This window comes from Hyalella azteca, unplaced genomic scaffold (assembly GCF_000764305.2).
Source record: "Hyalella azteca isolate HAZT.00-mixed unplaced genomic scaffold, Hazt_2.0.2 contig4675, whole genome shotgun sequence".
NCBI classification, from domain to species: domain Eukaryota; kingdom Metazoa; phylum Arthropoda; class Malacostraca; order Amphipoda; family Hyalellidae; genus Hyalella; species Hyalella azteca.
Genome location: NW_025934886.1, coordinates 1 through 72,089, shown reverse-complemented (window position 1 = coordinate 72,089; position 72,089 = coordinate 1). Strand labels below are relative to the sequence as shown.

Here is a 72,089-nt window from a genome sequence, read left to right as displayed (position 1 = left end):
AATACGACCGAAAAATTATTATATGTTGTTATTTCGAACATTTAAGAGACGCATTTTACACCAAATCTACAAATCTAGGTCATGTCACTGTCTAATATGATGCTAGTGTGGCATGGCGATACTTATTGTAAATCATGTATAGTTCGACCCAAACAAAATTTAAATGTTAACCATGCAGTGTCTGCAACTCAGGGAGCAAGGACTCAGGGAGCACGTAAATCAGCCGCTATTGTCCGATTTGGACATTTGATGCAGTCTAAATACAACTTCTTTACATGAAATTGGGTTTCATAATTCCATTTTTACTTTAAATGAAGTAAAAGGTAGAATCATATTCACTTCTTTATTGCATCTGCTCGTATTTTTCCTTTCAACTTACAATGATCATGAAGTTTATTTTGCCTACAGGATGGTCTGACGCGAATATTTTGCCTTAATATACGATGAAAATGAAGCTTACGATGACAATGAAGTGTATATTTACCGCAGGAAGGCGTGCAGAAGCTGTACGAACTTCATGTCGCCAACAATATGTACGTCTCGCACAAGCTCGACCTACAGCAGGAGTTTTCCGATGCCCTAACGCAGCACTTCCAGGCCGCTGCTAAGGTAATGCCTCTTGATGTATAATTACCTTAGTAACCAGGTGCTGTATTACCTTAGTAATCAAGTGTTGTATTACCTTAGTAACACCTGTGCTGTATTTTGACTGATATGATCTCTGTCAGGTGGTTGACTGATATGATCTGATCTGCCAGGTGGTTGACTTCGGTGGCCAGACAGAAGCAGTGCGTCAAGAGATCAACCAGGCGGTCGAGGAAGCAACCAAGAACAAGATCAAGAACCTCATACCTGAAGGTATGATGATGAAAGTGATGATGGTGTTGGTGGTGATGGTGTTTTCGGTGATGGTGATGATGATGTTGGAAGAAGGGAATGATGAATGCCGTTCTTCCAACATCACCTTCACCATGTTGGAAGAAGGGAATGATGAATGCCGTCCTTGCGCGGCGGTTCGCCTCCTGTGGCGCAAGGAGGACTCGCCCGGGGCCAGCAGCTGTTGGCCCCTGGTGCGGCAATGATCCACCAGGGGGCGGGGGGCAATGTGGGATCAAGCCGCAAGGGGAGATGCCCAACACCCCCCCGCTCACAACAGAGGAAGATGGGACTTGCCGCCCCGGACCTCTCTTTAAAAACTTTCAAGGCGAGTGCCTGCATTAGTGCCTGCCGGACGGTGGCGAGCCGTTTTGGACACGCTGGCAGCGGCCCTTAGGGTGATTGGACTCCGGTCCATTCACCCGCACCCCGGGCCGAGGAACTGGAGGGGGCGGAGGGGAGTGGGAGAGAGGCGAAGAGAAGAGAGGAGGGAAAGGCGTCACGAGGGTCGGAGGAGGAAGAGAGATAGAGAGAGAGGATGAGGTTGTGGTTGGGAGGCAAAGGAGTGAGAGAGTGATTGTGACGTATAATGTGCAGAGACTGTCTATGAGAGAGCATAATAGGAGGCGTTTGAGGAGAGTGATAGAGAAGATTGTGAGGAAAGGGTATGCGATTACTTTGCTGAGTGAAATAAGAGCTGATGATGAGGGTGTGTTGTGGCTGGGAGAGGATAAGGAAAGAGTGGCGGTGGTACATGGGAAGAAGTCGGCCGTGGTTTTGAGGGGTGAGGCGTTAGAGGTGTGGGTGGGAGAGGGACTGTAGAGATGGTTTGCGGAGAGAGTGACTGTTGTGGTGTTGGGAGGGTTGCGTCTGGTATCTGTTTATCAGCCTGTTTGGGGAACGAACGATGACGGTATGGAGAGGTACAGAAGAGCGGTTGAGAATCAATTTGCGTGTGGGGGAAGTCAGAAATTGGTTATAGGGGAAGATTTCAACTCGAATGTGGGAAGATGGAATGAAAGGGAAGGGGCGTGCGGAAGGTATGGTATAGGAAATATGAATGAAGCAGGATGGGATCTGATTTATTGGTGTGGGGAGCATGAGTTGGAGTATGTGAATAGCTACATGAAGTATAAAAGGAGAGGGACGTGGTTTAATGTGAGGTATGGTAGATGGTGCGATTTGGATGGGTTTGTGATGAGGAAGAGTGATAGGAGGTGGATGGTAAGAAAGATGAGGACAGATGGAGAATACGAGCTGTCGGACCACAAGCCAGTAGTGATGACTGTGAGAGTGAAGGGGAGAAGATATTTTTGTGATGAACCAGCCTCTGACCACCAATCGCCGGTAACCTCACTTAGCGATTCGCATTGACCATAGTTGTCTCACCCACCAATTACCGGAAGCTGAATAGGTTAACAGCTACCAATTGGCTACGAAGCAATGCTTAAGGCGTGGCGGGATTTTATAACAAATGCAAGTTGAAGGTTTATTAACTAAGAAGTTTAACAAATAGCCTACTACGGAGCTAAGACGCGGAGGAGAGAGAGAGCGAGCTAACTGAGGGACAAAGCTCTTGATCCTAGAAGAGAAATAAGCATAGTAAGTACACTGTTAATTAATACGCCTAATGACTACCCTAGCAACGGCTTTACATGACGCCAGATTAATTATTTACAATATAAGCCATCTATAAGTAAACACACACAAAGGCACAGAACATTAACATGAAACACGATAACGCATAATACAGTAACGGTATTCAACAGTAACGCAAAATAAAGCTCACCTAGGCGACTGTCAGGTAATCCCCTGTAAGCGAGGCACCAACACGCAAGCCGGAATTGACACAGCTACTATTACCAGCCTCGGCCTACATCAGCACCGGTATACATAATCTCTACGGTCTGAATGCAAGTAGGGAATTTGCAGCCTACATACAACATTACATACATGAAGTATAAAAGGAGAGGGACGTGGTTTAATGTGAGGTATGGTAGATGGTGCGAGTTGGATGGGTTTGTGATGAGGAAGAGTGATAGGAGGTGGATGGTAAGAAAGATGAGGACAGATGGAGAATACGAGCTGTCGGACCACAAGCCAGTAGTGATGACTGTGAGAGTGAAGGGGAGAAGATGGAGAGCGCCAGGAGGGAATACGAGAAGAGTGCCAAGGATAAAGTGGGAGGTGTTGAAAGAATGGGAGAAGAGGGAGGAATACAAGGTGGAAACGAATGAGAGGATGACTGAGGCAAATGAGAGAATAAATGAATGTAATAAATGGAAGGTGCTTGCAGAGGTGATGACTGAGGCGGCGAAAGAAGTATGTGGAGAATGTGAGAAGGGGGTTCAGAATCCCTGGACAATTGGGTATGAAGATGAGCTAAATGCGTTGAATGAGAGAGTGAGTGCGCGGTGCGTTTGAGAAATGAAAGGGTGCAACTGGTGGGGAATAGGAGAAGGCTGAGGCAGAGGAGAGAGGGCAGACTGATGGAGAGGCTGGAGAGAGAGGTGGCTGGAGCGAGAGAGGAGGTGAAGCAGGCGAGGAGAGCTTTGCGAAGACGGTTGAGGCGGCTTGAACGAGAGTGGTGGGAGAATAAGATTAGGGAGTGTGAGGAAGCGTGTGCGACAGGGAGAGTGGGTGACATGTACAAGTGTTTGAGGAAAATTGGCACGAGGGGATGTAAGGCAGGAGCATGTACGAATATTTGTGTGAATGAATTTAAGGAGCATTTTGAACGAGTGACGTGCGAGAGGTATGAAGAGGAGCCGAGAGCGATAGAACGGGCGGTAAATGGTGCGACTGACCTGCGAGAGTGTGAAAGAGCGAAAGAGGCAAATGATCGACTGAATGAAGTGCCTGAAAGAGAAGAGATTGTTGCGGCTATGAAAGATATGAAAGAGTCGGCGCCTGGGGAAGATGGAGTGAGGATTGGATATATTAAGTGGGCGGATGAAGGAGTGAGAGACAGAGTGATTGAGCTGGTGAGAGAAATGTTTGTGAAGAGAGCGGATGCTTGGGATGAATCTTTGAAAGTATGTGTTATGATTCCGTTGTACAAGAAGGGTGATATAAATGACTGTAATAACTATAGGGGGGTATGTCTGTTGAGTATGGGGAGCAGAATACTTGCGAGGGTGATAGCGAAGAGAGTGGCATGGTGGGCTGAATATTTGGGGTTGTTGGATGAGGAACAGGCAGGTTTTCGAAAGGGTAGGTCGACAGCGGATGTGGTGCAAATGATGGTTCGTATGCAAGAGGACGGGGTTGATTTGAAGAGAAGAATGGAACTGAATGAGAATGGGGGCATGAATGAAGAGGAGTGGCCTGTGGCGAGACTGCTGGATTTGAGAAAAGCGTATCCGAGAGTGAACAAACCGGGTTTGTGGAGGCTGCTTGACAGGTATGGAATAAAAGGGAAATGTCTGGATACGATTGTGGATTTGCATGAGTCGACTGTGTACAAGGTGAGAAGGAAGGAGGGAGTGAGTGAAAGCTGGGTGCCTGCGAGAGGTCTGCGAGAGGGGTGCTCCACGTCACCCATCTTGTTTAATGTGTACCATCAGGCGGTAATGAGGCAAGCGGAGGTGGCGAGAAGAAGCGGGGGTGAAGAGGTTGGGGTGACGTGGAGATGGGTGCCAGGGGGTTCGTTTGCTGGAGAGAGTGCATGGGAGAAGGGGAGTAGTGAGTGTGTGAGAGTGTCCATGGCTTTGTTTGCGGATGACACTACGATTGTGGGTGTGAAGAGTGAGATTGAGAATGGCGTGAGAGCAGCAAAAAAAGTGATGAATCAGTGGGAGGAACGAAACAATGAGGAGAAAGAGGAGGTGCTTGAGTTTGGGACAGAAGAGGGGGGTGAAATCAGAGTACTTGGGAGCTGGGTGAGCTCAGAAGTGGATGTGAATAACAGGATCAAGAGAGCTGGAAGTTTGTGGTGGAGAGTGAAAGGGTGGCTGAAGAGCTCGAGAATGTCTATCTAAGAAGTGTCAGGCGAGGGTGGTGGAGGCAAGCGTGGAGAGTAGTCTGCTGTATGATTGTCAGGCGAGAGTGTGGTATGTACAGGATATGAATCGGTTGCAAAAGTGGATGGATAAGTGTTATAGATACGTGTGGAGTGATCGGAATGGCCAGCCTCTGAGGCAAATGCAAGCGAGAGGAGTGAACATGTGAAATGTGAGGAAGTGCTTGAGTGTAAAGAGTGTGAGATGGAAGATTGAGAATCGTGTGTTGGAGCGAGTGATGCATGTTATGAGAATGGGAAATGAGAGGCTGACGAAAGCGATGGTGCTAGGATGGTATGAGAGGTTAGAAGGTTTCGGGAAGATGAAAGCGCGTAAGAGGAAGACTGTCTTGTACTGGAAGCGGGAGTGGACTGGACTGATGTGGAGTGGCTGAGCAGAGATAGGGATGGATGGAAGGGCAGGTGGAAGAACGCATGGAGCATTTGTATGAGTGGGAATGTCAGAAAGGGCATGAGTACGCTTGGGATGCAAATGTGGCGAGACTGGACAGGAATGTTGGAAGAAGAATGACTGGGTGTGCAGATATGAAGGGTGTGAGAAGGTCTGCCGAAATAAGGCGGGCCTGACCAACCACCAGAAGCGCATGCATAGAGTGGCTGAGGAGCGAGTGAGCTTTGTTTGCAGCATATGTGGTATGAGTGTTGAAACGGAGGGTGCGAGAGTGAATCATGAGAGGACGTGTACGGGTGGAGCGAGTGGAGTGGGAGATAGGAGACAGTGCGGGAGGTGCAATACGTGGATTACGAAGGGGAATTACGCGAGGCATGTGAGGGGATGTGTTGGGGGACGAGACGTTGGCGCATGTGAGAGGGAAGGTGGTTGTGGGGGGAGGGGGGGAGGAGCCGGTGAGAGCCAGGAGGGGAAGGGTCGCTCAGTGCCCGGGGTGCAACAGGGTACTGTCGGCCGCCAACATGGCGAGGCACCAGAGGGCGTGCCTGGTGTGGGACCCTAGGGAAGAGGGCAAGTCCCTGACGGGGATCGACGGCCCGGAAATGGAAAATGGAAATGATGAATGCCGTCAAAAAGTCCGAGGAAGTTGCTATCAAGTTTCGAAAATAAGATAAAGATACTCACTGGTATGAGCGCTGTAAATGCAAGTCATGTTGACATTCCACGACTGATCACTCTATGAATGTGTGCATGCTGCTCTGAAAACCGCACCCAAAAGACCTTGAATGTTTCTTTCCGAAGACCTCGAACATCGTTAAAACAAAACCTGAATGTCTTTCCAAAAGACCTTGAATTTTTTTCAAAAATACCTTGACTTTTTTCAAAAGACCTTGAATTATTTTAAAAAAGACCTTGAACATCGTCTTCCAAAGGCCTTGAATGTTATTTTCCAATAAAAATTGAGCGTCATTTTCCAAAAGACCTTGAAATTTATTTTCCGAATGCCCTGGAACGTCTTTGTCCAAAAAAACTTCTTATCGCAGGCATACTGGACGCTTTAACGCGTTTGGTGCTAGTGAACGCCGTCTACTTCAAGGGGCTCTGGACGAAGCAGTTTGACAAAGCCCGGACGCAGGACTTGCCTTTCTACACTGATGGGAGAAACAGTGTCAATGTCCCCATGATGAAGGCCAAAGAAGAGTACAGATACATGATTAGGAAGGATCTCAAAGCTACCGTGCTCGGCATGGACTATCAGGTCAGTATCCCTAATATCCTTTGTATGTGTTTCGAACGTAACAGCCCCAGGTCACGCTGAAGCATCGCCTTAATATCCTTTGTATGTGTTTCGAGCGTATAGCAGCCCCAGGTCACGCTGGAGTGCTGTCTTAGCATTCTTCCACCCTCAGCTTCGGCAAACAGAAGTCTGGAATTATACTTCAGTGATTAAATTTCCGTACATTTGATAGCAAATAGGTTTTTTATAATGAAAATGCACATGATAAGCTAAGTCCTGAAAAACTGATTATCTCTTCACGGCTAAACACTTTTTTGCGGTGAATGACATGTTGAACTTCATCGTAGTGTCTGGTTCCTCATGACTACCAAAAAAGACCTTAAACCAAAAAGACCTACCAAAAAAGACCTTGTACACACTTTGAAATTAAAACGTTAGGATCATGCATTGAGTTTTAAATTCTATATAACTTCTTTATTTCTACGTCACATGATATCTTGTGGGTTTTAAATGTGAAATTCATTTTAAATTTTTAGAAATAAATAAAAAGTGAAGACAAAGAATTGTTATGTTCTAGTCTTTCGCAAATCGTTTCCATGGTTGCCACAAAGTTGCAACTTGAGTCTTTTGTGCTATATACATTCTCACACGACAGGGCGGCAACCTAAGCCTGGTTATCGTGCTACCAGACAAGCGTACGGGTCTGGCAAAGGTAGAGCGCAAGCTGCAGGGGGTCGACCTACGCGAACTCTTCGACTCGGGGCGAAAAGTTGAGGTGGAAGTGACCATCCCGCGCTTCAAGATGGAGTACTCCGAGGATCTCGTGGCACCTCTCCAGGCGGTAAGTAGTCATTATTAGTGAGTGATATTGAACCTCAGGTAGTTTACTATTTACTGAAAATATTTCAAGCAAAGGAAGAAATTAAAAGTCAATGTGGATGTCATCATCCCTCGTTTCAAGCACTATGAAGACCTTGTTAAACCACTCAAGTCGGTGAATGTTATTTATCAGTGAGTAATAAGTTAATTATTAGTGATTGATATGAGTTAAGAGTTAATGATGGCCAGATAGCGATGTTATGACCCTCCAGGCAAATGACGTCAAAGCAACGTTGATTACGCAATGATTTCGTTGGCGAAACGTTTAATGAACGTTATTTTAACGTCAGACACAACGTCCAATGAACGTTATTTTAACGTCAGACACAACGCTTAGTGAACGTTATTTTAACGTCAGACACCATGTTTAATGAAGGTTATTTCAACGTCGGTTTAATGAACGTTATTTTGGCGTCAGACACAACGTTTAATGAACGTTATTTTAACGTCAGACACAACGTTTAATGAACGTTATTTTAACGTCAGACACAACGTTTAATGTACGTTATTTTAACGTCAGACACAACGTATTATGAACATTACTTTAAAGTCAGCCACAACGTTAAATGAACAATATTTTAATTTCAGATGTCTGTAAGGAAGTTAGTTAGTTAGTTCAGTGGCCGTAGTTGCTAGCGCTTCAGGTCGAGCTATCTCGCGCCGAAAGTCACATCGGACATTATTGGATAGGGGTAGATTACATCACTTGTGTTTGGTGTTGTGCGGATCATATGTAGTCAAATGCATTGATTGCCCTCAAGTACTCCACGAGTCGGTCAACATTATAGTTCCCTCGCTCTGGTTGGGTCAAAATACTTTTTAAGTTTACGTCGGGGTTGTCTTGGCATAGGTAGGGGAAAAATTGCCGCCGGGCATCACCATAAGACGGACATTCACAGAGGAAGTGGGTTACGGTCTGGGGTACTAAGCAGTCCATGCAGTAAGGAGCAGGTGCGCGTTCCATAAGATGGCCATGAGTGATTCTTGAGTGTCCAATGCGATGACGAGTGAGGCATACCTCCACCCGGCGTACGCGGTGGGACGATGATGGCCAAGGCCTTATATCCTCTTTAATTTTGCGGAGTTTGTTATTTTCAAGGTGTGTCCACTCTTCTTGCCACTCGTCCAGCAGTTTCTTGCGAAATAATGGGTAATGGTCTCGATGGGGAACACTTTCATTCCAGTGCGGTGTCTCTCTAGCCGCCGCATTGCGTGAGAGCTCGTCCGCGGCTTCGTTGCCTGCCACCCGAACATGACCGGGGACCCAACAGAAGGTAATTGTCTTCTGGTGTGCAGAGAGTCGGATCAGCCATCTGTGTATGGTGGTTACCAACGGATGCGGCGAGTTGTAATGTAGGATCGCTTGGATTGCACTCATGGAGTCGCTGAAAATACATATCTTTGTGTCTGTGCTCTCCTTGGCAATAGCGATGGCACACAGGATGCCGTACAGCTCTGCCGTAAATATTGACGAATAGCCATGCAGCTTCAGCGAGCTCCTCGCAGCATCGCTTACCGCGGCGCATCCCACTCTGCCATCGTCCTTAGAGCCATCGGTGTATATGTGCATGCACTGTCTATGGCATGTATTTACGTGGTCGAGAAACAAAGATTTTATGCCATCAGTTGAGTGGTCACTTTTCCTGCCTTGCATGAAGCCAGGGCAGACCACAGAGAGGGGGAGCAGCCAGCGAGGAGTGTTGCAGAATCTAATGGGTGTAGTCTGCACTGTAAGGTGGAGGCGGGCACAGGTCTCGCGAGCTCGAGAACCGAAAGACTCTCTCACCCGGCGGGCAGTCGTGGGCCATTGCTGAGTAATGCTCAGGCAGGAGGGGGAGTTTGGTAGCTGTTGGGCTCTTGCAAGATACTGCAGCATAAGGAGGTCTCTTCTTGCGTTGAGTGAGGGTTCTCCGCTCTCTGCGTAGAGACTGAGTACAGGAGATGATCGGAACGCCCCAGTGCAGAGTCTGATGGCGCTATTGTGGACGGGGTCCAGCAGGCGGAGAGCTGAAGGTTTTGCAGAGGAGAAGACGATTGAGCCGTAGTCCATCTTAGACCGGATCAGCGAGCGGTATACTCGAAACAGGGTGCGCCGGTCGGCTCCCCAGGTAAGATGGGTCTGCAAGGAAGTACTTCGCAAAACAGTGAAGTTATTTCGTGAAATGGTAGTTAGTTAAAAATCAATGCAGGCCGGTTGTGTGACTATGATATGTTACACTCTCTTCTGTCCTCGTATTATTAGTCGCCCTAGTTCTAATAACGTAGTACTAGTCTAAATCAAGTCGTCCTACAGTCCTAATAAAGTCGTCCTAGTCTTAATCGAGTCTTCCTACTCCTAATAAAGTCGTCCTAGTCTTAATCAAGTCTTCCTAGTCATAATCAAGCCGTTCTATATAATCAAGTCGTCCTTGTCCTAATCAAGTCGTCATAGTCTTAATCAAGTCATCCTAGTCCTCAGTCTTATTATGTCCTACGGTAGTTGGGTGTGAGCGACATGTTCTTGACATTATGTCCTACGGTAGTTGGGTGTGAGCGACATGTTCTTGACATTATGTCCTACGGTAGTTGGGTGTGCGCGACATGTTCTTGACATTATGTCCTACGGTAGTTGGGTGTGCGCGACATGTTCGGGTCTTCAGCGGATCTGAGCGGCATAGGAGGGCTGCCCGGCGACCTCTACGTCTCCAATGTGCTGCACAAAGCCTTCATCGACGTCAACGAGGAGGGCAGTGAAGCCGCCGCTGCCACGGGTGAGTGCACCGCATTTTTTAGTGTACAGTTAAGTTTATAATAACCTAGGCCTTACTATCGAAACTCGCATAAGTAGACGCTACAGTCTAATATTGGTATAGTTGGACAGAAGCTGTTCCGTTGAAGTCCGTTGAATTCCGTACATGTTCCATTGAAGTCCAACTCTTCAACAAAATTTGTATGTAAAGTTACTCCCCAAGTACACGTAGATGTAGATTTCTCGTCTGTGATTGTTGGGTTCAGCTTGAAAAGCAGTCAGTTGAACAGCAGCTGACGGACTTACAAACTCTTGAATATATTTGATAGTACGGCCCTAGTTTCCAGTTCGTTTTTAATATTTTGAACAACATCAAGATTCTATGTTTGATATGCATTTTATTTGTTAATGGTCCTCAGGGTCAGACTGGGAAATTAAATGTGTGCGATTTTAAATTTTTGTGTATAATTTGTGTGTGAGCTTGACACCCTGAACTTGCACTGCGATTTAAGCGTATGAAATATTAAATTCACTGTTTCCATTTTTGGACGGATTGGTGCCAATTGGATCTTTGTGATCAAATGCAGAAGCTTTCCACTTTGCTATGGAAAACACTAATTTCTTCCATGATTTAAAGATTATTCCTTCGATGTTTTCTTTGTACTCTGCAAAATTGGCTAATGCAAACTTTCCCAAATTTTTGTACAGACTGAGACGGCCTTCATTCTTGTAAATTGTAATACGTCGAATATTCAGAATAAAGTTACAGAAATTCGTTTTATATCCCTAGTAGTTACTCCACAGCAGCGGAATATCCCTGGTAGTTACTCTACAGCAGTGAAATATCCCTATTAGTTTTTCTAGAGCAGCGAAATATCCCTAGTAGTTACTCTACAGCAGCGAAATATCCCTAATAGTTTCTCCAGAGCAGCGAAATATCCATAGTAGTTACTCTACAGCAGCCAAATATCCCTAGTAGTTTCTCTAGAGCAGCGAAATATCCCTAGTATAGTTACTCTAGACCAAGAGCAGCGAAATATCCCTAGAAGTTACTCTACAGCAGCCAAATTTCCTACTTTAATTTTTGTTAATGATGTAGATTTTCATGATGTATATCAAGGCATAATGAACGAAGTAGCCAAATTTCTTTCTTGAGGAAAGAGATGATGAAAACATATCGATAATATAATCGATCCTGATCCAACGATGATGATCATTGATCTTCAATATCGATCTGTTTGTTGACATCTAGATTTTTTCGCAGTGTCATAACTAACTATACAAAATCAATTTAGAAGTTGAAGATCAGCTAATTAGAATGCGAGTGAAAGCTGGTATAAGTAAATCCGAAAAAATCTTAAAAGACCTGCTTCGTGTGTGGGGGAATTGTTTGCAACTTCATTCCGAGGGCTTTCACTTCTTTAGGTTTTCGGTGTGAGTTTCTGAGGTTTTAAATTAAAACACTACACGTGTTATCAAAAACACTACACCTGTTATGCTATTACGTACAAAAATATTATTTGCAATTTAGATTAATGCTAATTTAGATATTTTTTATGCGTCATCAACGAATATTTGTAGTTATCGAAACTACGATAAATGTGTTACTTACGAATCCGATGCGCGTTCGTTTCGAAATTTTTAGAACTGTTGGCTTGTATTCAAAACAAATTAAACTCTTTAAAAAATATTTTTAGAAACCCACCAGACAGCAAATAAAATTTTTCGAGCCTTCCATCTAATATTTATTTTTGATAACGAAACAATTTAAGTTTTGGACCCTGAACCAACCCCTCATAAATTCAAGTTATTCACATGCAGCCAAATGTATGTGGTGCATATGCATATTTAACTTAAATTAATCAACAATACACTCTATGTTGCTATTCATAACAGTAGAACATCAGATTCTTATCGTAAAAAATATTCACAATGATAGAGAATTATAAATTTAAATGCTCCGCTATTATGGTTAATGGACTGTGCGGCCGGATCTCGAGCTTGAAGCTCGGAATAGTGACGACCATGTTGACTTTTAACTGTCCTCATTTGAATGAGAAAGGTTTACTGAGTATAGAGATTTACCTCATAACTTCACTCACCGATAACAGCCGCTGTATTGGGACTAAAGTTCGCGCGTCCAATGGCCATAACCACGTTTGCTGCCGATCACCCATTCTTCTTCCTGCTGGGGGAGAAGCAAAAGTCGGGGGCGGTTCTCATCTGTGGGCGCCTTTTGTCAGCCTAGTTGTACTCTGTATCGAGGTACCTTCTCCCCGAGGCTGTTGGATTATTTCTGTTGGAAATTGTGGCCATCAGGATATTATTAGCTCAGTATGATTTCAAATGGGTTCACGTTGAGGTTGCTTCATGTTGATATTGCTTCATGTGGAGATTGCCATGCGTGGATATTGCGCCTGTGGATATTGCGCCATGCTCCGAACTGGCAATCAAAGATCACATAATACGGTCGAAAGTGGCAGTCGCACAACACGCATGCCGATGTGACATCTGTGAAACGCCTACAACTTGGGGCATTGATGCAGAAATTTTTTTGTTGCATGCGGTAGGGTTTGATATTACTTATTAGTACATTATTTCCAGATCGCTCACTTGCTTCGTTACTGCAAGTTATGGAATCGATAATGTGTAAAGTAGATGCATGGGGACTGCCTCTCTGACTCCATTGTTTTATACTTCTTTGCATTTACATTAAGATGCGAATCGTATTGAAGTTTGTGGTTTTGTCTTGTTATTGCCAAATACGTCTCGTTTGTTGTTTATTAACCATTTTTCTAGATTTTTTATTGCAAAACTCATTTTTGCCTGGCGGAGCGTTGATATGGAAGGAATCGGGAATTGAATATAAACTTATGTTGTACTACTGTATATTGAAGTTGAATCGAAGTACTCAAGTTGATTTAGATCCAAAGCAAATCCACTCTAGAAAAACAAATTGTTTTACAGGCTCAAAATCATGAGAACGGATTTTTTAATTTTCTCATTTTTCATGATTAGGTTTTCGTGTGATTGCATCAAGTTGACGGCGTGACACACTTCCTTGCACTGCTGCATGGTAATGGATCCAATGATGTGTCAGTAATGACTGGTTTCTGCTTCTCCTTGTGGTGTTGTCCTGACGTGCGTGTTTGAATTATGGAGGTTACTGGTGATGACCTGTAATATCAAGAGAACATTTCTTCATGAATACCGCTGCAATTATTGTCAATAGTCAACGCAGCATTATGTTTACCTCTGTATTTTATTTCCGTCTAAAGCTTGTTATAATCTGCCACTCGCGACTTAGAATTTCGCGGTGTTTCAAATTTCCCGGCAGTTGGATTTTTAGTTCATAAATACTATTCAGCAAATGCGTTCACGCGCGAAAGTTGGGCTTTGCTCCCTCTCTCAAAAAATTAAAAAATAAACTATTTTTTTAGCCTATACCGCCAATGTCAATCCTACTGCAGTTTGGTTGTTTCGATTGATTCTGTACGGTTCTGTTCTCTCTTTTAGTCACGGAAGAGAAATTTATTTGGCTAAAGCTTGGAGTTTTAAAATACTAGGTGATAAGTTGTGTCATTCCCAAATTGTTCTTGTAAAGGTGAGTTTGAAGTGAATCCCCTCATTTAATTTTCGAGCTTTTGAACTTGGCGAAAAAAATTGAGAAAATTTTGCTCAACGAAAACGAGACATGATATTTTTATTAGATTTGATTTGCTCCTTTTTAACGTGTTGTGGTTTTTATCGCGAGCAGCCGTTGCATACAAATGCTTCTCCTTTGCCAAGCCCGCCCCCGACCCCGTGTTCACGGCAGACCATCCGTTTTTCTTCATGTTGGGGGAGAAGCAAAAATCTGGAGTAATCCTCTTTTGCGGCCGCCTTACACAACCGCAGGAGTAGGCCTAAGTCCCCCTCCTGACTCAGGTACTCACTTTTTATGTATTTATCTTTAGAGTGCATGAAAAGTAACTTCTAACTTGCACGCCACAACGTCCTTTATTCTTTTAGTTGACAAATGTAATCAAAGACGGACATTTATTTCATCTTTGCGTTCAGATGCATCGCTAACTTAAGTAAAACAACTTCCTTACACGAACTTTAAAATTTCAATACCTAGAGAAAGTGAATTTCATTAACTGTTCTTGCCTTGATACATCCATTCGTAACAAGTCTCCACCTTTTCACCACTGGTACCTGAAAAATTTGTGATTAAGCGCTTAATCACAAATTTTTCAGGTACCAATGGTGAAAAGGTGAAGGTGAAATACGAAAGCTAGCTTTCGTATTTTAATTATAAACTTGGAAAAGATCTAATTTGGCTTGCGCTGAAGACCTGCGGATTTTGCTGATGGTAATAAAGTGGCAATGGCCATTTCGAAATGGATGTTTGGGTTCCTCGATTGTCCGTATCAGCCTTGCTTAGTTCTGAATGAAAATGCCTGCTTTCGGGAAACGCTCTTTATTTGGCTTTCAAATAGTTATACTGCTGGGGTCACCCAGGTTCGTCAAATTATAACACACCTTGACACTGTGGGTTCAAATGCGGGACTGACTAGGACGGACTATAATCTACAACTACAAATCTAACTTCTGCATTTCTAAACTGAAAACTAAAATTACATAAATACAAAATTATAAAATACTAAATTCTAATTCCCTAAGCATACATATCACAATTAAAAAATTTAATCGGAGACTTAATTATAGCTCTTAGCTAGAAAAAAATTTCAGGCAATACACATGAAAATTTAAACTCGAATTTAATACGAAAACATTTAGTGATTGGGTCCATTTTAACTAATTGTAGGTAGTGCCAACTCATTCCAAGTAAAACTCCATTTCAATAATATATTTATTTTGCAAAATCGCACAAATTTCATTAATGCAATATTTCATGAAATCTAGTTCATGAGATTTTTTGCATTAGCTATATTTTATGTTATTTCTGTGTTCTACTGTTATCTTCTCCATTAAAATCTGTATTGCTTCAAGATTTATGCCAACCTTTCCGTTTCTATTTGGTATTTTTTCCAATCGTCAGGCTTCTTGCACGCTCTCATTTCCAACTAATGAATGTGATGCATTTTAAATTCTTGCGGTGCTTTAAGATTTAAAATTGAAGCTTAAATCTGCCAGGCTTTAGCCTCGTTTCTTTTTGAGCAACAAAACTACGCATTCGGAAGGATACGGCAGGACATAAATAAAATATGCATAATTTTCAACGAATCCGACATTTTCCTGGTAATGAAAGACACAAGAAATGAACATGTTGATTATTCAAATTGGCAAGTGTAGATTGTATTGCGTCTTAGTGATGATGAACACTTAGAAGGTAGCAAAAATTGAGAGTTGGACGCAGTCAGTTTTACCCGAATAAAATTTAGAGGTGTGCTCGACCTTGCAATAGAGCCGCCTACGACTCGGGGAGCACTTATCAGCTTCTTTATGACCACCCCGGCTCAGGGTTCAGGGTTCGACCACCTGGGCAGTTTGCTAACTCGGTATGACTCGAATCGGCCAACCCTTGTCATCCTCTCAGGAGACTATAAAGTCACATAGGAGATTCTGACTAGAAACTGATTTAGATCGGGTGACCGAGCAGACCCAGAAAAACTGCGCCGAGTGTAGTGACTATTCGGCCGAAGCCTAGGCGATCCCCGAATATTTTTATGGAAGGTGAGTACTTTAATGCTAATGAGATTAGGGAATTGTTCGAAACCATGTGGTAATTAAATATTGTTGTGTTTTAAAAAAGAGGAGGAGAAGTGGGAGATTATTCCGTTTTGGTATCCGGTGGCCATGTTGGACGATTTGTCCATGATTGAGTAATTTGAGTCACTATATTCAATAAACTTTTCAAAGTACCATTACAATGTTCTATGGATGTCCTCCTAAGATCAGTTTGCCCCTATTCATGTTCTTCTTTCATATAATTTGCTACTTTTATTAATTAGTTCTAGTTCTTTTTTCATTTGTTTCACCTCATATGCAAGTTTGTAAGATCACATGCAGGTTTGTTAATGAACGAGAGTAAATCTCAATCTAGATTAGATCAAAAGTTTATTGGCTTCACATTGTTTTGTTATCTCATTCGCTTCTGCTAACATGATTTAAGCGTTGAACGTTTTGGGCGTTCTCAGAAGTTCGACGAAAAACCAAAGTTAAGAGACCAGACACTCCGTAGAATTAGTTAGTTATGACTATTATTGCCATTATTACAATTATTGCGGCGAGGCTTTGGGATTTAAGAGTACAAGGCAGCTATATATGGGTTTATTGAGGTTGAGGGTTATTCGGGTTATAGTGGTTTACTCGTTTATTAAGATTAGGCTTCGCTGAATGAATAAGTTAAGCGCACTAATACACTTAACATCCTTCCGTTTATAATCAGTATAAAATTAATGGTTAAGACGTTAGTGAACGTAACATGCCTTTTGGTTCCACCACCCTCCAAAATGTTATTCCATATAGGGAATTTTACGTGCTCACTAGTGGTGAGTACCTCAATCCGCAGGTAAGGCTTAGGCCGAGGCCTGCGATTGTGTAAGGCGGCTGCAGAAGAGAATTACCCCAAATTTATTTTTCTCCCCCAACATGAAGAAAATGGACGGTTTGCCGTGAACTCAGGGTACCTCACTGCCGACCTCAACTTGATAACGACGGCTGTTAAGCCGTCGTTATCAAGTTACGATATGTTGGGGGAGAAAAATAAATTTGGGGTAATTCTCTTCTGCAGCCGCCTTACACAATCGCAGGCCTCGGCCTATAAGCCTTACCTGCGGATTGAGGTACTCACCACTAGTGAGCACGTAAAATTCCCTGTATGGAAAAACATTTTCTATTACATAATTTACCGTGAATTCAATCGAAAGACATTATGGCTTCGATAAGTTAGCAAAAACTTTAATTTGAAAACCCATTCAGAAATTGAAGTTGAAACTCCCAGTTATTTGTTCAAGCGTTTGGGTATTTAGTGTAAATGCTGAATGACCAAAAGATTGCAAAAGCCCAATATCGATTGATTTATATTTGGCTTTATATATGGTCCGAAAACTGTTTGGTATTCAAAACTTAATTGTTCAACACTTGAAAATGCAACGCACAAGTTAGGTTTATGTGGTATTTTATATTTTTTCCAGTCAACAGTAAATTATTCGTCCTCAATTACAACATTAATTCGTGATTGGAAAGATTTATTTTTCTACGATATTTTATTTCTTTATTTTTTTCTACGATGCAGGAGATGCAATTTAGAATTACGTCCAACGCTAACATCCAATACTAAAATATGTAAATCATCCAATGCTAAAATATACAATGCAATTTGCCAAATCCAATTCAATGCTGTTTTGCGGGTTCAAAAATTACCAAAAAAACTCCATCTGTCACATCTTTAGAAAACAAAATAGCAAGAATTTGCTTGTGTCTAATGTAACTTGGAAGCCTAAACCAAATTCTTTAACCTGTATATTTTTGTTTTGACACTTATGGACCTCGGCAGTGGATCTTATCGATTTGTTCTTTTACATTTTCCTGCAGGTTTATATTCCTGTTGCTTCAGCTTTCTAGTTATTTTCTCATATTCTTTCTTGATTCATATAAAAATTATCATCCTTTTCTGGAGAGAATAATACTTTATTAGTTACGATTTGTTATTTTTAAACTGCATGCTAAGTCTTCTTTGTCTTTCCAATTTATTATATAATATATTATTTTGTACCATTCACTCATGGCATTGCCCACTTGTAATTTAACGTCTTAAACGCTGTTTTCCCGTAGTCTGAAGTAGTTTTTTTGTGGTACTGCTGTCAATAAATGTAAGAAATATTGAACCTCTTGCTTTTCTCATACCTAACCTGGGTTTTGCTTCGATGAATCTTTTTGGTCCCTAAGTTTGGGACTAAACTTGTGCTTGAATTTGGTTTTGGACTTGTGCTTGAGTTTGGTTCTGAACTTGTGCTTAAGTTTGGTTCTAAGCTTGCGCTTGAGTTTAGTTCCCAACTTGTGCTTGAGTTTGGTTCTAGGTATTTTTGATGGTTATGGGACAAACGGGGGATTGTTTCTAATATTACGTCTAGAATGTTGCATTACCTAATTATCCACCAATTTCACTCAGGAACGCCTCATTTCGAAGCGATATTTATAACTTATTTAACCATTAATCTTATTCGTGAAATATTTGTTCATCTAACTTATTCACTATCTCGCATTTATTAGCGTTATTCGAGCGTTCAGCAATTTACAGTAGTCATAACCAATTTTTCTCTTGACCGTTGCTCATGAATTCTTGAAATATACTCTATTTATATTTTTATTAATATATGTTATTCTTAACATCCATGATTGTTTATTAATGACTTGAAATATTCCTTTCCCGTGACCACAGCCCAGGTGATCATGGCCCGTATGGCGATGGTGCGCACCATTCCGCCGTTCGTAGCGGACCATCCCTTCGTATTCCTCCTGCAGGATCTGCAATCCGGAATTACGCTCTTCGCCGGACGGTATTCCCGCCCGGACGCTCTGCCACCCAAACAAGAACTTTAACTTTGAAGTGTTTCTTATTTTGATATATAAATCGAATAAATTACTGTGGTATAGGATATCCTTCTTTATAAACAGGACTCTGAGTATTAATAATATATATGAAAAATTTATTTTATAATGCCGCAAATTATGTCCTTCCCTTCCTGATGGCATCTAATACCAACTAAAATAATAATAATAATCAATTCATATATCAACGTCTTCATTATGTGGTGTGTGTAGCTTCTTAATTTTCTGAACGAAGAACTCTGAAATGTTGGTATTTTTATACGAAATAAATGCATTGTCCATACACAATAAAGTGTGAAGAGATAAATTAATTTAAAAATTTTCCTGTGTATGAGGAACGTTTGAAAAGAACCTGTTATTGCAAACTTATTATTTAATTTTCAAATTTCGTCTCATCCGTCAGCAACATAGAAGATTTGTCTGAATATATGAATTTTCAGATTTTCTAAAAACAAATTTCTGTTTTTTAGGGCTATTAATGCATTATATTGCCCTATGCAATGCATTCAATGGGCTATGAATGCTTTATCCGATATAGAAATTAAAATGTTCTCTTTTCACTAGCGTAAAGAAAAGGAGACAATTTTCTCAATGTATCGAAAAATATTTTGATATGTTAATCGAAAATATTTCCGAAATTAAAATTATTGAAACATAGTATATTTGAAAAGGGTTTCAACGGTTTTAAATTAAATTTAGAACAAAAATTAGAAATGAATTAAATCTCTATTCAGTGTAAATCGATAAAGAAAATAATGAAATACTGGGTGTGAAAATAGAAATACTGCTTTCGAGCTATTCATTTGCTCGTGTAATAAATTTGTACCAATTTTACGAAACGCAAACTTGTATTTTTTGGTCTACCGAACAGCAGAATATATGCATTGATTTTTGGAAGAGAAAATTTTATAAACTTCCGTTAATAGCCGTAAATTTGTAACTAATATAATAAAATAAGTAAAATTCAATTGATAATAAATTCCATCCTTCCTTACATTGAGCATAGCAATTAATATTTGAATGACAACCTCTTACACTCCGCACACAACGACTGTTAACCTTCATTTAGTTTGAACTATAATCAAGGATTAAAATAATCAAGTATTAAGCAAAAACTTTCTCATCATGTAATAACATAAACATCTCTTTCGCACAGCTTCATTATTTGCTGTGCTGTTCAGGCTACATTTAACATAAATTAAATCAAACTTATTAAAATTATTGAACTTACGTATATGTCATTGCTTACATTTGGTGACCTAGATAGTCTTTTTACCATAGTAGACTAGTCAGGAATTCATTCACTGTAAGCAGTACTCCTAACAAAAGTTCATAGGCGAAGTTTCCTAAATTAATGTTCATATTAACCTAGAAGTCGCCCAACAACTGGATAAGTGAATAGGACAATATTTGTATTGACACCTAAAATCATCATAACTGCTGTTGAATACTATGTACATGGGTGCTAATAATTAGATGTTGTTTGATAGACCAATATATGTCAACTAAATACATGGATTTGTACTGTGACGTTTAGTTATGCCAAAACCGATGCTACTTTGCATTTTTCTGCAAAATATCCCATAGATTTGTGCCTGCAAAGTTTTATCACAAACGCACAAACTTGTGTCCTGGAAGACGATAGTCGAAACCCAGACATTTTCAGTCTAATCCTCCCGAGTGAGAAAATAAAAAAACTCAAATATTTCTCTTAATTACTGTGGTTCCACAACGTGTTCATCTGGTTACCCAATTTAACATAACACCTATATTAAATTATTTCAACATTGATGCCCGTGCTGCTAAATTTATACATGTTATTCAAGATGAACTTGCTTTGATTTATACTTCTTTAAGAATCGAAATTAATCAATCGTCCAATGCTTCCGAAAAATTGATCACCCTAACTGAAATTCACTCCAGTTCGGAAGCCACTGCTTTAGTATTCCATTTGAATTCATTGTGTTTTACGTGACAAATTCAGGCATCATTGTCGGTATTTCAAGTGCCGCTCGCTAATTACAAACTGTATGATTAAATTTGCTAATTAATCTCTGTGTTGCCTGACCTTTTGATCAACTGGCTACTCGCTGAGCGAAATTTGCATGTCTTCAATATAAAATGGGACATTTGCGAAGCCTTTTGTTCTGTTAGGTTTATGGTTGAATCTCAAGACTATAACATCCTCGTCGCATCACAGAACTAAAACCTTTATTGTTAGTTTGATGAAATAGGCCACGAATTTAACTTATTTATTCAAAATAAATGAAGTTCGTTTGCGAGGATCGATCGCATGAGTATAATGGAAAGGAATCATTTATCGTTTTTGTATTGGATTCAAATGGACAGATGATGCAAGTCTGCTAATGCCCTTTCATGTGTCCAATTTTAATTTTGAGCCCTTTTCTAATTATTCGAAGAAAGAATGAAACTGAAAATCATCCGATTGCGCTTTACTTTGATAGTTCGAAGCAATCGAACTTTCTATTACTTCGATGGTTAATTCGTGCCTCAGTAGTGAGATAACATATTTTTGCCAGCAAATGTACTGTACTTATTTCGGCCTTTTTAGAATAGTTGTTATGATAATCTTCATATATGTGCAGATTATAGATGGTGTGCCTACTATAATACTATGCACCTCGCACTATTGGTCATAATTTTGCCGCCTATAAAATTACGTTATTGATAATAACGCGCTGTGTTCCTCCAGCTATAACACGGTAACACATTCGTGAGGTAATACGTTGAACATTTACAGCCGTATGCAGATCAGCTTCTGTCTCTGTCTTTAGCCTTCAATCTACCGCATGAATTTAAAATTGCGTGTCAAAATTATCTTATTGAAATTAGTTTAAACTATCAAATTAGATGGGCTTCATACTAAACATCTAGACTATGTTATAACTTTTTATCAATTAGTCAAGGGTTAAACGTGATCTGTTGAACAACCGCAAATTACACCAGGCTATTTTTAAATTAAATTTTTTGGACGAGACTAGAACCAAATTACCATTGCACTTGTGTTTGTGTTCGTCAAATTATTTGCGTTTTGTTATATTTGTTTTTTATTGTGTATTATTGTATTGATGTTTCGAGATATTAAATTTTGCTGCACACCTCATGTTTTATTTTTAATTTACTCCCATTATGTCAAATATCAATCTGTTCAGCAGATTTTTTTATCAATCCGAATTTTTATTCCTGCGTTTCCCTGAGTTTCAAGCTTGACAAATTACTAAATTTGAATAGCCAATTTCCCTCAACAAATTATTTCTCAAATTAGCTTTGCGGGAATTAAACGAATTTTGTATCTAAACTAAATACTAACTAAAGCCTTGAACTTAAATTCTTCCACAATTTTTTGAATCTCGACTTATTAACGGAACGTAGATCAGCGATTTTTATTATGTAGCTTTGCAATGAAGTGGAAAGAACTAAGCAACATCTGCAAACTTTAAGTTTGATATGTGCATGTATTAAATCAAATTTTAAGTCCGAACTTGTCTTCAGATTCCAAATAAATTATCATTAGAAGTTTAGGTGGCATCGCACACGGCGATGACTGATTCTTCGACGGAATCAACCGTATATGCCTCAGAATTATATTTAAATTCACAGATTTTTTGGAGGGGAATTGTGAAGCCGATAATTGTACTCAAATATTCAACGTATATAATGATAAAACTAACGTGTAATGAAGAAATAATTAATTATGACATTTATGATCGTACTAGAGATTGATCGATTATTTCTTTAACGGTTTATGCATCTAAGGTCCATTATTCCGACGTAGACCAGGAATGCCTGAGCAGGTATATAAGGAGGTAGGCCAGCGTGTGGCCGGCGAGTGGCACTTTCGCCATGGCGTTGTCAGGACGTACGCTGCTCGTGGCCGTGGACACCTGGGAGCCCTACGTGTCCTTCCCTAGAGAGGCAGAGACCAACCGCTCCCACTTTACGGGGGCTGCGGCAGATGCTTTCACGATGATGGCCAATAAACTAAATTTTACGTAAGACATATCATGTTCACCGAGCTTAAATGAACTTTTAGTTCTTAATGCACATAAATTTCAATAATTACTCTACCATATATACAGCGCTCGGGGAATATATTGACCAATACGAATATTTTTAGCGCTGGGCTATCAGAATTCCTGTTGTAGGGCCAGATCAAGTAATTATGCCGGGATATCGCACAATAAACTCATTTACCAGTCAATATAATGCAAGTAGTCGAAAGGTGATGAAGAAGTACCTAGGTTAGTATTAAAATCTTGTTGAATTAACTTTGACTCTAATTACTTCATACTTGCAGAGAATAAGGACCAAGGCAATGAAAAAGAGAAATGTGCATTCATTTCTTAAAATCTAGAAATGAATTTCAATGAATAACTTGAAATGAAAGAGAATATATCGCATGCATCCAACACGAAAAACTAACGAAAACGTAAGCCGGACCGTAACTAACGTAAGCCCGACCGTAACATACGGGATCGTCCCGTAACTTGTACTAGTTAGTAAGTAATGTTAGTCCATTCTTCTCATTTATGTCAGTCAATCCCCAGGAGGGGATTGACAGGCAGGATTCAAATTGGTCACGGTCAGTACCGATAGTAATTGTTTTTAAACTCTGTTACTTAGGAGAGTGTTTCTTTAAATTAATATTCCTCTCGTGTGGCAGGTTCAGGTTGGTTCGTTGTGTTGACGGCATCTGGGGCACCCACTTCGGGAATGGGACTTTCAACGGCATGATAGGCATGGTCGTCAGAGGGGTGAGTTAGGGCGATCATTTACAAATTGATTATTACTTAATTATTTGGTATTACAATTTTTAAACAATAACCTTTGTCGGTGGTTAGATGTCGACATATAATGAACCTTTAAGCAGGAGGTTGACATGGCCCTCGGTCCCTTCATTCAAACCCACGAGAGGAATGTCTACATCGACTTCTCAGACGCGCTTGTAACGGACGGTACAGGAATATTCCTGCCTCGCCCTGGCATAAAAAAGGATCTCAGCAACTTTTTGAAGCCCTTCTCTGTCGGGGTTAGATGACTTTGTTTAGTATTACCAGTTTAAATTTTATATGGTATTACCAGTTCAAACTTCATATGATATTAACAGTTCGAAGAAAAATGTGATACTGCACGCCTTTCTTTTTCGAGATAAGTTTACTTATATAGGTATGATATGTCCCAAGCAAGTTTTATACATGAAAAACGCTTAACTTGGCATCTGATGCTTATAGATTGAAAAAAAACTGAATCTTCTACTCCTTAAAAATTTTTTGAAACCTAACTTAGAGATCTACTGCTGCTAGGTGTCTTAGACACCTACTGCTAACTTATGACACCTCAGACAACTGTTGAAAATATCACTCGCTTTTCTACTGCTGAAAAATTTAGAAAAACTCGATCATCTGCGGCGTAACATATACAGGTGATCGCTTATTGTATCGTCAAAACAAATAATGATTCTCTTCAGGTGTGGACTGCTCTGCTGATCTCCGTTTTGGTGAGCTCCCTAATGGCAATTTTCCTACGTGTAACTGAGAAAAAATTCGAAGAAAATCCAACAGTTTTGAAGAAAAATCCGGAAAATTTCCCGAGTCAACTTGAACGCGTCCGAAAAACTGTGATGAAACTGAAGCTGCTAGGAAGTGATTGGGTTTTCCCCGCCACGCGCCATCGAGGTAAGATGCCTAGACCTGTTGTAGCTCGCTATTTTTATGGTGTGGGTTAGTCAGCTATTCACATGAATCCTAACTTTTTAAATATATATATTCAGTTTATATTTTATTCAGAGAAAGATCTGGACCGTTTTAATGAAGTAATAGAAGCTTAACCTGTCGTGGCCCTGGATGGTTATAAGCCTTGCATTTGTGATTACCGAATCCTGTTACAGAAAATCTCACTATTTCGTGGATAATTTTAAAACTGCAGTAATGTTAATGAGGAAAAGATCCGTTTGAACTCACATTTAACAAAGAATTCTAATTTACCTCCATGTTCGTAGTTTGATGGTGTAGACTTTCTTATAAAGCATTAGGTATACAATTATAATGAGAGCGCTGATTCCCACTTTCATCCGTCAGCCACGGCGCAGCGCGGAAAACTTCTGGCAGACAGAGTTCTGCGTGGCACGTGGCTCTTGATGAGGTACGAAGTTTTGATCAATCCAATCTAATTGACAGTGAAGTAATTTTTTTAATGATTCAATCTCGTGTGTGTCCAGGTGAGAAGATCTCTTCTATCCAATTTTATTTGTGGTCAGTTACGAAGTTCTGATCAATTCAATATCATTTGTGGCGAATTAGGAAGTTTAGATTAATACATTCTCAATGTGTGGCGAAGTAAGGAGTTTTGATCAAATAAGTGATTTATCCTGACTCACCATTTCTTTTGATTCTTCTATATCAATAAAGGTGCTTATACACGCAACTAAAATTTGTAATGATTGCCGTCTTCAGAGGCGACTAGCTGTTGCATTGCCCCCATAGCAGCTCAAGTTGTTCCTAGACAGTCTACTCACTCTACTCACTACTGTGCCCAGTAGCGGCTCGGCCTTCATACTGAGCATAGCATTGTCGCTCTCTCTCTCTCTTGCCCATTGTGGCGCGCACAGCTTTGGAGCTCTCGCTTGCCTCCACCGTGCACACACCTTGCTCGACAACTCTCAACGTCGCACTGCCCTGTACTGAAAACACTCTCCTCGTGTATAGGCTCTCAGCCGGCAAAACTGTAGTCGACGCAACCAATCGCCCCGTGTGTAAGCACCTTAAGGCCCGTTTACACTAGTGGCAACGACATGCGCTTTGAGTCGTTTGCTGCAGTGCCTCACCGCGCACAACCGTTCACACTACTTTTGTACTCGGTAGTTTGAGACCGCGCGCTTTGAACACCAGATGCCTCCTAGACGTCAATGAGGGTGGATGTCACCGAATTTGAGCTGTGGGCCATTGTTCTCGAGTACGCCATTCTCCGCACTATGCCAGTTGTAAACGAGAACTTAGCATAGGCATCATAATTAGAGAAGTAGCACATTCAAAAAGATACAGTTTATAAAAAATATAGTCTATTCTTAAATAAAAAGCTCCAATATTCGTACAGATATAACATCATCCTTTGAAATCGCTAAACGGTAATGCATAAATTGTCAGGAGTTGCTAAAATCACATAAGTGCATACAAGTGATATCAATTCTTTAATAGCTATCTACTATAAGTGCCGCTCTTGTGTTTCATGAGGCATGGCCCCTGTCAATCGCTAGCTCGTCAATCGGTCAAGAAGCGCATGCAGAGGCTGCAAAGCGCCTCTGCATGCGCTTTGAGGCACTTGACTCTCGTGTGTTGCCCCTAGTGTGAACGGGTCTTTAAAGTGTAGACTGTAGAGCCTCTTCTGCCCTCAGTGTGGTGCTAGGCGCCGCGTACTGCGGAGCTCTTACGTCGCTGCTCGCCGCGCCCTATGTGAGGATTCCCGTCAACTCTCTTCACGACCTCGTCAAGAGTGACATCAAGTTTGCCTCCGAAGTTGGCAGTGCCGTCAATGAGATGCTCAACGTTAGAAAAATCTTATGTTGCCATAATATTTTCAAAAAAAATCAGAACTGGAAAATTTCGGATAAGATGCACGATTTGTCATAATCGGTTGTACAGGTCGTTTCAGAACATAAATTTGCATGTACTCTCACAATACATTGCGCAGAACAATATAATATTAGCTCTTACACAACGTTGTCGGATCTTGATTTCCTTTTAGTTTTGTAAAGGATAAAAGTTACAGCAGTTGAAGATTTATTGTATATGTTATAAACTTGCGATTGAAGCAAACTAATGAACTAGTCAATAAGTAATTGCTCGAGAATTTGTTAGCTACAAAATGTACACTCTTGAAAGTTAATGGGTCAAATTGTCTAAATAGTGACATACCTTCTTAATCGCAGCACAAGCAAAGAATTGAAGAACGGGCGTAGCACTGATAAGCCCTTTGGTGGGGCTAAACTGGGTCAGATGACCCACACTAGGGCAAATAACGCATCGCTTTTTACATGAAGTTTTACTCATTTTCCTGAGTGTACTTTAATCAAGAATAAAGTACCGTATTGACGTTCAGTTAAACCAAACTACAATGGACTAAACTTAACCATTGTTCACTCGTTAACAAGCGTGCGGACTCTGGAGTGATGATGGAGGTGGCAAAACGCATGTCCATTGTGGAGTCCTGCTACAACTCCCGCTTCGACATCAAGAGTGGCAATCTGGCAGTTCTGTGTGATTACATCAGCATGACCAAAGTAAATAGCGATGAGGAGTCTACTACAATATTTATCTATCTTCATTTAATGATATTTCTGCTGCGACATTCATCAGGAATGTCTACTGACTTATATTCTTTCTTCCATTAGCGATATTGTAATAATGCAACCCGCCATTGTTGTACCTATAAGCACATTTTATACGATTCCGTGTCACTGTTGAGGAGTTTGGTTGTTAAGCGGATAGATTTATTTTACTTTACTACCCTTCCAACCGTCCTCTGTCTCTTTTTATACAATTACGTAAGGCTAAAGTACTATCCTGTTTCACTCTATTCCTCTATTGGAGACTTACGTGCGATTACATCAGCAATCTACATTTATTTCGTGTCACTTTCTTGAGTTCAACCTCGGCTTTCATCCGCTACCTGATGTTGCTGATTACTTTCCGTACGTCTATCTGAGAAGCTAAAGCTGCTTCTTTCTCTCTAATTTCCACAAGCATAAGACTTTTTGCCACGTGTGCGTAATGAAAAATTCTTTATTCCAGACAATTAGTTACGATAGGTACATGCCTTTCGGTTGCTGATAACTTGCTGCATTTGAGCTTCTCGCTAATTCTCGTGAGACCTGCATAAAATTTTAGTTTGCTTCTAGTCAATTTTCCGACTGTTGATATGGCTATTAATACTTTCCAACAGTCGTGGTATTATTATTATTATTATTATTTTTCAAAAGCATCGATCTAAATGATTTCTGTACCTAAAGATGGTACCAAGCATTACTAAATATTAAATTGTTAGTGAATTTCGACTAAAAATAAATATTCTCACATGCGTTGAGTTACTATTAATGAAGTTCTTAACTTTACAGGTGATCAGCGAAGAGTTTAGCGAGAACGCCTCGTGTAGCTACTACATCGCCCGCGAACGCTTCTCCACCGGGTCCCTATCCTTTGTCTTTCCCAAGAAGAGTTACCTCAAGCCAATCTTTGACAAGGAGTGGGTATAGACCTTATATGTAGTCCTATTGTGTTTTCCTTTGACAAAGAGTGGGTATAGTCCTTATATGTAGTGTTATGTCCTTTCCTTCGACAAGGAAATGGTATAGTCCTTATATGTAGTCCTATTGTCCCTTCCTTCGACAAGGAGTGGATATAGTACTTATATGTAGGTAGTCCTATTGTGCTCTTCTTCGACAAGGAGTGGGCATAGTCCTTAGCCCCATTCCAGGTGCGTTATCCTGGTTCACAAGTTTTACATTTTTTTGTCCATGCAAACTTCAATTCTATTATTTATAAATTACTTTCTTTTGACTTCCCGTCGTGGACATTTTACGACGATAGTGAGCTTTGAGATTTATGCCAAAAAATTGGTAGAGCTTTTTTCAGCCCTCTATATAATTTGCCGTCTGTATAGCCAATACTGTCATATTTCTAGCCTCTTGACTGCTTCAATTTTAAGAATGCAGCACAAGACCACAAAAGTTATGCATGGATTTCAATAAAACTTCACGATTCATTTGACTGTGCTTTACAGACCGACCCACGATCATTCAGACTGAATTGTTGAATGGTGTATGCTGAATGATTGTTGGATACGAAAAGAGAGTGATTAACTTGGTATCTGTTCTTTTATGCTGTAAATGTGATATTACAGATTATATCTCAATAGAAAAATTTTCTTTAGTAAAGGAAGCAACATTTATGAAATTTTTTCATAAAATTACTATATTCTGTGAGAAGCAAAACGGAGAGTAGGTTCCTATTATTTCGACTGAAGCGTTATAGATTAGAAATTAGATTAGATTATTGTCCCGTACAAAAAATACAACTAAATATTCGTGGTAATAAATATTTTCTTTTCCCAGGTTAAACAAAATGATCGCGGGAGGCATGATCTCTGAGCTCATTCAGCGCTACACCCCGAACAGCACCGCTTGTCTTGTGGCTCCAGGGTCAGAGCCTGGAAGACAGAGAGTCTTTGTCTATACAGTCAAAGACCTCGGCGGGGTCTTTATTCTCTTAGTGACTGGTGAGTCTCGGGTCAGAGCCTGGAAGACAGAGAGTCTTTGTTTATACAGTCAAAGACCTCGGCGGGGTCTTTATTCTCTTAGCGACCGGTGAGTCTCGGGGCGCAATTCAGGGCCAGGAAGACAGTCTTTATCTATGCAGTCAAAGACCTCGGCGCGGTCTTTATTCTCTTAGTGACCGGTGAGTCTCGGGCGCCAGAGTCAGAGCCTGGAAGACAGAGAGTCTTTGTCTATTCAGTCAAAGACCTCGGCGGGGTCTTTATTCTCTTAGCGACCGGTGAGTCTCGGGCGCCAGAGTCAGAGCCTGGAAGACAGAGAGTCTTTGTCTATTCAGTCAAAGACCTCGGCGGGGTCTTTATTCTCTTAGCGACCGGTGAGTCTCGGGCGCCAGAGTCAGAGCCTGGAAGACAGAGAGTCTTTGTCTATACAGTCAAAGACCTCGGCGGGGTCTTTATTCTCTTAGTGACCAGTGAGTCTCGGGCTGAGTCAGAGCCTGGAAGACAAAGAGTCTTTGTCTATACAGTCAAAAACCTAGGCGGGGTCTTTATTCTCTTAGCGACTGGTGAGCCTTGGGGTGCCAGGGTCAAAGCCTGGAAGACAGACAGTCTTTGTCTATACAGTCAAAGACCACGGAGGGGCCTTAATTCGTTTAGCGACTGGTAAGTTTCGTTTCAAAAAACTCATTCTCCTGTTCAGCGACAGGATGAGTAAATTCACACATCTTCTTCAGGTGGCTTTGCCAGATTAAAGGACCGGCTTGTGGGAAATAGTGGTGCAGCCTACAATGCACGTAAGTATAAGTGGGCAATCTACAATGCTGATTTGTTACTGTTGATATTTCACCATTTATATATATTCATCTTCATGTTTACTTATAAGGTAACACGAGTTTACTCGATGACGATAAATAATACTCATTGTAAATTTAATCATAAATGAAAATGATTTACTCAGAAATTTTTCTTGCAGGTTGCGTAATCGGGTTGTTGCTACTGTGCACGGAAATGATAATTAAGAAAACGTGATTTTTTTCGGTTAGCTCTCCGGTTCAGACATCTAATTTCGAATGTGAATTTTTTCAAGTTGAGAACTCTCTAGGAGGAGAAATCATCATTATAAGAGAGAAGGAAGAAACTACTGTTAATTATGCCTGATGCCATTTATATTCAATTTATATTTATTCTGAAGATTATATTTACTTATGTCCCTATAGTTATTAGCAATTGAAGATGCGGTATAGTCACACCAATAATGGCATTATTCGGAATAAATAGTAAAAGTTTCTAGCCATAACTAAATTTGCCAACTGCGCAGTAATTGCATTAATTGAGAATTTAATTCCGTTCCTACCCGCGCATAAGCTGCATGAATGTCATAGGCGTTAGTTCGTCTGTTGCGAAATTGAATTTTCCAGTAATAACCTTCATGATTCGACTACAAATACAAACTAAATATATATATACTTCAAATATATAAACTTCAAATATATAAGCTTCATGAATAATTCATTCACCTTCCAACTGCAAAAAGGGTCAACTAGTTCAATAGGAAACAATGTGTCCGTTTCTAAATAGATTTCCCTATAGTAACGTAAACGATTCAACAACAAATAGCGCCTATTTCGAGAATTTAATTTATATTTCAGCTGCGCACTGGCTGCATGATTTGTACAGATGTTGGTTCAACCGTTTCAGGATGTCAGTTTTTGGTAACCACTTTCATGAATCAAGACCGAATATCATCTAACGTTCTAACCCGATAAATTCATTTATATTATTTATAGTTATCGATGAATTTACAAATTTAGAATCTACTGAACCAACATACATGAATTTTTGCTTTTACAGAGCAGTTTTACAATTAGCATTCTGGGTTTTGTGAAAATCAAAATTCTTTTGCATTAGTTATCGATTAATTTATGTTTTTCGAAAATGACCTAACACACGTAACTGAAATTTTGAAGCAACTGAGCAGCGGTAATATTAATATATTTCTCGAATTTAGTGGAGACTTTTCTCCATTTGTGACAATAACCGATTAATTCTCTAATTTAAAAGCGACTTAATCCACAAGCCTGCAATTTTCCCTGCCACTGCAGTGTAGTAAAATTGACAAATTTCTGGAAATAGTCTAGAATAAATCTTTACTTTATCAGTTTAGAAACTCGTTATCTTACAACTAAACCTTTATGTTGAGGTTTGCGTCGTCGTCCGGATCAGAATAATCAACAAGTCAGAAAATTTAGAAAATCTATGGATAATCACACTCGAAAATTTTTGGCTCGCCAGTTTCCATAGGTAAGTAAGTAACTTCCTAGGTAAGACCCTAGGAAGTTACTACCGTTCTTCTGCTGCTTTTGGCAAATCGGAAAAATCCTTAATAAACCCAATGTATGTTGTTAGAAGCTTCTAGCTAATTATCAAATCGGATGGACGACCATCGAAAGTTGCTGTGTTTAATCGTGTTTTGGTATTTTCAAGTCTTTGCATTGCTCAGCAATTTCTTTTATATCTGGGTGTGCATATCAGCGTAGTCATACGCTGATACGCATGTGATCTACCACATTAAATATTTTTACAAGTGATGAATTTCCTCCGAAAATTTCAGTGTTCCGTCTCAGTGAACTTTTTCTTTCAGAGAATTATTAGGTTATTGAACAATTAAATAAACTGATCACCGTATCTGAATATCGGATCCAGGGACTTTCCTAAGAGTATCTCGTCTACTAATTCTTCATAACAGTACCAATGGTTTCGATATTGTCTGCTTCTCTAACTCTCCATCTTCCCGGTCTTACTAAACCAAGCTCTTTTTGACCAAAACCGCTACCGTACTAATGGAATTACCGTTCACATCCAACCAAAACACACGTTACATAACATATATAAATAGAAGCTCTACAGCCAGTGGGCAAGAGCAGAGGGATAGGATTACGATTAAGCCGTCAACAACGGCAGTAAAATATTTGAAGAAAATTGTCAGAAGCAAGTTAGGGTTTGTAAAAGTGTACTTACAGTACGAAGGGATAACCTTGGCGCCCCAGTGCTTATTCTTGATACTTTGATGATCTCGATTTCGTCTTTTCAAGCTCAACAACACATTTACCTTCGAGCATCGCCCATTTAGTTCATAATTGTGTAAAATTTCACTTTCTTTGCAAAAAAACGATCGTTGTGGTTTCTCTATCATTGCTCCAAAGTCAATCCGCTAATTCACTAGCAAGAAAAATTCTATATTCAAGTAAAAAAATTCAAATATATCAATCTCTTCACTGTTCTGAACACACAGACGACACTGTTATGAACCACTGCAAAGCTACCGCAAACTGACCAGCATAGGCTTGAACGATCTAGTTCCGCACATCTGAATTACTTACCATTTAAAATAAAACCATAACTTGAAAATGGTAACGCATAATTTTGCAAATTTAAATTGCACGTATAAAGTACCTTCTATGGCATGGTAAAATCATATTCATATAAACGTTCTGGCCTTGTCATGATAAAATAAAGTCCAAAAATTACTCAGTGTGAAGTTCGATAAAATTTTAGATGTAGCAGAAGCATTTTGAAGAAATGATGATCAAAAATTTACAAATTCATCAAAAGTTACAAAAATCACGATAATCTCGAAAGTTGATTTAATTAACACATGAAGAAACAAAAAAAACGCAGAAGTCATCATGTCGTGTTGGAAATTATCAGAATTTTGCTGTTAATTTCAGTATCGTGATTCATGAATCTGATAATTCATGAATCTGATAATTCATCTGATAAGTCCTATTATCAAAAGTTTACAAAATCTAAAATTGGTTTATTATTTATGAGCAAAAAATACGCCACTTCCACTCGTATATTGAATTTTCATCAAAATAATTTACCATTAAATAATAATGAAAATAAAATAATTTCCATTAGATAATTTACCATTCTGCATCCTTGCAAAAATATTCTTATTCCCATGTGTTTCGCACCTTTGTTTTACGCCCTATGGAACATCTTTTTATAAATAGAATAATTTCAATTGTTTGTATTTCTCTTGCAATTTCATTTTTTGGGATTGAATTGAAAAATTATGTTCCATTTCCAAAGTTCAGAATATATTCTAGAAATTTGTAGCATCCTAGCAATTTCAAAACTTCCAAAAACACGAAATACATATTTAGCACATTTTCTCATTTATGTAAAAAAGGCGCTATTGTACTCGTCATGTTCGTCTGTCCGTCCGTCTGTCCGTCTGTTTGTCTGTCCGTCCGTGACTTCACGTTTTCGTCGACGAGAAAATTTGCTCTCAGTCACTTACTGCAGTGAGTACTGAGTTATATTTTTTGGCTTTAATATCGAGCAGTGATTATTACAGACGAATAGAAGGCATAATAAAAAAACTGTTCGAGGCAAAAGAATTTATTACCGTCGTTTTAAAATTTCTAATAATATCTTGATCAAATTTATCGCAGACTCAACACAAATCCAGAAACATCGTTTGTGGTGCACTGCTTTTCTTCAGCAAGATATGAACTTTTTAAAAACTCTAGAGCAAACAAAGTGCAGGAAAAAAAAGGTCGGATATCACATGTTCAACAAAATTCGTTGGTAAAAAAAATTTTTGCAAAGGCAACACAGCAAAAATGAATTTATTAGTTAACTGTCACACGCACTATTATTTCCACATTAATAAAGTTTGCAGAAAAATTAAAGATATTTTAAAATAAATTAACCTTTTCCGAAGCAAACTAAGAAAAGATTCACTGTTATTATATAAAGAGAAAAAAGTCCTTACTGCAACCCTAGTCTAAATGACTCTAAATAATTGCCTAAATTGAAAACTAAAAGTTCGAAAACAGACGGCGTAACACAATCAAAATAGGATGGGTATATAGCCTGCTTATATATACAGAATGACTACGGAACATGGGTTTAGCACGAAAGTAATGTAAATTGAACAACATGGAAGTTCGAAACAGTAAGTTAATTATATATAACTCGTTAGACATTTAAAGACTGTATCACATAACCCATTAGATATCAGTTGAAAAGTTGATAGCGCGTAACATCTGAGAACTGCTAGTTCTCAAATGTTCTCAGATGTTCTAGTTTCATTCCTAAACAGAAGATTTGTAAAGAAATGTGAGGCCGATTTGGAGAAGTAACATCATTGATGGTTTGAATTCAAAGCAATCGTCGAACGACTGACGAATATATAGTAATGAGGCTTTAATATAATTCATGTAATAGTATATATTTGTATTAAAGAAACTTTAATGTGTATAAAGAACTGAAACAAATCTTATTAACCAGACAAACTTGATTTAGAGAATTGGTCGTTATTCGCCTGCAACCAAACACGTACCCAGAAATCACCTTTGAACATTATTGTATAACAGCATCATAAATTTAATTTAAGAAAGTAATGATTTTAATGTTAAAGATATTTAACGAACATTGAATAATGAGTTCACCGTTCGACAACAAATTTACCCAGGATAACACGTCATTATTATACATGGTTACAATAGAGACATTGTGGATATATACGACGAAGAGGTAGAGGCTTCATATAACATGGAAATTCATTACCGACTTTTTTCCAATATGTTTGACAATATATCATATTTTTGATAAAAGTACTTCGTAAAACTCATTCACAAGCTTCGACTTGGAAAAAACAAACTGTTTCATTTTTAGTTCCTGAGAGTGTATAAATTATAAAACTAATCAAGCGATTTTAGTGCACAGTTTTGTTCGCATTTGACACTATAGGTCCGCAATATACTGAATATCCCGGACAATGAGATGCGAGTACACTTCCATAAATATCCACACTGTGACACTGCATTTAAGACACGGGGTAAAGAACACTTGACTGACAGCGACTGAAACATAAATGGGGTAATTGGTGGCAAAGGCTATACCTATATACCGATTTTTATCCCCTTGTAAATTTATCTCCGCTGATATCGAGACATGATTAAATCCTATCAGAAATTATCTCGAATGATGAGTCGAAACCCAGACCATTCTAAACTTTGATTTAATTTATGACAAATTTCTGTTTAATCCTATACTGAATGAATCATTATACATAAGAAAATGTAAAAAATTAAATGTTACACTAAAGCCAATAGACAATGATGTCTGAATAGCGCATTCTTATGACTTTTTCCCTAATTTTCTTAATAAAGCTTTTTTATGTTAACATACATAGGAGGCGAAGTGAACGTTTGACAAAACACTAGCGATGTTCACCATTTAACTTCAGGATGTGTCAAGGTTAATTAACATTGTAGGCCAAATATTATATAACTGTACATAATATAACATTTAGATGGCAGTGTAAACGCATGTACGACACATAGGGGCCGGTTAAAGTGTAGGTTATATCTAATAACACACCTTTTGCTGGGTGTGTTCAGAAAAACATGAATATGTCTTATGTCGCTATTGGCGTTCAGTGACATAAAAATGTAGGAAATTTTACTTTATAACTTCGCCAACACATGTTAAACTGTTCATAGTATCTACGGTTTTGAAGTTAGACTTAGAGGGCTACTTGTTCGTTCTTAAATATATCATTTAAATTCAAATTTAGTGTTAATAAAGCTAGGCTTTGGAGTCTTCACTCCCTCACCAATGACTAGATATTTGCAACACGTCGAATTACCGATAATGAGATAATTTCAGTCCATTGAAAAATTCGATTAATGCAGACACTATTTATTTAATACAATTAATACTTAGGTCCAGTGAGTTTATTTTTTAATATGAATGATCATTAATTTAACATAAAGAACGCTACATCAATAAGTGCGCGTATAGAAAATTTTAATGAAGTTTTTCCTACAAATATCACCGTCATATGCGTTCCGCATTTCTTGGTTAAAAAATCAAAATATTGGTAGGGAATTTAGCATCAAAATTGTATCCTTGACCATCGGCAAACTAAATAATTTTTGTTCCGAATAGTACATTTAAGAGAATTTAGGAGGCAAAAAATGCTTTAAAATTGGAAATTAGTACACAATTTAAAAATTCACTCTTTTAGATATAAAACCATTCACTTATTTACTGGTTGATGATAAAATATTCAATAACATCAATTGAACATGGAAAATTCAAATTTTAAGGTGTAAAAACTGTAAATCACTTGAAGGGAAAGCAAATATTGACAAGGTTTAAAAAAATAATAAAAATTCCACGAAAAGAGCCGAAATTAATCAATCCCTAACTGAAACGAGCCTGAATAAGAAGCCAAAATATTAGAATTCTTCAACCATGGTTTCATATATATTTTCTTCAACTATATATTCTTAAAATAAGTCAAAATATTAGAATTCTTCAACCAACGATACTGCGGAAAAAAGTTTAAAAACACAGAAAGGAAAAACGACTTATAAGCTCAATAAATGTAATAAATCATCTCATGTATGAAATTCAATGAAAACGAAATAACAGTCTTTTGATTATGATCTTTAAGGATACTGTACCGTGCAGACAAAACACGAAACTTCTTTCATGACTCATTAGTCTCGATACAAATGCCCACCTTAAAGCTCTATACACGAAAGTTGATTAGATTTTAATAGCACCACTAGCGACGTGTTCTCATCCAAAGTAACTATACTTGTAATTAATTTAATTGATTATCTTAGTAAATCCTAATTAGCCTTCATTGATCATGCAGAGATAAGTTATCAATCAGGCTATATTAGTTAACCAAGTCAGACTCTGAGTGCCAGCTTAAGATAATATAATCTCTCTCGACTACCAATAAGCATTAAGTTGTTAAAAATATAATACTTGTGTATATTTCAGAGTTAAAGCAAGTGAGACATTCCTATCGAGAAATTTTATAGCGTTCACCATGAATAACATTCTCAGGTGAACACTTTAATGCTGAACTTTACTTAGATTCTAGAGACTATGTTTATACATTAATATGATGAATAACCGAGGCAATATAAATAAAAGTTATGCATTACAATTAAAGAGAACGATAATTTCAGGTCTAAGAATATTCCTAATTTCTCCTATGATTTTAATTTTCAAATTATCAATTATTTTGCGAAATAGCAACGTATGGCAATTGAGCATTTAAAGTATAAAATATTCTTGCTTAATCCATTTATTAGAGCGATATAAATTAAGCATATATTGCTTTGACTTACGTTTGGGAACTGACAAAAAATATTAGGGTAAATGAAAACATTTGAATGATAGGATAATAGGGTTTATAACTATTATAACTATCGTGGTTTATTCAAAAATCATTCGAATATTAAAGTCGATTATCGATTTGAATAACTCAAGTCTTGTTCTGTATGGAAAGTTCCAACAACAAACGAAAGAAAGGTTCCCACACAGGTCGTCTGAATGCACATTCGTCACTCAGCCGTTGTATATTGCTAATAATATCAAATATCGCTACCATTAACTCAGGCCGTTCAAATGAGAACAAATAACAGCGATCAAATGATAACAAATAACAGCCATCGGTAAACGTTATTAGGAATTTTAACATGCATTTAAATCACAAAAGTCCATCATTGCCATTTTTTTAATTATCATATCATATATTTACGCTCCAATTACGACTTATGAAACCGGCAAAGCATTTTAAAAGTGATTAATTCAATATCAGTGTTATGGGTATATATATTACAGTGTTGCTGAACCCTACCCTTAAGATCTACGCTGGCAGATATGGCAATGCATAATTGTGAAGCCGAATACTCAGCTCTTCGCATAATTTTTCGCATATATATATATCGCGATACATGACATTACTCATGAATGAATCTCTTGCACGACAATTCGAATTCATTTCCTGACACTAAAAAGTGTAAAATGTAGTTGTTGTTTATCGAAAAGAATAAAATTTTGCTCGGCTTTGTGAATAGATTGAAGAAACATTATCACAGCGATGCATGTTCTGCTCCCTAGCTCCGAGGTGTTTGAAGGATACAAGAACATCTCAACGATACAAGTTAAGTGGAAATGGTACACGAGAAATATTTATTAATGTTCATGCGGGTATATAACAACAACAACAAATAGAATAAGTTTGATCGGGTTCCAACCTGCTTGCGCCTCTATATCAACTAACCATAAGGCTTGTTACGCAATTGGCAAAGAAATTCACTCCATATCAACCAACTGCGAAGTCATTTATAAACCAAAAACAGTTTCGGATAAATGGTCTCTCTATGAAACATCGATACATAATAACACAGGAGCAATAAGACATTTGTTTTCAAATGAATACACAATTACGAGAGAAATTGATTCATTGCGTAAAGTGATCTCATAAGAAAAATTTTAAACACCTACAGTAATCGTGGAAATTAACATAGATTGAAAATTCTAATATGAGACAAGAATGAAACTTCAACCATGCAGATGGAAGAGGAAGATGGTTCGTATGGAAGTGTTTACTTTACTGAATGCAAAATGGTTTGCAAGCTTAATTTCACACGTCAGAATTTAGACATGACATTCCGAATACAAGTGAAAATTCAAGTTTTGACAGATCTTATTATACAGTTTTAGTCACCAATTTGATTAGGCTAGGTGTGACTGTCAGTTTCTAAAAGAGTTTTGAAGAAATACATGCTATTTACTTACATGAGTGACGTTTAGTATTACAGTAGTATTACTAAGAGAATTTTTGACGTTCTTTCCAAAATCGGTAGAACAAGTTTTATTCCAAAGGCAGTCAATATATTTCCAAACAACATACTGCATAGCGTAAGCAGCTAATTTCTCGTCCAGAAATTTGCTACCATATTTCAAATGTGTTGTTGTTATTACTTGTTGTCTAGTTGGCTATATCGGTGTTTGCTGTGGTAGATTTGCAGGGGCTGGGTGGTTAACATCCGGTAGACTTTGGATCGTCTGATAAATGGTTCGTATAGAGTGTGGTTCACAACTGTAGACTTTAGATCTTCTGATAGATGAGTGATCCCTCTTCATTGAACGTTGCTGCTTGGGAAAAAACGAGACATTTAGTGGCACACAAAATGGCTAATGTACGTCAAAAATTGTCCATTTATAAAATATCGTGAAAGTGTCACATTTCAACATTTCTATATTGCATTAAACTCCTCAATTACATAAAAATTAAAATACACTGTGGTAAATCTGATAAGTAAAAAGAAAAATGTTAATCGCACATGTCCTTTTTCAAATTTTTTTATTATTTCTGACTTTGATCGAATATTTTTCACGGGACCTAAATTTTCTTCAACACAATTCAGTCTATGTTCTTGATGTATGATTGTATACATATTCTTTTCAGCATGCATTAGTAAAGAATAAAATTTCCTCGTGTTGGCACACACATTTAGAAGCAGTAACACTAAATGAGTCATGATATTAGATTTAACTCGAGGGAAAAATTTTAATGGGTGCTGTAAAGTAACGTTAATAAGTTTAATTAAGTAAATAACAGTTTTTTTAACTGAAGAATTGTTAATGTGTAAATAAGGTTTTTGTTTTTTTTTTACTATGTGAAGGAAAAGAACACGCACATTCAAATATAAAAAATATTTAGATAAGTGGAGTGATAATAATAACAGTTACGGGGAATCAGCACGCAGCAAAGCAGGAAACGTTCATCAAGCTCACGACATGAACACAACAAAAATGCAACACCATCCAGAAATTAGGAATGATGAGAACATCAAGAAATTATGTGATATTTTTAATAAATTCATATTCTTGTTTTCTAGTATCACAAGAATAAACGATCCAAATTTTAAAAATAAATGTTATTAGCTAACGAATTAATCTTATCTTCTTTTCCAGACCGTAATGGCAGTGCACGTTGAAAAGCACGGTAGATGTTCGCTTTTTTTAAATATCACAATTGTTTTTAGAAGAGCCTGATGTTTAAATTACCTGGTAAAATGAATTGATCAAAATTATTGGGAGATAAATAATACATATAATGTATGTAATTTACCGCAATATACGAACCAAGAAACCAGCAATAGAGTCAACTAAAAAAACTTTCGGTGGGGGAGTTTCATAAATTCAATTTGTTAATTTTGTGTTTATGATATGAATTTATTTATAATAACTGTCAAAACATGTGAGATAAATTTAGTTCCTGGGAAATGAAATTTTACAAGTTTCCATGAAAAAAAGTTTAACCATCTGAACTCTTTTTCCGCATTTGAACCCGTGCAGAAAAGTTTTGTCATTTGAACCCGTATGGAGAATTTTCGGCATTTTAACCTAGAAGAAATATTGTTACCATTTAAATCACTATGGAAAAATTGTCGGTGCTTAGCTTGAAAATGATCACATAAATCCCCGTATTGAAGGTACATTGCCTTCAATAGTCTCTTTAATCTTTTCATTTAATGAGGCGCATTCATTATTTTGTAATAACTTTCAATAACCATAATAAAACAAGCATTTTTAAGCATGCGTTTCGTTTATCTCTTGACGTGTAGCTCGTAATGAGCGAGCCTAATTAAGCGTACAAGAACTGATGTTAAATAAGAATGGAAGTGCCGAATCTTTCGAAGTCATTGAACAAATCTCAAATTTTCAAGAAAAAATTTATCCTGAAAACGAAACTCTAAATTAATTGATTCGCGTCCAAATTCATTTCAGTTTAATTCCAATTTTCGAGTTCTATTTTGTTTTAAATATATTTAATGAAAATCGCATTAGTTTAATCGACACATAGCATAAACACAGGATCATTATTACACTGAACCATGCACACACGATCAACACATCAACACAGTTGTATTGCGACATGATTTGTATAGAGGCTTCCTGAAACTGAAAAATGTGAGTCACGTTCGCTTTGACACACTCATAGAAATGGCAGGGAGTACGTACAAATAGTGATGCAATTTTTGCCCTTGTGTAGGTTATCATGACCTAGTTTGGCCCGATAAAAAGGCATGTCAGTGCTACGTTTCACTATTTATTTATATAGTGTGTCTATATTTGGACAATATTACCCATTCATTTCTCTGCGTGTTGACAAACCCGTCGCTCGTTCTCATGATGATGCACTTCATCGGTTCCCTGCCTCACTTTCATGCCATGACTCATCTTGGGTCATCTCAACAATTGTTATTCTGAATGGGTTTACACGCAACACAATAAAGTGAGCTATTGAGTAACGCAAGGTTCAGGAAATGCTGTGAAGTGCAGTGCATTTCGAAAACGTTAAATTTCAATCTATCAATTTCATTCCATTCATTTTCAGAGGATGGGCAGAGTTTGCCCGATGTTAGTATACTAGAATTAAAGGATTCATTATACACGTTTGAGGATAAAAATTGAAGCAAAGGGAGAAAGTTTTCTCATTCATCTTGTTAATTTCATTAACTGCAAGGAAAGGATAATGGGTATGTTTGGGACAGGAATGAATGGGTCACTTAAAATAAGGGAAAAGGATGCATGATTTGTGGGAATTACACGCAATCTATGCCCAAAAAATTCTATATTTTTCGAAACTTGAACCACGAATGAATTTCGTTAAGTTTCATTACCTAATCTTGTTAATTAATAGCATTATCTCGGTACTTACTGACAGTTTCATTAGTATCAAAGAAAAAATTGTTATTAGTATCAAGGTGTTTAATTGTATCAGTATTGATAGTTGAGGATATTATTGGCTTCGTTTTGGTGTGGGTAATTTCTATTTTGTTGGTGTGGGATTTTACATGTTTGTGACTTGGTTGTACGTGGTATGTTGAACTAATAAGTAATTATATAATTAAGAAGGTTATAATATTGTAGGCATGACAGAAGCAACAAGCAAGTCAAAGTTTAAAACTAAAGTATACGGCATTCAAATGAATAATGTTTGCTCAGCACAATAAAATGTTTTATTATATAGTTAGAATCGGTCGCTCTTCCTTTACTTAAGGTAATTCTAGGCAGTGAATATTCAAGTATACGTCTAACGGGGAATGTTCACAATTCAGTGAAGAGTCAATGAGATAATTTCACCTTTAATACTTTTTTTAATTTTTGTGAACTCGTTATATATTTTATTATCATCAGTGTATGAATATTAGAAATTTAAAAATTAACACATGTACAAATCAAAAAACAGAAAGGAAAATAATCAATATATTAATTACCCGAAACCACACGGTAAAGAACAATGAAACATCGCCAGGGTTTACCTCTGCATAAATAAATAAAATTCTGTAAATTGTGATGACTTGAAAACCGGTGAAGTTTGTTGCAATAAACGATGAATTTATTCAGTAATCCCATAATAATAAAAATTTTAATGTATGATAACGCAAGAAGAATGTAAATAATTTTAGTAGCTTAAAATACAACAAAAGAACTATTGAAGAATACCCTTAAATACGATAGAACGATTATTTCAATATATATGGATGAAAATGTAAAAATCACAAGATTTTTAGAATAAAATGAAATTAAATATAATTACTAATTGTCTAATTTAGCAATGTTAATTTTAGATTTTAATAATATAAAAAACGAATCTTGGAATATCGATGGTATCGGAATTATAAATTAAATTCCGCTTGCGCGAATGAATTTTTTGAAACAGTTTATTATTATTTGATTAAATCTCTTATCAGTCACCAGCAGTGAGACAATATTATTATTTTCGTATGTTGATTTTAACATTCTATAAGTATGAAAAAATTGCATCGATTACATTTCTCTAATTTCCATACGCATTAGATTGTTATAAATAACTCAATAAAACTTAGATTAGATTCAGCAATTACGAAGTTTTTTCATGCAAAATGGCAAACTGAGCCAAAAACACAAGCTTAAAATTTGTTCACGAAATTTTTCCGAAATTTAAGCAGAATTCAACTGAACAATCCTAGCGATCAATACGAATTATTAATTTTTATTTAATTATTCACTATTGATTGTGGCTTCCTACGTAATTAACTGCTTATGTTTAATCCCCCTCCTCACCTTCCTTTTAAACGCGAATTTCAAGCCGCAAAAATTTATTGAATTACACTGAAGTCAGTATGATTCACGCTAACAATGAAAGCAACGTCATCGACTCAACTTACACAGGAAAAAAATGTTTAATTCCCTACGGAGAAAATGTATGTTTCTCCATTATTAAACACAAATATTTTTACAACGTCTGCAAAAGTGGCAGGTATAAGAGGTATATGAATTTTCGTGTCACATTAACAAGAATTCCGTGTTTCCGAAAGCATCGGTTCTTAGGAATCGATATTTGATCTGAACGCAATTAACTAACTATTAAAAAAATGTCATGAGCATGAATCGAAATGGGCAGCCATTTTTAAATCGCGGGTGTCCAAAAAAATGTGACTCCAAATTTATCAGTGAAATTAAAATTAAGTTCAAAATTTTTAAATTAAATTCAAATTCAGTTCAAATTTTTGAAGTGAAGTTCAAATTTATTTCGAAATTTGGGAATTGAAATTAAAATTCGGTTAGAAATGTTGGATCTGAAATACAAATACAGTTTGAAATTTACAAGTTAAATTCAAATTCAGTTCAAATGAAACGCTTTCTGCATGCCGGCAGTGGCCAGAAACTCGTGAGAAATGCCATGTTAGAAAGCAAACTTCAGGAATGATCATTGATATTTTAGCTCAATAGCATTAAGATAAACCCAACATAATAGGACGGTCACTATATTATTCACTACATTGTTAGTACTGAAAAACATCAAACAATAAAAGTATAACATTGAAAAATAATGATAGTTTAGTGACAATAGTGAACGGTTTGCTAGGTACATCCTATAGTAACAGGATTGATAGTATATCTGTGTGACATCAGACAACTTTCATTAATAAAGTATGCCACATATTGCGGCCTCAATTTTCGTATCAAGTTTAACATGAGGTGTAATTCATGCCTTTAAGTTATTCCAGTTATTTTTTCATAATTTGGTTTTCTCTGTTTTCATTCTATCAGTAGAAATGACCCATATCCTCTTTCTAATTAGGAACGTCCCCGTTTTCAATTCAGCGCATTTGGAGTGCCCCATTTTCATTACATCGTTTAAAGCATCCGTTTTCGTTCTCTAATCAGCCATGCCTCTAATACCGTTCCGTTTTCCATTTTCTGATTATGCACGCCCCGTTTCTTCATCAGCCTTTACCACATTTATCATTTGAGATGATCCGTAACCCGTTTCATAGGACCAAATCCATGCTCGTTTCTACCTCGTGTTGTGGTCGTGAGGGCGGCGTGGAGAGCGCGGTGGACGTGTCACCAGATTCACAGAATTCAGCAGGTCGATCGCTGGAAAAAATGAAACATGCACGCTACCTTTTTGCTCTCGGTCGCCACGCGCGCATGGAAACTAAAAATTTGCGCGCGTTCACGAAAACGAACTTCAGGGAAGAGCTTTCTGGCTGCCATGTTGGATGGATGGTATATATGTACAAGTTTTATTAGTATTGCTACTCCTAATGTATGAATATTATTATAATAATATAAAAAGATAAAGGGAAATATATATACAAGTCTTATTAGTATTGCTCCTCCTAATTTATGAATATTATTATAATGATATAATATAATTATATTAACGATATAGATAGTGGGAAAGCTTCAATAAGGACATGTAGCCTATCGCCTATTCTTAACCAGCCTGCCACATTGCCGATTTCGACCAGAATTTTCATAATTATTAGCGAGTTTTCAACTCCTCAACTCTGCTCTAATTTTGATGATCATAATCACTCGGCTAAGATCTTGGTTAAACTTTTTGTAGTCGTCAAAGATTCTGGTTTTCTTAAACCAATGTTTACTAAGACTAATCTGATGGTGACTGATTTATTGTACAAAATGCGTTTAGCTGGTAATTTAGAACAAAAAACGCAGACTTCTGTTTTTATCGTTAGCATCGAAAATTTTAAGCTAAAACATTATTATTCAGTAATAGATGAACATAAGAGAACACTTAAACACCAAAATACAATTATGACACTCGAACGCTATATACTAATTGTTAATAATATCTTGACATGCAATACTGGCACGACGACACCCATAATCAAAGGATGAGAGCACCAACAGATGAAAGCCATACCGTAATTACTATAACGAAACTACAGCGATAAGGTTAAGACTTTTCTGGGGCCTTTGATTGAGAAAAATGTAAAATATTCTCAAGTCTCTGACTCTAAAAAACGTAACAACGATAATGCGATGTAAAACATGAAATAACTGTCCGTGCGTACCGTAAGTAATTGGATTTAAATTATTTACCGTAAGTAATTTGAAAGCATGCAGGCTCAGCAGCTACACAACTTTACATGCTTATCACGACAGATGGAAAAGCTGCAATATATTAAATTTTCAAAAGCTACGTGGAATTAAACAAGTCAAAATCAGTCGCACGATGGAGAACAATTGACATATTCAAACCATGGCATTTAGTTCATAGGTTTTCCGAGCACAATTTAATGATATAAAATAAATGCGTGAATGAATAAGCCATGAATTTGAAAAAAGAATTGAAATTTATGCTATTAATTACTTTTCAACAACTTATTTGATAATATAACCAATATTTTGAAGATCAATGATGGTGTGTGATTTTGGAACGATTACTGAGTGATTGAGATTGAGATTAATTGAGGTTTTAAATTATGATTGATCAAAGTTAGCATGATACACTGAATTATGGGTAAATCAGAATAGATGAATTGGAAAATGTACGAGGATAGATTGTTGATGAAATGAATAGGAAAGTTGGATGCCTGTGCATTTCTTGTTTTTTAAGTGTTGTTCTATTAGTAAGAATATTCATTCAGAATTTTTAATCGAGATTTAATTTATTATGTAAAAATATTAGATATCTCTGAGCGATAACGCTGAACTGATATTTAATCATTGAAAACTTTATGTAAAAAAGCCTAATAAATTCAAATCAATCAAATGGCAAAATTTAATTTTGAGACAAATTGACTTGGGAGCGATAAAGTTTTATTTTCTTGTCAAAATCAACATATTTAGTCATTAAAATGTAATTCATATTATTTATAGCGATCAATCTTTTCAAAACCTCTTCTCAGTCATTTTCTTGGCTGATCTTGAATAATGAATACGATCTTGACGATGTATTCATTATTACATCGTTTGATCAGCGATACAAGGAAGAAAACGTAATAAATTTATATTAGATTCATTAGATCAATGACTTATATCAATGGCATATTAGATTAAATGACTTCAAAATGAAGAAAATATAGCTATTTTGAATCAAATCTCTAAAAGTTACACAGAATGATGTAAAGTGAGTCAAATTTGTATGAACTTGATAATTGATGGTTTATACTTGGTTACTATTTATGTATTGATTAAATTACTTGATTTCTATGTAGGATTACTGTGTACTTTGATTCAAAGATATCAAAGGAATTGTTCATTAGATTTTCGTTTCTTTTTAGTCAGTGTTGTCATGCATCTTGTGCTAGTGTTGTCGTGTATTTTATAACAATATCTAAAAGTTTTGATTGTTTGGTTAGAATTTTGTTCATGTCTCTTGAGGCTGAATGCAAAAGTCAACTTAGCTTCACAAAAAAATTTGCAGCAAAGATTCCATATTAAAAAATATTCACGTTTGCGTGGCATGAAATCAGTGAATTAATAAAATAATCAACACTGAAGTCTTTAATAAATTTACATTTCACTTTAAATATTCAATATTAATACAAATATAGTCAATGCTCATGAAGATGGCGTGAAGTTGAGGAGGAGGTGGGATTGTTAATGGGGAAGAGACCCTACATTAACTTGGGTTGGATTTTCAGTCGGTGCTCGGATTTGGGTGGAGAAAATTTATGATTGACGATCTAATTTTTCAATTTCAGTGTGGCCTATAAATTGTTGCTGATAAGTAATATATAGTGTTATTTTTGGTGTGCAGTTACACTGCAAATGTGAATATGACGTAAATTTAGCTGTCATTTAGTATCATAGTATATGTTACTGTGATACAATATCATTGCACATGTGACTCGGTCACGAGAAGTGTAATGCAGCATTGTAATAGAAATTAAAATTGAAATTAAAAGTTCATGTTCAATAACGATCTATGCACTATATATATAAAGGGTATATTAGTGATTTAAAGATTTATAACGAGAAATAAAATGAATGAACAAATCAAACGAATAGAATACACGAGCGAATTGACAATAATTGCGGATGAATATCAGTATTAAAAATACAAATATATAACATTATAAATGAATATAAATATTAAACAAAATACGATAAAAAAAACAAGAGAATGGAGACTGTAAACCGTCGATGCATAAACTAAGATGTTAACTTTTTGTAAAAAATATGAACGCATCCGGTGTAAAGTAGGCATTAGAATATACTTCAAGTATTGTCTAAAGGTTAAAATTAGAAATATACATCTTTAAGTCTAAGTAAAATATATTCATTATGTCATAAATCGTTTGTATAAGCCGATACAAACTATTTTTTGTACTAATACAATCAATAATTTCTAATTGTAACATTACTCATGAAAGAAATGCCTACAATTATTTTAACGGTGATGGTTGTATTATAGTGACTAACATAATGATTGTAAAGGCTAAAAGCTCGTTACACTATATGTGCACTGTACTATGTTGCGACACCATCCTATGTGGCACGCAATGATGATGATGATGAAGTGTAACCATTGAGTTGTGTTGGTTGTAATTATGATGCAAGTGGAACGCTCTAATAGTTGAAAATGAAGCTGTCTAATGCAGGTTAACCCTATTTTGTGGGAATTAATATTAGCAATTTGTTTTTATATCAAATGGAAATATTAAGACAGCTAGCAGTAAATACTTGCATTTACTAAGATAAATTTTTATGGTAAAATTCGGATTATGTATAAGGTTATTAGATAACTTGATTGAATGCTTGAATTTATGTAGTAATGAAAACTCAGTTTATGCCCGTTAGTTTGCTTATAAGCGACTTTATTTCGTTTGGCGGTTGACTATGACGATAAGTAAACGTTTGATAGTAAACTTAAGTAAACATTTAATTTAAGATAATTATTGACATAAACCGTCTCGTAAAATAACATAAAACAGGCGAGTAGAAAAAGACATTGGTCAAAAATGTTCGTTTTAGGAAATTTGGCGAGTTTGTTGTACCACAAAAAAAAACATTTAAATTCTTTATTTTAATATGTTAAATATGAAATCTTTTTGAATGTTCAATATCTCTATATGTTTACTGTCAGGACGACCATAATTAGAAATTTTGCACCATTGTTATAAATAGTTCTTGGTTGGAGGTTTATAAAAAATCCACTAAATTCTCAGCTATACCAAAAGGCCTAGAATTTTATGTGGACAGAAAAATATTGAGATTTAATAAACACCGCAGATTCTTTCGATGTCAGGAAACGAAAAACCGCGCGGGAAACGGAAAAAAAAGTTAGCCGTATTTGACGTGAATTGAGATTTGGCTAAACAACTTTGTTATGAAATTAAGGTTAATTGTTCACACAGTTATTGTTAATTGGTCACCAATGAGCTAAGAAATTCAAGCTAAGCTCATTGGTGCTGAGCAAAGAGAAAGAAGTTCAATTATTTGATAATTTTGACCACGATGAATGCTACATATTTCATACTGTTCTTCAATATCAAGGCAATTTGAATTTTAAATACTGATGAATAATTTAGTAACAAATGACGGGGAAGAAATTAGAGCAAGGTACACAAATATTGATAGTGGATCCTGCGATTTTATGCCAAATATTCGTTTGAGCAGATTAATGAGAATGGGATTACCTCAAGATTTACTGACGAATTAATTATAATGAAACAGTGAATGGCGTATTAGGATGATGGTTAACGTGATACAAGCCCATGTTCCATGGAACGATGAAGGCTTAGAAATACGGGTGGATGTTGCGAGGGACGATGAAGGGTTCGAAAATACGGGTGGATGTTGCGAGGGACGATGAAGGGTTAGAAAATACGGGTGGATGTTGCGAGGGACGATGAAGGATTAGAAAATACGGGTGGATGTTGCGAGGGACGATGAAGGATTAGAAAATACGGGCGGATGTTGCGAGGGACGATGAAGGATTAGAAAATACGGGTGGATGTTGCGAGGGACGATGAAGGATTACAAGATACTGCGGAGATTTGCGTAGCAGATTTGCATGAAATACCATAGCATTTCACACAGCACACAGGAAAAGAAATTGACACAGAAATTCATGAATTCCTCACTTACTTCATTTCATGCAATGGAATTACTGTCAACCTAATTTAATGCAGGTATTAAATCGTTTCCCTAGTCAAGCGATGGTTGCGAAAGAGATTTTACTATTTAGTTCAACATGTATATAATTAAGTAAAATTACTAAAAATTATACAAAAGAAATTGAATATAATTGCAATGATTCGTGAGAATTTGCGAAGAGTTTGAGAGAACAACAATAAACATCGACAAGGCATTGTGATGGGCTGGTGCAAAGCGGTGAGAGGAAATAACAATTCTGAAGCTAAACTGATAATAAAAATAACATTCAAAAGAGGATTTTTAAATTATCAGCCGTGCACTACACAAATTTTTAGGCCAGTTTGAATAACTCAAGAAATTTTTTTCAACAAAAGTGCAGATTAGATGAAATTTTTGATCTCCAGGATCCCGAATTATCAGCCCTATAACTGCTAATGAGCTAATAAATAATTAAAAACTAAATCCTATTTAATACAAACACACAACCTAAAGCTTTTAAAAATTAACTTTGGATCACAGACTCGGATTAACCATATAAAAATAAACGAGATTTAACTAAATTAACACCGAGACCGAAAAAAACAATAATATCTAATTTGAAACGTAATGTTTTGGAAGTGTGTGAAGTGAAAGTTTTTATTGTACGAAGGTGGAGTGACGTGTAGTCGGTTTACCTGTGACGACGCGACGTGACGGCTAACATGTTTTGCGTCGTGACGCTTAAAGCAGAGTCTCGGAGTGGCCAAGAGCTGAGTGAGTGGAGTGAAGTGAGGCATGAAGTGAGGCATGGAGGGGTGAGGCATGGAGGGGTGAGGCATGAAGTGAGGCGTGGAGGGGTGAGGCATGGAGGGGTGAGGCATGGAGGGGTGAAGCATAAAGGGGTGAGGCAAGGGGGGTAAGGCATGGTGGTGTGTGAGGCATGGAGGGGTGAGGCATGGAGGGGGAGGCATGGAGGGGTGAGGCATGGAGGAGTGAGGCATGGAGGGGTGAGGCATGGAGGGGTGAGGCATGGAGGGGTGAGACATGAAGGGGTGAGGCATGGAGGGGTGAGACATGAAGGGGTGAGGCATGGAAGAGGCAGTTAAGCATGGAGAGGTTGTGTGAAATTTCAAAAGGCGGGTGGAGTGAATAAAATTTTACACTCCCGGGTGGAGTGTTGTGCGGGGGAGTGAATGTTAATAAATGAGAAGGGAACGTAACGTGACAGCGATGTTTAATGTTATGCAGGTAATGATAATAATTATTATGATCATTAATGATTATTATCAATACAATGTTCCGAATAATTTATGTCAATGGATACGAGGGCGAATATTGAACAGATGTTCGTCATGCCGGTCATACCACACAGAAAATACAACGCGTATTTTACAGGACGTCAATACAAATTAATGTCCGATGACATGAAAAACCGCGTGTATTGAGTGTGGAATGACAACGCTCCATTTCGTGGAATTTTCATTCCACGAAATGGAGCGAACGTGACACGAAATGGAGCGAACGTGACACGAAATGGTGCGAACGTGACACGAAATGGAGCGAACGTGACACGAAATGGAGCGAACGTGACACGAAATGGAGCGAACGTGACACGAAACGGAGCGAACGTAACACGAAATGGAGCAAACGTGACACGAAATGGAACGAACGTGACACGAAATGGAGCCATTGAAATTTATACGACAAATTTAAATTTATATCGAAAAATATGTAAATAAAAATTGTGATTTGGCGCACGAATATTATTGTATGAATGAGAACGATGAGCCATGAGCGTTTGATGATGTCATCCACAGAGGTTTGACGATGATGAAATGAATGAAAGGATGAGTGAAGAAACAAAGGATGATAATGAGGGGGCGTGGATGAGTTTAAGCAGTTTTTGGAGAGAGGAAAGGAAGGGTAAAAACACGCATTAGTAAAGGATCACTCACACAGATTCACTCACACACAAACACACAGGAAAAACATTTTTTTGAAATAGGCGCCTGTCAAGGACACAGAAATTAGTCTATTGTATTCATTTCGAAACACTTCCCACAATTTTGAGGCGCAATTAAAAAATTACATACAAAACTTGACACTATTGCCAATATTTTTTGGAGAGATGTTTTAAAGAATATTCTTTTACTTTTTTCTTGACGAAAAGAGACTACAATAAAATAAATTAACTATATCATCAACTGTTGTATAACCTGGGACGTTTGATGCTATCTTGCTGATCCCATAAATCTCACCCTATGCCTATTTGACATAAGAACAGAGCAACCAATTAATGAAAATTAGTTGATTCATTAATAGTAATCAATTAACTAATAAACCAATACGCATTAATTAATTACTACTGGAAACGCTTTATGGTATTCACTGTTTGAGAAACCATTTGAATGGTTAAGTTGCAACCAGGTAGGAACTGCCTCGAGTATCTAGGTAATAATGTTAATACTGAATGATATATACATTGATAATTTGATAAATGTAGTGGAGCTTCTCGCTCTTTAGATTATTTTGGGGGGTTGAATTTTTTAATTCTGTAGGGTGTCCAAACTTCAATTATTTTCATTAAATGAGAAGAGTTTTGTTTTTATGAAAATCGAAGAAAATCTTTGGAGAACCCTAACGCTTTTCGACCATAAAATTTACAAGCACAGGAAACGTTTTTTTTCAGATGATATACATTATGATCAAAATATATGAGATGAAAAAATGAACGAGGAAAAGCTACATAAAACACAATTTTTCACTGAAATTTAAGGACAATTAGAAGAGATTGAAGAAATAACGCAAAAAAATATCCCAAAGAAAAAAATAACGAAAAGGAAAATATCTATTAAATTCGCATCTTGAACGCGTATATCATAATATAAGATGACAATTAGCGTTATTTGACTGCATGAGAACGCACCTCTGACAATTTTTTTCAGTTGCTTCTTTGTCCCTGAAATTAATTAGAAAAAAATTTAATCGAATTTTTATGTTAAATTTCTTAAATACATTTTAAAGTTCAGACGCACTCGCAGAAAAAAGAGAATGGAAACTGATTCGCAAATTTCAGCCAAATCGGGAAGGCAATTTCGTCTTTGAACTGTAAGGTTAGAGACTTCTTTCACTATTACATTAATACTACATCACTTTACCGTTTGAAAATGTACTTTAATTTCATTAAATTTCATAGCAAATTTGTTAGTAACAAATAGTGCGAAAGAAAAGATAGCGAAGATGTATCTCGAAATTTAAAATAAGCGTTAGTTTATAGCTCTCGTTCCTTATGACGAAGGATTATACCGTTTAATTTATAAATAACATAAATAACTTGGTTTATTAGCGAGCATGAATTTGATATTTGATTATGCAAACAAAATATTGAATTTCTCACAGTTGCGGCTGAATCTCTTCGACATGTTGCTCGTTCGTGACGTCCAAATTATTAGTTCTAACTCGTTCGTTTGAATTTACATTTTCAAAACAACTCAAGTCTAAAATATAATGATAAAAATTACGACTTTCAATTACCTCAGTGATAAGAACGTTTCACTTCCGTAGCGATAAGGAAGTTTGATATTCGTTGTGATACACTTGGAAGATGATAAACGGACTGGCTCCCAACTTTGAGAGTGAAACCTCCAAAATAAAGACATATTACAACGAAAGAAGGGGGAGACTGTGCAGGATTCCCCCATTTAATAACCGAGCCGCGGCCAGAGTACAGACTCTTCGTGAGGGATCACTGTCCGTGGTAGGACCGAGGCTCTTTACGACTCGGAGACGGAGGACGACGAAGGCGGCGCATCAGCGTGACCGTGGACTGCGACGTCCTAAACTCATCATAAGGTCATAAGGTCATAAGGATAAATGAAAGATAGTTCCACTCTTAATCTCATCGTAATTACCCTAACTCTAATGACCACCTTTCCTGAAGATCCATAATATCACATTGCATGAAAACCACAATGCTGGAATTTCTTCATCTAAAACAAATTCACTGGTGACGTTATATGTTCACCTGGTCAGAGTGCAGCTTGAAATCAATAAATGACACGAACAAACTTCGTGTATCAATATAAAAAAATGAAATGCTACTGTTGACTTTCAATTTTGAAAGGCGACTTATACGAAAGGCGGTTTGCCTCTGCTGGCGATGATCATAACTAAAAAACTCAACCCGATCAGCAGAGTTTTAATTCTGAATAATGCTTCAATTGCATTGAAAAGAATGTACATGCCCATTTATTAATTGAACTTAAACTATGAATGTTACAAACTAAGTTGTATCTTAAAACGTGACGAAAAATTTTGCATTATAAAATCTATTTGCAATCCATAATCACACGTAGGTTATGTGAATATAAATATTTCCTTACTAGATATTTATACACACAAAAATATGAGAAAATATCAAAAATCCAAATCCGTCATTTCATGTTAAGATATTGAACAAAAACACAGGGGGTCGCTCCAGAGCTTGTAGGGCCGAGGTTATGTGGTGGTGTTGTCTGAGATCCTGCCAGACCGGACATTCCAGGAGAATGTGAGTGATTGTGTGGGGAGCTCCCTGGCAGGTGACAAAACGTGAACAACTTCACAACAATATTTAAATGAGCAACTTTCTACCGCAATTTTGCTTAGATGATGAAGAGGAATTATATGGTTGAACAGCTCAACGACCAAAATAAATGCATGGAGATTTTCAGGTATTGACAGACTGAGGCCATCTGGAGACCAGATCAAAAGTTTCTTGAAAAGTATTTAAATTTATTATGGGGTTAGTATTCGAAGATAATTTATTTAGTCTTACTGAAATGAATATATAGTCCATGAATAGTCGGTAGCAGCGTCGTACTTGTGGTGGCGGTGGCGCTGGGAAATGGTGGAAAAGAGCAAGAGGTGGCACAGTTTTTGCCTGTGGTTTCTGTAATGAGTTGACATAACCGAAAGGAAATTCTTAGGGGCTTGTGGGTGCGTATTGGCAGACTGTGGCGGAAGATGCGAGTACCCAATCCGGGCAGCTCGCCCTGAATAGCCAAAAATAAACAGTCGCGAAACATTGCGGTGTCATGTCTAAGTTCCAAGGATCCTGTATCACCAACAGCGAGGCGTTGACGGGCCCCCCAGTCATGGTGGTGAAAGGGGCCGTCTCTGAAGTCCTCTTGAGGTCGTAGCTGAACTTGCCTTGGCTCTGAAGCGCCACCAAGTCCTTCAGGACTGTCGGCACTTGCACCAGACGCAGGCCGATCGCCTGGCAGGCTTCCAGGGACATGCTGTAAAAACACAATTGCCAAATTTTGGTTCGAGTAGGAAAATTCACTACATATTTCTTCTCGCTTCGAATCTCCGACATGTGGAACAACCTCCCTCTTACATCGTTGGCGCTCCGAGTATGAACGCGTTCAAGAACAGACTAGATAAAGCTATGGAAAAAATATATGTTTAGATTTGAAATGCCTAGCACCATATCGAACCCGGTGGAAGTCTAGCAGCTATTTCAAACTATCGTCAGTCTTGAAAATATCCGGTCAAATGACAAGATTAAGATCTATGAACAAGTCACGAAAAGTTCAAGATTCGGCGACAGGCCACATCAGGCCTACTCTTTAGCGCCGACCTCGCTATGCTATGTTTAATAAATATTCAATCACCTACAATCGGGATGCATATCTTAACTGACATCACGAAATTCATGATCACCGTACGCATTTTTTATATTACCAGGTTTGCACAGTTTACCCTCGGGGGTACTCCACCACGCAGTGGTGTAACTATTTAGGACATATTTCACCACAACTTGTTCGCCATCAAAGAGCTCGTTATCATCTCTAATATGCTGAACCACATTTCGATGTATTTTATATATGTAGTCCTCACTGTAGCCACTATCACTTTTGCATTCTTTCCCATGCGCAACCATGCAACAGGGTAGAATATCCCATGAGGTTAGGTGTTTAATGCAATGGCACGTAAGTCCGTAGTCCCTATTCAAGTCAATACAATCCTATATGGATTTGCATCTTCAACATTACTTGCAACTTCAGCATTACTCTACCTCCACACTTACCCGGATTCTCCACCCAAACAAACGTAGCCGAACACAACCTAATTCCTCATAGGCTGCAGCAACTTGGAGAGCCGTGAAAAATATTGAGGTAGTGTCATGATGGGGTCGCACATCCATGGAGACCAGACTGACTTGTTCAGTGGCTGTAGACCTACGGCGCCATAAGCATTTCGGACCTCGGAGCTGGAGTAATGTACAGTGTTTCTAAATGGTCTGCCGGCAAGGTGAGTACGATTTTTACTGTGTGTGAGTGACGGAAATCACTGACTTGATTAATTAAAATTACTCACTCGGGCACGTCGTTTGCAGGAGGAGGCAGACGGAAGAGGTAGTCGCCGCCGGACAGGGACATGCCCCTGTAGTAGAGTCCCGGGGGCCCCCGCAAGTCCCACGTCAGCCGCACGAACAGCACGCAGGTCGGGACCTTTGGGATAAATAAACCAGAGGCCGTTAATGGTGGTGGTGTCAGAGCTAGTGTTAACAATTGTTATGCCATCACAAGGGTGATGTAAACTGATGAAGTACCTTTGTCGGCTCAAAAGGCTGAGCTGTTAATGCATTTCACTTGTATTTCATACAAGTGTGTGTTAATGACGGCATGTGCCTCAATTTAACTTGAATTAAATTAAATAGGACTTGAGTGCACACGTTGCAGGTCTTTTTTCCTGACGCTATCCCATATTAGGTAGATTTAAACTCGGAAACTATCAATAAGCAAGCAATCTTCAACTGTCAGCGTACCTCATTTGCAATGAAAGCGAAGGCTCCACATTCGGGGTTCAGGCGACACTGTCCCCCACAAGCGACAGGTGAGCCGGCCCACATATTCTCCTGGTACCCGCCGAAACTTTCTTGCGACAGCTGGACTGTGAAGGAAAGACCCACGCCCTCCACCATCCAGGGTCGCGTCAGGATGCTGATCACCGCCAGCAGTCGAGCCGCCGCCCGCCAAAACGCCATCTCCGAGGAGCTGAAATTATTAACGGAGTGACTCAACCAATGAGCAGAGTGACTGGAACAGTTGTTTTTGGGGGTTCCCTGGTCACACTTTTCCAAGAGACCCCCGTCGTGCAAGTACGACACCACCGACAGGGGGTCGCTCCAGAGCTTGTAGGGCCGAGGTTATGTGGTGGTGTTGTCTGAGATCCTGCCAGACCGGACATTCCAGGAGAATGTGAGTGATTGTGTGGGGAGCTCCCTGGCAGGATGGACAGGTGTCTGAGTCTGCTTGGCCAATTCTGTTTGCGTATGTTTGTAGTGAGGGGTGGTGGCCGCAGCGCAGCCTGGCTAGGTGTACTCTCTTCTGTCTAGAGAGCTGAGTATCTGTGCTACTTATGTCAGGTGGTGGGTTTCCAAGGACTTAGTTGTTTCCGGCCAGCTCCAGCGTTCTCTGTGTCATGATTTTGTGGAAGTGTTTTGTTTTTGTGCTGGTGTTGCCTTGGGGTGGGGGTACTGTGTTTAGTATGTTGGTGTAGTATCTATGCGGGGTTTGCACTACTTGTCTGTGTATAGGTGGGTGGTAGCTCAGATAGTGGTATGGGTGTTCTGTGTTGTTTATGGCTGCGGCTATGAGCTGCGTTCCTCTTATGCGGAGTGGAACAGTTAGCATGGCGGGTTGACTGAACCAGTTTTAGTGGATACTTAACCAGTTATTAGACCAACTGAATGAATGAGAAGGGTGACTGAAACAGTCAATCAGGAGACGAAACAACTTAGAGGGGTAACTGGAATAATGAATTGGTATGACTCTCCAACTGTAAGCAAAAAAAAAAACTCTCCCACGAAAAGCTTTAAAATCAATTGAATAATTCCAAATCAATTTCTATCCCGTAAGGGCAGGCACTCATTCTTCAAAAGTTTGGTCTCTGCAATGGACATCCTCAAGCACCTATGGTTATATACATCCTTTTTCGGTATGGCCCAGTGGTGCAGAAAGATTCAAGATCACCAAGATTCAAGCAGAAAGCTGGGAGTTCGAACTCCCAAACAAGTTTGGAAAATTCTTGGCAAAATCGCTCCGTCAGGTCAACATGACATAAAAACAACCTGGCACAACTAAATTATCGTACGGGGCGAAATATATTGTCGCAGAAGTAAAAACAAATTGTCATGAAATGGAGTAACAAGCCTTTGAAAAAACTTTTACGAAGTTGAAATTAAAAAAAAACACAAAGAGCCGAAGTAATATGTTATTGTACGGAAAACATTTCTTCCATAAAATGCAAATGGCAAAAATATTTACTTGTTGAAGTACATAATTCATAAAAACACGAGGTACATATTACCTGATGTTTCTTCACCAGCCAAAGTAGCAGGTTATTTTAATATATCGTATTTTGTCCCTTGGGATGGTGGTGCAAAATATGAAATTCCCATATGCGAATATCAGATTTATTAAATACTGCTTCCTATTCTACAATTTTAATCGCTCTATATTCGTTATATTGCTATTGCACTTGCAATAGCAAATGCAAAGTTATCGTCTCTCAAGAGCTGTTCAAGAGGCCACCAAGGTCGTCAGCGCTGCTCAGGAAGTTCAAAAGTAAGTGATCACTGTTCAAGAGCCTTTCAAGAGCGACGGCCTGTTTTGAAGTGCGCTCTCTAAACCCCAGACACTTGTATTATACCCACTTCCGTAACGTTCGCGACGACTGCCATTTTTTGTATTCTAAAGCGAACCATCAATTTACTATGTAATTTGTCGTATATTTACTATTGATTTTCTTTTTACGCTCGCCCTGAAGTGATTTAATGATTTTTCAGGGCACTTTAAATGTGCTAGTGATTTATGTCATGAATTATTGAGTTAAATTTATCAATAGGGATTGTAATTCACTAGATGACTTTGGTAGGAATTGCACAGTGCGATGATCATTAGTTACCTCTGTAATGGCAACCGAAGGAATGCAGGTCATCAGTTGGCCAAGATCACCAAAAGGGTCGCGATCAATCAGTCGACAGTGACCGCCGCTTATATGGCCAGGTAAACCAAAATGATTGACGGCTGCTTCTTACGTCCCAGCGCGATATTGGCTTTTGAATTATTAAATAAAAACGTAAATACTAACGAGTTAGGGTTGCGTAGTACATATGTATAAATTGTATACGTATTTGTTGAAAATGATCCAGAAAAATTACCAGCATCAATTCCGGACACAAATTTGGAATGATTAGTTGTTCCTCTAATGCTCAGGCTGATTTATGTCTTTACTTATTCCTAATGCTATTCCTACCTGGAATGTGGTAAGAATAGCATTAAGAACCTACTTCTGACGTCAGCCACTATATATGCCTTTTTTCGTGCAAAGCTTTCTCTAAAAGCTACAAAATTTAATGATTCCAATTCGCCATTTTACTTTATATCTAACAATATAAGGAATTTGGCGTAAAACATTGCTGATGTTGAAAAACTTAAATGATTGAACGAATTTTCTTCTACGTTTCTATAAATACAAATGACAAAGTGCCAAATTTATTGGTCTAAGTTATTTAGAAGGATTTTAAGGTAATTGAAATTTCTAGTTCAAAAGCAACACTGTGGTCGGCCCACTGGATTTTCAGCTGCCGCCATTTGCCGCCACACTAGACGCCAATGAGCAGAAACAATTAACGGGGTGACTGAAGCAGTGAGTGGGATGACTGAACTATAGTAAGCAGGGTGACTGAACCAGTGAGCTGGGTGATTGAAACAATTAGCGAAGGAATTAGTATAAAACAATATAGTACATAAATCGTTGTACCGGTGTCAGATTAGGTCATGTTTGGACCATCACCGATTCAATACATCAAGAAATTTTCACAGCTAGCTATGTGGATTTTGTTCGCGAAACTGGCTACTCCAATCTTTTTGATCTTACCTCCCAACCACTCTGCGCAGATGAAGAAGGTTTGACAATTAACCTTAAGATCTCACCCAATAAATTAACACGTACCCAGAGTTCGTTGAGAGACACTAATCCGTGGCGATGCTGCAAGCACCACCCTCGGCTACCTAGCGCCGTCGATCAGTGACACCGAATAAAACAAATAAAAAACTTTAAAAAACCACGTTTTCTTGACGGACAAAAAAGAAAAACATTTACTCTTACTTAACATTTAAGTTATGTAAAATGTTATGTAATGATATGTAAGAGTAAATGTTTTTCTTTTTCGTCCGTTAAGAAAACGTGTTTTTTTTTAAGTTTTTTTATTTGTTTTATTTCATTATTTTTAGTTTTGTAGAAACCAGAAAAACGTGTTTTTAAAATATTTTTTTATATTTATTTATTTTCTACTTTTTAGTTAGCAATTTTAGCAATTGAAATCAATTTCCAGGGTTGGCAAGTGTGGATGTTCGAGAAAAAACTCAATTCCAAACCGTGAATTTTTCGTGTTTTTTTATTTTATTTTTTTTTCTAAAAAAATTTAATTATTATTTTTGCTGATCAAATCTTGAATTGTTAGGCAGCATAAGCATGCATTACAAAATTTCAAGTTTATAGGATGTTCAGAAAAGCTCTAAATTAAGGTCTGAATTTTTGATGACAGACGGACAGACAGACAGACACGAAACGAAGTTAAGAAAAACGTGGTAAAAAAGTTGTTGGGGCTCTCAGAACACCCAACTAGCCTACAGGATCGTATAGGTTCTGGATATTAACGAGTACTCATTAAAACAGTTTATTACACTTTCAATGAACACAATAAATAATATATAATAACTTCGGCACATTAACACTTTAACACTTCATCTTGGATGCATGGCTTTCGAGACTAACTCTTGACTCTGAGATTTGAGATTTGAGGTTTGAGGTTTGAGGTTTGAGGTTTGAGGCTTTCCTACAAAAGAAACAAATAAAACAGATAAATAATAGTTACCTACACATTAAAATATTCATACATATATAACCTAAGTATTTACACAATTTGTTCACATCAATCTATTCACGTATATATTTACATGTCCACATCCTAACGCAGCACATACCTCCGCTCCGGCTTTCCACAACAGAATAATCTTATCACCTTCTCCTTCCGCACTTATAGCCTTCCGTAAACTCTAAACTAAAATGACAAATTCAAAATAATGAACCATTTTGGAACAAAAATTATCGCCTCGCATAACATTAAAATACCCAACTATTTCTATCCTTTACAAAGTAATGATCGAGCTTCTCAAGGCTCGAACCCACGGTTAGTGCCTCTCATCTCGGTGCCAATATTACTGCACTACCTTGGCAATATTTTATGCTATCTTATTAAAGAAATAAGTTGGTACACGTTAATGTTTGGAAATCAGAGGATTCTCTTTCAATTGTTGTTTGTACCTTAGACGGGATAGACTACGAGTTGTTACGACAGCTTTACCAGTATTTTGTAATGCCAATAATGATCTTTATGCTGTGGAATGAAATTACATGTAAAAAATTTTTGATTAGATTTTGTCATGTATCGAAATTGGCACACAATTCGGTAGAAAATAAGCGTTGCTCCACATAAATTTTTATTGCTTTCTTCCTCAGTCAATCAGGTGAGCGATAGAGATACACATGGCCAGTTGCAGGCCGTCTCGAAGGCCACAAAACCGTACTATGTTTGAGTTTACTGGCAGCCACTGCTACTATCAACTGAAGTAGCCTGCACCCAAACATTCAAGGCCATTAGCACGATAATCACTAGCGACCGGTAATGACCACTGGGGCCATACTTTCAAAACTCGCTAAGTGATCATAAGTACTTTACTCTATTTTCTTGTCTCTGATTGGTGGATTTTGCTTGAAAGACCGTCTATGATTGGCTGATGAACTTACGATCTCTTAACTTTTTGAAAGTATAGGTCCAGGTATAGTGGCCACCACTGCTGGCCTCATGGTAAGACTTCAACGATATTTGGAGTCCCACTGGTATAATAAAAATTTCTTTCCAAAATTAGCATAATAGATAATATTAAAGATTTTACAATTAAATAAACATTCACCAAATATTAATTATTGTCGTTGTGTGAACAGTAAGCACACAATATCATAGCGCTAACGAAAAATCGCTTAAAATAATAACAGTTATTAATGCTATTGTGTTGCAATATCGCATTATTTTAATATGTTTAACCATGTGTGTTTAACCAGCATTGTGAAAATTTTAAGTATAATGTATTTATACACGCTACATTTGCATATTATGTATCGTATATAGCAATTATTATGACTTACATAATAAACATAGCATTACCAACTGTGTTGCCGCGTTGTTGTCTCATAGCATAACAAATAGGGAGTGCATAAACATTAGTGATGATATTAGCATTAGTGATGATATCAGTGATGATATAACCATGATTGATGATATGTGTCATGTGTACTGCCATGTGTACTGCCATGTGTGCTGTCACGTGTACTGTCATGTGTACTGTCATGTGTACTGTCATGTGTACTGTCATGTGTACTGTCATGTGTACTGTCACGTGTACTGTCATGTGTACTGTCATGTGTACTGTCACGTGTAATGTCACGTGTACTGTCATGAGGACTCTTGATATTACCAGGGCAATTTAACCTGCCTAAGTTAACCTCAGAGGACCAGGTTAATTAATATTGAGTATCCCCAATTAACCTGAAGGCTAACGGATTTATTGTTGATCAGAAGGAGGCGCTGACGGAGTTGGGTGTTGGTGGGGAAGAAGAGGAGATGGTGGGGGGGCGTCACGCCCTTTGTCCCGAGGGCAGCCCCCACGAGCTGCTGACGGAGGCGCGACTGGAGGACCTACAGCGCGTGTGGCAGCTTAACTCCCTGGCCGTGGTCTTCCCCAAGATACGCCCCATCCTGGCCCCAGCTGCGCCCCACAAAGCCCCATGTACCCCTACGTCCCTCCCTGCAGACTGTCCCCTCTGCAGCGCCCCTGCAGGAGATCTGTTCGGCCGAGGCTGACACGCGCGCCCCTCCCGCTGCTGCAGGAGCGACAAGACCTCCTACAGGAGAGGCTGGCCACGCTCACCAGAGAGGTGAGTCATGGTGACTCACTATCAGGTGAGTCATGGTGACTCACTATCAGGTGAGTCATAGTGACTCACTGTCAGGTGAGTCAAGGTGACTCACTATCAGGTGAGTCAAGGTGACTCAATATTGTCGTGTTGGTGAGTGTGATAGTGAGCTACATCACAATTTCTAGCGCCGTGTATTAAGCATTAGTATCTGAGGTATCTTTATTATTATTTTTATTAATTTTTTACAACACCTCTCTTTAACTTCACTTCTTGTTTGTTTTTTTGTCTGCTACAAATCTTATAAATCGATATTTAACACACTTCTACTTCTCCAATCAATCTGAAATTTTGCATACTTGCGTAAAGTCGGAGACAATGCATGTATCAATTGACACAATAAATAATTGATTTTAATAATTGATTTTAAAATGTTGATTTTTTAACTCTAAAAATAAAATTAGAAAACTAATTTTTAATATTTCATAATAAAATTAGAAATTCATTCTACATGTGTAACACCAGAGACTCTGGATGCTTGAGAAGTGTTGTCTTTAAAAAGTAATTTTTAAACGCATATTAATAATAATGGTTTTATTGAATGTTTACGTTTTACTAATCAATATGTATAGTTATTGTTATATATCCTGTACATATATTAATTAATATTATGTCTTAATAGTTAATATTTATAGTTATTATTATATATCCTGTACATATAATAACTAATATTATGTTTTAATAATTAATAGTTATATATTAACTAATATTATTTTTCTCAGACGCTTTCGCGCGAGTCGCCGCCTTCGTCAGGGACCTGCCTGCGCCTGCTGGAGCTGCTGACGAGGGTGTCCGTCCACTGCAGGGACGGCGGGGACGGGTGGGTGCTGCTGACGAGGGTGTCCGTCCACTGCAGGGACGGCGGGGACGGGTGGGTGCTGCTGACGAGGGTGTCCGTCCACTGCAGGGACGGCGGGGACGGGTGGGTGCTGCTGACGAGGGTGTCCGTCCACTGCAGGGACGGCGGGGACGGGTGGGTGCTGCTGACGAGGGTGTCCGTCCACTGCAGGGACGGCGGGGACGGGTGGGTGCTGCTGACGAGGGTGTCCGTCCACTGCAGGGACGGCGGGGACGGGTGGGTGCTGCTGACGAGGGTGTCCGTCCACTGCAGGGACGGCGGGGACGGGTGGGTGCTGCTGACGAGGGTGTCCGTCCACTGCAGGGACGGCGGGGACGGGTGGGTGCTGCTGACGAGGGTGTCCGTCCACTGCAGGGACGGCGGGGACGGGTGGGTGCTGCTGACGAGGGTGTCCGTCCACTGCAGGGACGGCGGGGACGGGTGGGTGCTGCTGACGAGGGTGTCCGTCCACTGCAGGGACGGCGGGGACGGGTGGGTGCTGCTGACGAGGGTGTCCGTCCACTGCAGGGACGGCGGGGACGGGTGGGTGCTGCTGACGAGGGTGTCCGTCCACTGCAGGGACGGCGGGGACGGGTGGGTGCTGCTGACGAGGGTGTCCGTCCACTGCAGGGACGGCGGGGACGGGTGGGTGCTGCTGACGAGGGTGTCCGTCCACTGCAGGGACGGCGGGGACGGGTGGGTGCTGCTGACGAGGGTGTCCGTCCACTGCAGGGACGGCGGGGACGGGTGGGTGCTGCTGACGAGGGTGTCCGTCCACTNTGTCATGCTGCTCACACCTGTCATGCTGCTCACACCTGTCATGCTGCTCACACCTGTCATGCTGCTCACACCTCTCATGCTGGGCAGGCAGCTGCGGCAGGTCTACCGGCTGGTCTGTCCAGCTGTCCAGGAGCTGGTCACCACCTGCAGCTGGACGCTGGCCACCGACGCCCTGCGGCGTCTCACTGCGCTGTACCAGCTGCAGCTGGACGACGGTGGCGCCCTTGGGGGCAGTGGCGCCCTTGGGGGCAGTGGCGCCCCTGGGGCGACGGTGTCAGCGCTGGCGACGGGTCTCAGTCCCGCGCTCCTGACGACGCTGCTGACGCTGGCGGCTGACAGACTCACCGCGGCCTGTAAACCTGACGCCGACGTCAGCCTTCCTCTCACCCAACGTGGGTCATCATACTGTGATGTCATTTATAATTTTTTTTAATTGTAACATTTTTCTCCAAGTCGACTTCCTTGATATGTACACTGAAATCTTCAGTTTCACTTTATTTCAGTTTTACTTTATTTCAGTTTTATTTTATTTCAGTTTTACTTTATCTTTATTCCAGTTTTATTCATGATATTTTATTAGTTGATAACGTCCCTCCCTTGTTCCCAGTATTTAAGTTCTACTTTATTTCAGTTTATTTTATTTCAATTTTATTTATATTTTATTAGTTAATAACGTGCCTCCCATGTTCGCAGGTCGGGGGGCGGACAGGACGATGGACGGAGGACGGTGGCGGCAGGACTCGTCGTCCTCGTCGGAGGAGGACGAGGACGTGGCGCCTGACTTGCCTGCTGGGGGCGCCCCTGACGCCGCCGGCCCGAGGACCGGTGGGGCACGGATACTTATTTTTTAAACCTATTTAACTATAAAAACTTATTAATATATTTAACTATAAAAATCTTCATTGTATCTATTGCATTGTGCTTCTTTGGTACAATGCTCAGATGTCTCTATTATCTTTTTTATATATAACTACTATATTGTTTTTTTGGGATATTTGTATTTTTGTTTTAGTTTGGTCACTGTAATTTTCTTCCATGTTTTTTTCTCTCTTGCATTGTCAATGCTGTGCATTTTCCAATTTTTTTTCTCATGTATTGTTACTGATACTATTCATTTTCCATATTTTTTTTTTCTTGTATTGTTACTGCTATTCATTTTCCATATTTTTTTCTCTTGTATTGGTACTGCCAATAAAATTTTCGCTGTATTATTTCTACTCATGTATTAGACCCTGTATAGACCCTGTATTAATTCAAACAACTGTGTGAGCAGAGTGGCGTTTTCGGTGCTCAGTGCTGCCGGCGTCCAGTGCTGCACAAGCGTGCTGTGGTGCTGCTGTGGCCCTCATCACAGCATACTACTCGTTCCTAGTGATGACATCATACCGTGATGACATACTGTGATGACATCATACCGTGATGACATATAGAGCAGATTTCCTTATGCTTTATGTATTAGTTCCGTTCCTCATCGGCTCAATATGTTTACCGTCCATAGTTAATTAATGGCAAAGCAAAATATCGAAAAGGTAACATTTTCCTACATGTCGACTTAATTGAAACTCACACTGAAATCTTCGGTTTTTATTTTATTTAAGTTTTACTTTATTTCATTATTTCAGTTTTACTCTATTTCAGTTTTACTCTATTTCAGTTTTACTCTATTTCACTTTTACTTTATTTCAGTTTCACCTTATTTCACTTTTATTTATAATATTTTATTAGTTGATAACGTGCCTCCCTTGTTCGCAGGTCGGGGGGCGGACAGGACGATGGACGGAGGACGGTTCGCAGGTCGGGGGGCGGACAGGACGATGGACGGAGGACGGTTCGCAGGTCGGGGGGCGGACAGGACGATGGACGGAGGACGGTGGCGGCAGGACTCGTCGTCCTCGTCGGAGGACGACGAGGACGTGGCGCCTGACTTGCCTGCTGGGGGCGCCCCTGACGCCGCCGGCCCGAGGACCGGTGGGGCACGGATACTTATTTTTTAAACTATTTAACTATAAAAACTTTCATTGTATCTATTGTATTGTGGTTCTTTGGAACAATGTTCCGATTACATTATTACATTATTTTATATACATATTTGTTGTTTTTGGGTATTTGTATTTTTTGTTTAAATTGGGTTACTGCTTTTTTCCATATTTCATATCTCTTGCATTGTTACTGCTATTCATTTTCCATACTATTTTCTCTTGTATTATTGCTGCTATGGTTTTCGCTGTATTATTTCTACTCATGTATTAGACCCTGTATTATAATTACCCTGTATTAATTCAAACAATTGTGTGAGCAGAATGGCGTTTTCGGTGCTCAGTGCTGCCGGCGTCCAGTGCTGCACAAGCGTGCTGTGGTGCTGCTGTGGCCCTCATCACAGCATACTACTCGTTCCTGCTGCAGCACGAGCATGTGCTGCTGTCAGCTGCTGAGGTGCTGTCAGCTGCTGACAGTGCTGACAGCACGATGTGCTGTGCTGCCCTTGTAGACGACACACACGTACGTCTCACGGGGCTCCTGACGAAGCTGAAGAAGGGCGTGGCTGACTTCAAGAGACAGCATTTCACTGTCAGCAACCCTGACGTCTGCACCATACCTCTGCACTGCACCATCATCACCATGGTACGTCTTCACCATACCTCTGCACTGCACCATCATCACCATGGTACGTGTGCACCATACCTCTGCACTGCACCATCATCACCATGGTACGTCTGCACCATACCCCTGCACTGCACCATACCTCTGCACTGCACCATACCCCTGCACTGCACCATCATCACCATGGTACGTCTGCACCATACCTCTGCACTGCACCATCATCACCATGGTACGTCTGCACCATACCTCTGCACTGCACCATCATCACCATGGTACGTCTGCACAATACTTCTTCATAATATGGTGTATCACATTTTCAATCATTATATGATTTATATAATTTTTTCTATAGCTCCATATGAAATTATGCACCATCAGTCATCCGATTTACCCACATGTAAACTAACGGCTAAGCAGCAGGCTTAACTTATTGTTTATAACCGTATTGAGATCGAAAAAGTTCCTATTTAATGTTGGATAAAGATCTATCTTTCACTTTTAAATCTACAGCAAATGATTTATGTTTGATGCCCAGCAAATTAATCGCCAGGCACAAATACATCAGTGAACCGGCTTTAGTCTTAAACGGGACATAATATAAATGTAAAAATTTTATTTTATCAGACCTATCGTCACATAAAAAAACTTCTAGTTTATGTACATTACGTAATTCGGCAGGTGCTGCAATCTTCGAAAAATAGGGAAAAACTATCGGACATGCTTTTCAGTAGTCAGAAATAATACTGACGTGAAATAGAACCATTTCGCCGTGATTTTTTTTAGAGTTAACGTGAATTTTGTTGGGTCAAATTTTGGTCACTAAAACGCCGGTCCAACTTTTTTTCATAGTTTCTTTTATCGAAAAGTGTATTACTTTTTGTGGCGTTATTAATCTCGTAGCGTTCTTACTCGCGTTAAATGAATCGTTCTTGGTCTTAGTTGAAATTTATTCGCGTTCAATGAAATGTTATTGGTCTTTGTTGGATTTTACTCGCGTTCAATGAATCGTTATATTGGTCTTTGTAGGATTTTACTCGCGTTTACTGAAACGTTCTTGGTCTTTGTTGGATTTTACTCGCGTTCAATGAAACGTTCTTGGTCTTTGTTGGATTTTACTCGCGTTCAATGAAACGTTCTTGGTCTTTGTTGGATTTTACTCGCGTTCAATGAATCGTTATTGCCTTTGTTGGATTTTACTCGCGTTCAATGGATTGTTCTTGGTCGTTATTTACTCTCGATACATCGCGAGTTTTTCCATATGCAATTTTCGAATACTTTTTCTGTATGTATTTTATGATAGTCAATGTTAACAAATGCGTCATTCTAATTAAAATGAAGATATTTTATATATATAAACGGAGCAACATTTATCCGAATGAGAACTTTGATTGATATCAGGGTGTGAAAAAAAGACGATTGAAAAATTTATTATTTTTATTCGAATTTCTTTACAAACGGAAAGGCAATTGAGGCGTAGTACGTGAGAGTCGCTGAGCATCAGTGGCTGTTGGATCGGCCAAAAAAGTACAGCGACTAACATCCAGAATCAGAAAGGCTTTAAACTCAGCGTGAATGTTGATGAAACGGACATTTCTATTATTTCTTCATCAAATCATTGTTCATCGATGGAAAAATCATTTAATGTTCACCTATATAGCGTAATTTGAGCCCGGATTTTCTTCAGGTCCAGCTTGGGTTCCTCGTCTAGGTATTGCGATATCTTCTTCAGTCCCGCATGGAGCGACACCATTGCTGATGTCGGGTCATTAACTTGCCTAGTCCTGTGTTTATTAATTAGCTCCTCCATCTGCTTGATGTAATTATCATATTTATTTAACGCCCAAGCCGGTAATCGAGGTTTGCTTTGTGAGGGCTGCTCACCGGGGTAGCGGAGGTCGGTAATATTTTGCGGTTCCTCTCTTGTTGCGGGCTGCACTTCGGGGTGACGGGCGCGCGTAAAGTACTGGGGTGCGCACGAACTTATTTGTAGTTCTTCGGAGTTATGGGAAGAAGAAAAATCCCGCCCACCATTAAATCTTTTGGCGGGTCGCTGTTCAGGATAATGGGAGTGGTAGGAATCATGTGGCTCATTCAGACTTGCTGCGGGACGCTTTCGGGAGTAATTAAATTGATGTAAATCCTGCACACCATTTAATCTTTTGGCAGGTCCTTCCTCAGAGTAATGGTTGTGATATGAATCATGCGGCCCATTTATACTTCCTCTGGGTCGCTCTTCTGAGTAGTGAGGTCTGTAAAAATCTTGTGCCCCATTCACGCTTTCTGTTGGTTGCCACTCTGCGGAGCGAGGATAATAAAAATCTTGCGGTTCATTCGAATTTTCAGTGGGTCCTTCTTCAGAGTAATGATACTGATTGAAATTCTGCGCCCCATTAAAGTTTCTCGCCGGCCGTTCATTAAAGTAACGGGGGCGATGAAAATCTTGCGCCCCATTCCAGTTTGCCGCGAGTCGCTGCTCAGGGTAGCGGGAGGTGTAATAGTTTTCAGGCCCATTCGAGCTTCCCGCGGATGGCAACTCTGCGTAGCGAGCGTAAGGGACATTGTGATGTCTGCCTGCTCGGCCACGACTTAGGCCTGCTCGCCATTTCTTTGCGTGATGAAAGTTGCTGCTCGCTGGAGCAGGAGTATTGGGAGACCAGCCGCCTTCAGAGGTCGCTCCATCTGTAAGAAGAAAACGTTCATTAACAATACAATTCAGATTTAATTTGTTATTTAATGTAACTTGCGTTAAGAAAAATTATTTTATTTCGTAATTTTAATTGTTTTAGCTCACATGAGTCTCTAGACTAGTCAAAGCTGTCACTAGACAGTTATTAAATTTAAACGCAATTTAAATTAAATGCAATGTGAAATGCTGAACGACTGCAAATAGCGAACTGCTACCAAGCGACAGCCACGCGAACTGCTACCAAGCGCCTGCATCGTGAACTGCTACCAAGCGACTGCAACGTGAACTGCTACCAAGCGACTGCAACGCGAACTGCTACCAAGCGACTGCAACGCGAACTGCTACCAAGCTGTCTCTTATACACATCTAGATGTGTATAAGAGACAGGCTACCAAGCGACTGCAACGCTAACTGCTACCAAGCGACTGCATCACGCGAATAAAATATTTCTAGTTTGCCCAGCATCGCTCGGAATTTCTAAATGAAAAAGTTTTGAGCCAAAATATGTTTTGGGAAGTGTCAAGTGTCTCATTAATAGGACAGTATATATTGCAATACCCAAAACTTTAAACTTTCTTCACTGTACCTAAATTTTTACTTAATGTAGAGTTTCGAAGCACTTCTCTAAAATTTCAGTCTTGGACTTTAGTTGTTTGCTCGTGATAGAAAATTTTGAAAGCATTTAAAACTTAGCCATCCGAAGCAAATATTTTCGTCTGGAATTCGTTAATTATATTAGTATTTGCATCCATTAAATTCGGTTAATAACTCTCACAAGTGAAATTTTTAATTCCGGAAAAATTCCTCAGAGCTAGAGTTTCAAGCATCAAATTTAAAATGAAGGAAAAAAAAACACTCGACTTGAAGTGTGAACATTTATAACGTGGTTCTTTGTTCAGCTTGTCAACATGTTCATTCTATATTATGTTTGTTCTATTTATTCTATTAGACGTTGATGCAATTAGGTGTGTCTAAGATATGTATGACAATTAACATACGTGCATTGATACGATCCTATCGGCCGAATTGGGATGTCCTGGAGACATCGACAACACAATTAATGAAAGCAAATGAATTCTCTGGATGCATCGAAATGTTTGAGAAGTCCAACTAAAGATTCTATCATTCTAATAAATTATATGCCAATGTCGACAAAGAATAATGTAAGTACGCGCTTCGAGGAATCCACATAATGTTATGCATAAATAGCTACTGAAGGCAGACTATCAAAATTGGCCACTTGAACTCACCAATCGCTTGTGATGGTGATGAATAAATGTTTCTCTTCTCCGAGTAACACTTAAAAACATCCGAGTAAACACTAAATTTCTCCATCACTGGATATTTTTAGGAGCAGATTCTGCACAGTACTTCACAGGGCGTCGCAGCCGTCGGAATGACCATGGCTGTAAAAGGCATAGGCCTATATAGGCTGCGTCTCGCGGGCAAGACAAAGAAGACCGGCTACCCGCGAAATGCCGAAGAATGTGGCCAAGAAAAGGTCAATTATATTGTGTCATAAAGGACCACGCTATGACCAGTCAACGAATTCGTTTATTAGTACGCAATTTATAATGTCCACGAGAATCTTGTTCACAATATTAAAGGTCTAAAGGCAAATATGCTAGGTCTTTCCAGCCGTTAATTTGAATACGATGGGCCTTAGCTTCTTTCCAGATAAGATCTGTGGTCAATGTAACTAAATTCGGCGCACCCACAAATTTCAAAACTTGTTATCCAGCTCAAAATGAGTCAGAATCTATTTCTACAATATATCCTCTATGTTTTGATATTATCGTTTCGATTTTATGTCAATGACATCGCTTATCGAAATTTAAAAAATTCGTGGTTTCAATTACACGAATTAAAGGATTGTTTTTAAAGATAATTTTTTGTATTTAATGTTTAAAACTAGGTTTTGAACAGTTTACACGATAAAAAAGCACTTTTCCTGAATAGCAACGACATCACTAGCAAACGAATAGAGATACGGTATTGAAATGAAGTCATCAAATTGCTTAATGTAATCATCAAATTGCTTAATGTAATCAAAACGAACAAGTTCTAGTATAAGTGATGAATTAATAACTCACCCCTCGCTAGTGATGCCGATGGATAAACTATTCTCTTCTCAGAGTAACACTTGAACACATCCGAGTAAACACAAAATTTCGCCATCACTGGATATTATTAAGAACAAATTTTGCACAGTACTTCACTGGGCGTAGCAGCCGTCGGAATGATGATGGCTGTAAAAGGCATAGGCCTATATAGGCTGCGTCTCGCGGGCAAGACAAAGAAGACCGGCTACCCGCGAAATGCCAAAGAATGTGGTCAAGAAAAGGTCTACAAACGAACCCACATGGCATGAACTGCGTTATTATTAACCATTGTAGTTTCAAAATGGTTATATTATATTGCTGCTTTCTTTGACTAACCTGCCTGAAACTATATTCAAGTCTTGGCATATATTACGATTAAGTAGGATACAACATGTATAATTGGTAGGTGAAATCGCAAGGTCGTGAGAACTCTATATTATATTTCAATTGTCAGCTTCTTCACCACCTTTACTTGCTAATGCTAAATAATTTAAGTGATTCGTGTTACTCAGAACACTCATTTAAAATTCATATATGTATATCCTTAACATCAGGTTATTTCTTACCATCCTACCTGGGCCGTAAGACAACGGGCGGGGGAGGTAAGGGGCTGAGGAGGGGTGATAGAGATTTAGGGAAGGCTCAGGTAGTAAATGACCTCTGTAATCTCATGTGTTGAAGAAATTTTTTTTGTTCTAAAGTCACTTAATTTCAATGACGTACTGCGTATTATGCCAAAAACCTCGAATTTAATTTTTCTTGCTGAAGAAGAAATTTTATTTTATGAAATGAAGCTGT

The 72,089-nt window shown here is 38.6% G+C and overlaps 4 protein-coding genes and 2 long non-coding RNA genes across 7 annotated transcripts in view; 4 read left to right on the top strand and 2 right to left on the bottom strand.

Moving 5' to 3' along the window:
• The window catches only part of LOC108673790 (leukocyte elastase inhibitor-like), a 20,015-nt gene extending 1,018 nt beyond the window's left edge, over nt 1–18,997 (top strand). The window contains exons 3-9 of one of the 2 annotated variants that reach the window (XM_047880129.1): nt 490–609; nt 759–858; nt 6,332–6,546; nt 7,181–7,366; nt 10,013–10,154; nt 13,890–14,059; nt 18,522–18,581. In XM_047880129.1, coding sequence (XP_047736085.1) covers nt 490–609; nt 759–858; nt 6,332–6,546; nt 7,181–7,366; nt 10,013–10,154; nt 13,890–14,035 — 909 coding nt within the window. In that variant the 3' untranslated portion in view covers nt 14,036–14,059; nt 18,522–18,581. Of the gene's footprint in view, nt 1–489; nt 610–758; nt 859–6,331; nt 6,547–7,180; nt 7,367–10,012; nt 10,155–13,889; nt 14,060–18,521 lie in introns of both variants that reach the window. The other variant, XM_018161663.2, reaches the window with a different exon arrangement.
• A 3,558-nt stretch (nt 18,998–22,555) lies between these two features.
• On the top strand, nt 22,556–29,957 carry LOC125177765 (probable glutamate receptor). Its single transcript, XM_047880134.1, has 10 exons — nt 22,556–22,704; nt 23,376–23,466; nt 23,580–23,741; nt 24,180–24,387; nt 24,790–24,853; nt 26,103–26,253; nt 26,859–26,987; nt 27,822–27,949; nt 28,818–28,992; nt 29,949–29,957. The coding sequence occupies exons 1-10, from the start codon at nt 22,556–22,558 to the stop codon at nt 29,955–29,957; spliced, it is 1,266 nt and encodes a 421-aa protein (XP_047736090.1).
• Nucleotides 29,958–33,366: 3,409 nt separating this feature from the next.
• Nucleotides 33,367–44,238, bottom strand: LOC108673792. The gene is made up of 2 exons (XR_001931000.2): nt 44,161–44,238; nt 33,367–38,956 (listed from the first exon to the last, which is right to left on the bottom strand). It is a non-coding gene; the product is annotated as an uncharacterized LOC108673792 (long non-coding RNA).
• Nucleotides 44,239–63,002: 18,764 nt separating this feature from the next.
• On the bottom strand, nt 63,003–63,962 carry LOC108673764 (mucin-2-like). The gene has a single exon (XM_018161635.1). The coding sequence runs from the start codon at nt 63,960–63,962 to the stop codon at nt 63,003–63,005; it is 960 nt and encodes a 319-aa protein (XP_018017124.1).
• A 190-nt stretch (nt 63,963–64,152) lies between these two features.
• Nucleotides 64,153–65,264, top strand: LOC125177763. The gene is made up of 3 exons (XR_007156653.1): nt 64,153–64,294; nt 64,596–64,727; nt 65,176–65,264. It is a non-coding gene; the product is annotated as an uncharacterized LOC125177763 (long non-coding RNA).
• A 28-nt stretch (nt 65,265–65,292) lies between these two features.
• Nucleotides 65,293–66,689, top strand: LOC125177764 (the record flags this gene model as incomplete). Its single annotated transcript, XM_047880126.1, has 3 exons — nt 65,293–65,302; nt 65,655–65,870; nt 66,202–66,689. Coding segments are annotated over exons 1-3 (714 nt in total), but the record flags the coding sequence as incomplete, so codon positions are not given.
• Between the last annotated feature and the right edge of the window lie 5,400 nt (nt 66,690–72,089).

Excerpts from the sequence above, each read along its gene's own strand:
- LOC125177765 (XM_047880134.1), top strand. The coding sequence starts at position 22,556 with ATGGCGTTGTCAGGACGTACGCTGCTCGTGGCCGTGGACACCTGGGAG. Across the intron at positions 24,388-24,789 it reads CCCCGCCACGCGCCATCGAG|CCACGGCGCAGCGCGGAAAA; the intron begins GTAAGATGCCTA and ends TTCATCCGTCAG. Across the intron at positions 24,854-26,102 it reads GGCACGTGGCTCTTGATGAG|TGTGGTGCTAGGCGCCGCGT; the intron begins GTACGAAGTTTT and ends TTCTGCCCTCAG.